Source organism: Microtus pennsylvanicus, chromosome 1 (assembly GCF_037038515.1).
Source record: "Microtus pennsylvanicus isolate mMicPen1 chromosome 1, mMicPen1.hap1, whole genome shotgun sequence".
In the NCBI taxonomy this organism is placed as follows: domain Eukaryota; kingdom Metazoa; phylum Chordata; class Mammalia; order Rodentia; family Cricetidae; genus Microtus; species Microtus pennsylvanicus.
Genome location: NC_134579.1, coordinates 34,207,565 through 34,279,653, shown reverse-complemented (window position 1 = coordinate 34,279,653; position 72,089 = coordinate 34,207,565). Strand labels below are relative to the sequence as shown.

At 47.1% G+C, this 72,089-nt stretch overlaps 1 long non-coding RNA gene and 1 pseudogene across 1 annotated transcript in view; one reads left to right on the top strand and one right to left on the bottom strand.

The window, feature by feature from the left end:
• The first annotated feature begins 25,084 nt into the window (after positions 1-25,084).
• On the top strand, positions 25,085-25,799 carry LOC142838839 (large ribosomal subunit protein eL13 pseudogene; annotated as a pseudogene).
• Positions 25,800-66,603: 40,804 nt separating this feature from the next.
• LOC142843537 (uncharacterized) overlaps positions 66,604-72,089 on the bottom strand; it is a 13,728-nt gene continuing 8,242 nt past the window's right edge. The window contains exon 3 of the long non-coding RNA XR_012909648.1: positions 66,604-72,089. This exon is cut by the window's right edge and continues 5,093 nt beyond it. This is a non-coding gene — a long non-coding RNA (uncharacterized LOC142843537).

Here is a 72,089-nt window from a genome sequence, read left to right as displayed (position 1 = left end):
ACTTGCTGTGCAAAGGTGGGGATCTGTGTTTGAATTTGCCCTGTAGACTGTGTGTGAGTGTGCATGCAGGGAGGGAGGAGAGAGAAAGAGAGGTCCAGAGATTGATGTTGAGTGTCTTCCTTAGTCGCTTTCCACCTTATTTTTTAGGTAGTGTTTTCTTTTTTTTTTAATTTTTAATTTTTTTCTGTTTTTGTTGTTTTTATTGAGCTATATATTTTCTCTGCCCCCCCCTCCTCTTCTGCCCTCTCCCATGATCCCCATGCTCCCAATTTACTCAGGAGATCTTGTCTTTTTCTACTTCCCATGTAGATTAGATCCATGTATGTCTCTCTTAGGGTCTTCTTTGCTGTCTAGATTCTCTGGGATTGTGAATTGTAGGCTAGTTTTCTTTGCTTTATGTCTAAACACCACTTATGAGTGAGTACATGTGATATTTGTCTTTCTAGGTCTGGGTTACCTCACTCCACCACCTCATTTTTTTTGTAAAGGTTTATTTATTTTTATTTCATGTGTATGCATTTGCTTGCATACCTCATGCGTCTGATACCGTGGAGGCCAGAAGAGGGCGCTGGTCCTCCTGAAATTGGCCTTGCAGACAGTCATTAGCTACATTGTGGCTTCTGGGAACTGAGCTTGGGGCCTCTGCAAAAGCAGCAAATGCACTGGCCATCTCTCCAGCACCCACCCCTTAGTGTTTTGATAATAGGGTCTGTCCTGGAATTCATCATTCAGCCAGACTGATTGACCACTGGGCTCCAAAGTTCTGCTTAGCCCCCACTGCTCAATGTCAGGGTTATAGACACACACACCAATTCACTTGGCCTTTTCTGTGGGTTCTGGGGATCGAACTTAGGTTCTTGAGCTTGCAGAGCCGTCTTCCCATCCTCCTTCTGGATGTCTGGCCCCATCAGGCCTAGTTTTAGTTTTGCATACAAAGCAAACAACTGTCCTTCATCACCCTGCTTCCTGCTCATCAGCATCCTGGTCCCCAGCACCACACTGTCAACCCCTGACATTGGCTTCCTGGCACAGCCTGCTTTTTTTAAGTTTGTGTTCAGAAGGGGAGAGAATATTCTGAACAGGAACAAAAAGCATCCATGGTCCTCAAGGGTCTTAATGGCAGAGCCCACTTCCATTGCTCTAGCTTCTCTATTGGCGTTTGATCAGTACTGCCTGAGCTATTGGCAAACATACACGAATTACTAATGCATGTGGGGTATGGTGGTTCTTCTCCATTCTGCCAGAGTGAGGGCTGGCTGCTGTGGCTTCTGGGAAATGATTGCTGAGTATTTGGGAGTATAGCCACCTGACTGTTAAACTATCAGTGGCTCCACACTGGCCGGGGTCTGAGTATTTACACCGTGGAAACAAACAGCTGCACACCAGGACTGAGTTTACCAGTATCCCACCATCATTACCACCCCACACCTATCCTCACCAGCTTCCTTCTCAGCCTCTTCTAGGAGGCAGAGTCTTGCTATGGAATCCAGGCCTTGAACTCTTAATCCTCAGCTTCTATCCCCAGACTGCTGGGATTGCAGGTGGGAGCCGCCACACTTAGAGTTCTGTTGTCTCAAGAGGAGAAGAAATTGCCAGCATGTGAGGAAGACACATTGCTCAGAAGGGAAACATTCATCATTCAAAACGAAACAAAGCAAAGCAAAACAAAGCTAAACTAAACAAAGCTTTTATCAGTCTTGGGATACTTTGTCTCCAAGGAGAGTGGAAAGTCACCCTGGTCAAAGCCAGGCCAACACAAAAGATCAGAACTGTCCCAGGCAGGCACATAGCAGGGTTACAGACCTGTCAACCTGGAATTGCAGCTGAGAGGCTGTGGGGCTTTGTGAGTGTTATACTGTAGGCTTGCACGCTCACATCCATCTGAAACAGAGGCAGGGGTGTGAGGCTGGGCTCTTCACTCAGGCTTGGCCCTTCTGGAGAAGAACTTGCCATCTGGGTTGATAAAATACCTTCATCTCACAGCCTGGCTGACTTCCTAACAGGCTTTAGTTCTGCCAACCCCAAGATTAGATGCAGCGTTTCTCAAGGAGTAATTCATTTTTGGAGTGCTCCTCGGGTTCTGAAATTCCAGCATGCCAACGCTAAATGATTCCTTGAGGGAGAACAATTCTCCCGTCAGACGCTCCAAGGCTAACCGGGCTGAGATTGACAGATAGGCAAAACATCGAAAAACTTGGCTTTTCTCTTTTCAAAATATATTTAACTTCAGCAAGCTGTAAGCCAAGCCCCTCGCAGATGGCAGACAACTTAATTGCTGTGGTCATCTTGTCTGACGTTTCTTGGACGGTGTAGGGTGCTGTAGTAACCCATAGAAAACAGATCTCAGCCCACACAAAGACAGCACAAGCTTTAGTATCTCGGCTTGGCTGTGTTCAAGGGCGCACCATCCCCCTTTGCCAGCCAAGCTCTGGTGTAGCTCGCAAACACAACCTGTATGGCTTGGATAGAAGATTCAAGAGAGGCCCAGGACAAACTGAGCCAGCATTGTTGTTTCTTCGTGGGAGCTTTGAGAAGGTGGTGACCTCAGTTGGCTGCCTGTCTGTGAAATCTGTTTTCCGCAGCTCTCCTGGGTTCCGAGCCTCCGGCGTCACTTACACATCTTGTCCTCAGGGTGGCGCTGGTTGCGCGTTGCTATGCCGGTTACGTTTCTTGGCTGGCTTCCAGCTGGGAGGCAGGATGCGTTCTGGGCTCTTTGTAGCGTGTACTGTGAAGGATATTTTTCTGAGTCAGTAATTTCTGATTCCACATAGAAGGTATAATTTGGGGGGTGTGAGAAAAACGTTCTTTCTGAATGCAGTGAGTCACTGAGCTCATGGCCACCTTCCCGGCAGAGTTAAAAATAAACCTCCAGAGCCTATCCGTGTTTACTTCAACGATCTCTGTTTATAGTAAACACTCCGAGAACAGGCAGCAACCAGCGGCCCATGCTTGTGTGTTCTCCCTCCCCTCCCCTGCCCCTCTCTGTATATGTGCACATGTGTGTTCGGGTGAACACGCAGAGGCCGGAACTCTTCAGGTGTTTCCTCCGTCGTGTTCCATTTTACTGTTCGAGAGAGGTCTCTCATTGAACCTGGAGGTGTTTTTTTTTTGTTGTTGTTGTTTTTTTTTTTTTTTTTTTGCTAGCCTGACCAGACACTGTGCTCCAGAGAGCTGCCTGTCCCGGGCCCCCACCCCCTGTCTCCGTGCTGGGGCCACATGGCTGGCTCTCACATGGGTGCCAGAGGTATGAATCGCAGCAAGTAATTAATTTACCCACGAGATCCTCTCCTTGCCTTCTCTGGGTAACTGCTGGTCCAGGGGACACTCGGTCCCAGTTTGGAAAAAAGTCTCTCCCCTGGAACACATGGCAGTTGCTTGGGAGCCTGGAGGGCACACAGCCCAGGGCCACTTACTCAGAAGTAGCCCCTCTGAGGCCCGGGTGTCCTCATTGTAGGCATGTGTCCAGTGATGTCCACTGGTGTTGACTGGTGGACAATGCAGTGTGGAATCCTGGTGCTGAAACTTGTGCCATCAAAGGCAGCAGGATGCTCAGCTTGGTGGTGTATTAGCTGTGTGACCTGACCCTCATAAAGCCTTACTTTATAAATTATCAATGAGATAAGGACGCGTGGACTGGGGACGGGGAAGATGGCTCCGTTGGTAAAGGACTTGCCACAGAAGGGTGAGCACAGGACTTCAGATCCCCAGAATCTACGTAAGGCCCAATGAGGTAGCCTGAACCTGTACTCCCAGAACTCTCGCTGGTGAGATGGGAAGTGGAGACAGAAGCCCCAGAAGCAGGAAGCTCAGAGGCAGTTAGCCTGGTGTATACAGTGGTAAACAATAGACCTGTCTCCAACAAGGTGGAAGAGAAGGACCAATAGCCCCTGAGGTTGTTCCCTGGCCTTCACACACGTGCTGTGGCAATGCCTGCGCACACACACACACACAAATTACACACACATCACAACACACTCACACTACTCAGGAACGTGAAGAGAATAAGACTGTTTGGGATGACTTGATTAAGACGAGCAACCCAGGGCCTCTTATCAGATACAGCAGTTGCCTCTTTAAGAGGAGTCAGGATCTGGACCCACACAGGGAACAACCTCATGAGATCAACTGGAGAAGGTGACCATCGACAAACCTGGGGAGGCTTTATCAGAGACCAGCTCAGGGAAGGCAGAGATGAGGGGCCCAGCAGCAAGCAGGAAGTTTCTCTCTGAGCAGGTAAGAGTTCATTTTCATCGAGATGTCTGGGACTGTAAGCCATGAGCAAGCCCAATCAAAGAGGCGGAAATAGCAAGGCAGCCAGGCTACTATACTCAGCAAAACTTTCAATCACCATAGAAGGAAAAAACAAAATATTCCATGACAAAACCAGATTTAACCAATACCTAGCCACAAACCCACCCCTGCACAAAATTCTAGAAGGAAAACCCAAGGAAGGGCTACAGCCACAAAAACACAGACAATTGATGGTCTCATAGCAGCAAATCCCAAAGAAGGGAAAAACACACAAATTAACATCACCAACAATGAAAACTAAATTAACAGGAGATAACAATCACTGGTCATTAATATCCCTTAATGTAAATGAACTCAACTCACCTATAAAAAGACACAGGTTAACAGATTGGATACGAAAACAGAACCCATCCTTCTGCTGCATACAAGAAACACACTTCAACTTCAATGACAGATATCACCTCAGAGTAAAGGGTTGGGGAAAAAAATTTCAATCAAATGGACCTAAGAAACAAGCTGGTGTAGCTATCCTAATATCTAACAAAATAGACTTCAAGCTAAAATCAGTCAAAAGAGACAAAGAAGGACATTTCATATTAGTCACAGGAAGAATCCATCAAGAGGGAATCTCAATACTGAACATCTAGACCCCAAATACAAGATTACCCTCATATGTAAAAGAAACACTTCTAAAGCTTAAATCATACATTAAACCCCACACACTAATAGTGGGAGACTTCAACACTCCCCTCTCACCACTGGACAGGTCAGTCAGACAAGTGGACAGAGAAATGAAAGAACTAACAGAAGTCGTGACTCAAATGGACTTAACAGACATCTATAGAATATTCCATCCAAACAGAAAAGAATATACCTTCTTCTCAGCCCCTCATGGAACTTTCTCAAAAATTACCCCATACTCGGTAACAAAGCAAACCTCAACGGATACAAAAAATATGGAATAACCCCATGCATCTTATCGGATCATCATGGCTTAAAACTAGAATTCAATAGCAACACAATTCCAGAAAGTCCACAAATACATAGAAATTAAACAATGCTCACCTGAATCATCAATGGGTCAAGGAAGAAATAAAGGGAGAAATTAAAGACTTCCTAAAATTCAATGAAAATGACCTCCCAACATGCTCAAATTTATGAGACACAAAGAAAAGTTCATAGCACTAAATGCCTACATAAAGAACCTGGGAAAATCCCACACTAGTGAATTAACAGAACATTTGAAAACTTTAGAACAAAAAGAAGCAAACTCATCTATGAGAATTAAATGGCAGGAGATAATCAATTCGAGTGCCGAAATCAACAAAATAGAAACAAAGAAAACAATACAAATAATCAATGAAACAAAGAGTTGGTTCTTTGAGAAATATCAATAAAAATGGACAAACCTTTATCCAAACTAATCAAAAGGCAGAGAGAAAACATCCAAATTAACACAATCAGAAATGAAAAGGGGGACATAACAACAGACATGGAGGAAATACAAAGAATCATCAGGTCATGTTTCGAAAACCTGTACTCCACAAAATTGAAAAACTTAAAGGACAACTTTCTGGATAAATATCAGTTACCAAAATTAGATCAAGACCAGATAAGCAAATTAAACAGACCTATAACTGCTGAAGAAATAGAAACAGTCATCAAAAGTCTCCCAACCAAAAAAAGACCAGGACCAGATGGTTTCAGCTCAGAATTCTACAAGATTTTCAAAGAAGAACTAATACCAATACTTCTTAAATTATTTCACACAATAGACACAGAGGGAACATTGCCAAACTCTTTTTATGAGCCTACAATTACCCTGATACCTAAACCACATAAAGACATTACTAAGAAACAGAATTACAGACCAATCTCACTCATGAACATTGATGCAAAAATACTAAACAAAATACTGACAAATTGAATTCAAGAACACATCAGAGCCATCATCTACCATGATCAAGTCGGCTTCACCCCACAGATGCAGGGATGGTTAGACATACGAAAACCTGTCAACGTCATCCACCATATAAACAAACTGAAAATTAAAAACCACATGATCATCTCATCAGATGCCAAAAAAACTTTCGAAAAAATACAACATCCCTTCATGGTAAAGGTCTTGGAGAGAGCAGGGGTACAAGGAACATACCTAAACATAATAAAGACAATATACAGCAAGCCAGCAGCCAACATCAAACTAACTGGAAACTCACAGCGATCCCACTGATCAGGAACAAGACAAGGTTGTCCATTCTCTCCATATCTATTCAGTATAGTACTATTTTTTCTTTCTTTCTTTCTTTCTTTCTTTCTTTCTTTCTTTCTTTCTTTCTTTCTTTCTTTCTTTCTTTTTTTCGAGACAAGGTTTCTCTGTAGCTTTGGAGCCTGTCCTGGAACTAGCTCTTTTAGACCAGGCTGGCCTTGAACTACAGAGATCCAACAGAAGGAAAAGGAAAAGGAAAAGGAGAAGGAGAAGGAGAAGGAGAAGGAGAAGGAGAAGAAGAAGAAGAAGAAGAAGAAGAAGAAGAAGAAGAAGAAGAGAAGAAGAAGAAGAAGAAGAAGAAGAAGAAGAAGAAGAAGAAGAAGAAGAAGAAGAAGAAGAAGAAGAAAAGAAGAAGAAGAGGGAAGACCACGTGATTATTTCCTGGGGGGCAGTTTAAATAGCCTGTGGGAGTGGTCTTGACCTTTCAAGGGAGAGGTCAAGGTTTGGCGGGCTCTGGGGAGGGGCTGGGGTTACAATGGGCACGGGGCTGACAGAGGGCAGAAGAAGGGAGATCTCTGGAGCTGGAGTTACAGATACTTGTGAGCCTCCCGATAATGGCATTAGGGGCTGAACTCTGGCCCTCTGTAGGAGCAGCGAGTTCTCATAACTACCGAGTCATCTCTTTAGCCTCTGAATATTTATTTATTTATTGTGCGTGTGGCGTGTGATATGTGTGTGTATGTATGTGGGGTGTGTGTGATGTGTATGTGTGTGGTATGTGGTGTGTATATGGTGTGTGTGTGAGATGTGAATGTGTGTGTGGTGTGTGCATGTGTGTGGTATGTGATATGTGTGTGTGTGTGTGTGTGGTGTATGTGTGGTGTGTGTATGTGTGTGCTGTATCTGTGTGATAAGTGCACACACGTGAAGGTCAGAGGAAGGAGGCCAATGTCCTGCATTTTTATCTTATTTCCTTGAGACAGGTTCTGTCACTGAACCTGGAGCCAGCCAGCAGCCCCAGCGGCCGTCCTGTCTTTGACTCCCACCAGTTCTCGGGCTATAGACACATTCAGCCATGCCTTTTTAAAAATGTGGCGCTGGGGGTTTGAACTTGTTCCTCACACTTGTGCAGCAAGCGGCTTTACCCACCATTGCCACTCAATTTGAATAATCTGGTGTACGAGACAAGGCAGTGTGGGGTGGGGAGAAAGAGACAGAGGTTCACAGAGTGGTATTGAGAGGTAAAAGAAAATTATTGATGGGAAATATAAATGATAGACTTTAAATAACTATGCTTAATAGGGTCAATAAAAATCTTTGGATTTTGGCAGAGTACCAGAAACTATAATTGAAATCCATGCACAAAACTCAAGTCCAAATGGATTGAAGACCTCAATATCAGTCTGAACACCCTGAACCTGATAGAAGAGAAAGTGGGAAGTACTCTACAACACATGGGCACAGGAGACCACTTCCTACGTATAACCCCAGCAGCATAAACATTAAGGGCCTCATTGAATAAATGGGACCTCCTGAGACTGAGAAGCTTCTGTAAAGCAAAGGACACTGTCACTAAGACAAAAAGACAACCCACTGACTGGGAGAAGAGCTTCACCAACCCTGCCAACTGACAAAGGTCTGATCTCCAAAATATATAAAGAACTCAAGAAACTAGACCGTAAAAGGCTAATCAACCCAATTATAAAATGGGGCGCTGAGCTGAACAGAGAATTCTCAACAGAAGAACTTCAAATGGCCAAAAGACACTTAAGGTCATGCTCAACTTCCTTAGCAATCAAGGAAATGCAAATCAAGACAACTTTAAGATACCATCTTACACCTGTCAGAATGGCTAAAATAAAAAACATCAATGATAGCCTTTGCTGGAGAGGTTGTAGAGAAAGGGGTACACTCTTCCATTGCTGGTGGGAATGCAAACTTGTGCAACCACTTTGGAAAGCAGTGTGGCGGTTTCTCAGGAAATTCGGGATCAACCTACCCCTGGACCCAGCAATACCACTCTTGGGAATATACCCAAGAGATGCCCTATCATACAACAAAAGTATATGCTCAACTATGTTCATAGCAGCATTGTTTGTAATAGCCAGAACCTGGAAACAACCTAGATGCCCTTCAATGGAAGAATGGATGAAGAAAGTATGGAATATATACATATTAGAGTACTACTCAGCAGTGAAAAACAAGGACTTTTTGAATTTTGCATGCAAATGGATGAAATAGAAAACACTATCCTGAGTGAGGTAAGCCAGACCCAAAAAGAGGAACATGGGATGTACTCACTCATATTTGGTTTCTAGCCATAAATAAAGGACATTTAACCTATAATTCATGATCCTAGAGAAGCTAAATAAGAAGGAGAACCCAAAGAAAAACATATAGGCATCCTCCTGAATATTAACCTTCATCAGGCGATGAAAGGAGACAGAGACCCACATTGGAGCACCGGACTGAAATCTCAAGGTCCAAATCAGGAGCAGCAGGAGAGGGAGCACGAGCAAGGAACTCAGGACTGCGAGGGGTGCACCCACACACTGAGACAATGGGGATGTTCTATTGGGAACTCACTAAGGCCAGCTGGCCTGGGTCTGAAAAAGCCTGGGATAAAACCGGACTCACTGAACATAGCGGACAATGAGGACTACTGAGAACTCAAGAACAATGGCAATGGGTTTCTGATCCTACTGCACATACTGGCTTTGTGGGAGCCTAGGCAGTTTGGATGCTCACCTTACTAGACCTGGATGGAGGTGGGTGGTCCTTGGACTTCCCACAGGGCAGGGAACCCTGATTGCTCTTTGGGCTGATGAGGGAGGGGGATTTGATTGGGGTAGGGGGAGGGAAATGGGAGGCGGTGGCGGGAAAGAGACAGAAATCTTTAAAAAATAAATAAAAATAAATAAATAAATAAAAAGAAATTGAAATCCAGCATTAGATTAAGACTCCAAGGTGTCATACAGATGAGGTACAGCTAAACTGAGTCATTTGGGACAAGAAAAACCTCAAAGAGGCCACGGAGCAGAAGAGCATGGGAGACAACCAGAGGGTCCCCCAAGCTCACATCCCTGGAGTTTCTGTGTCAGCCTTCTTGAGCACCGTGAATTTGTTCCCAAGACGGGTTTGTGGTTCCCTCTTTCTAGGCAGCTCTTCCCAGACATCCCGGTTCCTTGGGCACCCTCCCCTGGGCTCTGCCCTTGGTTCTGTCTCCCCGCATGATGTGATATCCATGTGTATTTGAATATTGCTTGGTCCCTGTTACTGCAACCTGGAACCAGGGAGGGCAGGGCTTTTATCTTGGCCACTCCTGTGTGCAGAATGTGGACCACAGTGCCCAGCATGAGGTGATGCTTGCCAATGTTGTAAGGGTGGTGATGGGAGAGGAGGCACCTAAGGCTGACCCAGCTTGGCCAGCGTGTTGGAGTCTCGGGTGTCATACCGTCTAGGAGACGGGGGACCTCACTCTGCAGATTGCATTATGGGGTGGGGTCAGTGACCTCTCAAGCATGGGTAAGGCCCAGGTCACCACAATCTGCTTTCCAGGCAAGCAGAGGGCCTTTGGAAGCACGTCGCCGAGAATTAATAGAGCCTCAGGGAAGGCCAGGTTCTTGTCAGAGTGACAGGGTGGGGTCTGGATAGGATCACCTGTTTTGTGAATTTTGAGTCTAATTTAGAAACTTTACGAACAGCCAATTAATATACTTAAAAGACTTGGCCACTGCAACAGAGACCTTTTTCCCTAGGACCACTAAAATGAAGTTTAAAAGAGGTTAAAAACCTTGAAGGTCATTTTACTGACTGAAAAGCTAAAAGGTGAAGTCATCTGTTACTATGGCAACAGTCTTTTGGGAAAAGCCGTAAAGATGCCAACAGGAGGTAAATATGCTTATAAAGTGTCCACCCAGACCCCAGCGAGAGACTCCTTCTCCTGCGGCTGTTGTCTCGGCTCCAGGGGTGATTCTGAAGTAAGTGGCTCCAAGTGTTTGTTGGTGTTAGTCCGTGAGCGCTGAGATTCTGGCACTCGTGGTTCACAGCCCTAACCCTACCCTAACCCTGAGTCTGATTTGTGAGGTGTGGGCTTCCTGAAGACATCAAGAGGAGGCCAGGGGCTGAGGCCACACTTCCTCTTGGGATGACTTCTGACCCTGCCCTTGCGGGGAGAGCAGTGCACAGCGCACCCCTCTGGAGGGAGTTGGGATTGCTGGCGTGCAGGACCCAGCAAGGAGTGACTTCTGTTTTCCCTGGAGACCCAGCCTGTCTGGAACCCATGGGTGTGGTGCTGGCCTCTTACTGAGGATCAGGGACTCCACTGTTTATAATAAGCATTTGAAGATTTCTAAGACCAGAGGTAGAAATAGTAATATCCAGATATAATGGTGATGTGCGAGTGTCCTCTGCAGGCTATGAATATGTTTTATTGCCATTGGTTAATAAAGAAGCTACTTTTGACCAATGGCTTAAGAGAATATAGCCAGGCTAGAGCAGATATATAGAGAGAACAGGCAGAGTCAAAGGAGATGTCATGTAGCCACTGAAGGAGACAGACACCAAGAACTTTACCGGTAAACTAAAAGCCTCATGGTAAAATATAAAATAATAGAAATGGGTTAATGTAAGATGTAAGAGCTAGTTAGAAATATGCTTGAGCTATTGGCCAAACAGTATTACAATTAATATAGTTTCTGTGTGATTATTTAGGGTCTGGGTGGCCGGGAAATGCACAAACAACCTCTGTCTACACAATTGTATACAATATCAAAATATACCATACCATAAAAAACCATATCACACCTGTTACCAAACTAAACCATGATATACCATACCATCATACCATCCATATCATGTTATACCATACCACATGCCATATCATGCTATGTCATGTCACACCACATCACCATCCACCCCATATCATGCTATATATCCCCATACCCTACCAACACCGCGCCATCACATGCCACATCATCACATGTGGATGAAGAATGAGGCTCTGTCCTGGCCATGGTGGTGAACACCTGTAATCCCAGCACTTGGAAGTCCAAAACAGAAGATGATTTGTTCAAAGTTATGCTTCAGAAATAAACGAACAATAACAACAACAAAAAACCCACGAAAACCCAAAGACAAACAAATGGGAGAAAAGCCAGGCTCTGTGAATAGACACCACACCCCACACAGCACGGCTTAACGCTGGCCCAGTGTGAGCCTACTGGACGCTGTGCCTTTGATCTTCTGCACGATTCGTGTGGAGCAGGTTCTGAGCAGAAGGCCGTTTTCACTTCTCAAATTAGGCAGCAAGGCTTGGCTGGCAGTCTAGTGTCAAAGGCACCACCTGGGCTGGCTCAGGTTACATTTTCACCCAATTGCACGCTGAGTCTGTAGTTAGCGCCAGTGCCCCAACTTGCGGTCCGTCTCCAGGGTAAGACTATCTGGCTGAAGTAAAGGTGTCTGGGTGGATGCTAGAAGTTTCCTCCTAGGGCTCCTGTGGGGAAGAAGCAGGCTGCTTTGGCTATTTTTTCCATTTTTTCTTTTTCATGCATGTGATGTGGTATGCATGGCTGTCTATGCATGTCCACATGTGTGTGTATGTGTGTGCAGTGCACATGGAAGCGTGAGGTTCATGGCAGGGGTCCTCCTCCATTGCTCCCCACATTATTCACTGGAACTCAATGATAAAGCTGTTCTCCATAGGCATCTTGCTTCAGGGTCCTCATCTCCGCCTTCGGAGGCTGGATTAAGGAAGGCTGCACACCCTCTGTGATGCTCTTCCTGGTTGTCAACTTGCCTGCATCTGGGATTAAGTAAAAACCAAACACCTGGGCACACCTGTGAGGGATTTTTCTTAATTAAGTCATTTGAGGTGAGAAGATCCGCCTTGAATCTGGCCGCACCTTCTGCTGGCAGCCTGTATAAAGACATGGAGGGAGGAGGCTTGTTCTCTGCTTGCTCTCACTCTGACTGGCAAGTCCATTCCTTCCCTGGCATTAGAGCTTATGTCTTCAGGATTCGGGTGTACCCTGAAGACCAGCTGAGACGTCCAGCCTAGCGGCCTGAACGGTTCCTCTAGAGAACCCCAATGGCTATGCCCACTCAGCATTCATCTTGGTTCTCATTTGGACTTGGTCCTCATATCTGTAAGGGTCAGCACTTCAACCACTGCACCATGGCCCCATCCACTGATTTTTTTTTTTTGAGGGGACAGGGTTTCTCTGTCTAGTGGTCCTAGAGCACACTTTGTACCAGCTGGCCTCAAATGATGTGGGATGTCCTTCTGTATGTGTGTTGCTTTTATTGGCTAAAGAATAGAAGCTGCTTTGGCCTAGAGGAGGACAGAATATAGCCAGACTGGAAGAGAGATATATATATATAGAAAGGGTAGGTGGAGTCAGAGAGACAACATGTAGCTGCCGAAGGAGACAGATGCCCCGGAACCTAACTGGTAGGCCACAGCCTCTTGCCAATACACAGATGAATAGAAATAGGTTAATTTAAGACATAAGAGTCAGTTAATAAGAAACCTTAGCTAATTGGACAACAGTGTTGGAATTAACATAGTTGTTGTGCAATTACTCTGGTCTGAGTGGCCAGGAATGAGCAGCCTCTGCCTACACTCAAACTCACAGAGATCCGCCTGCCATTCCTCCTGAGTGTTGGAATTAAAGGCGTGCACCACCACATCCCGGCTCATCCCCTGATTTTTAAATTACATTATCATTACTGCATGTTTCATTCAGGACATGTGCGGGGTTGTGTGTGCTGTGGCTCATGTGTGGAGGGCAGAGGGTCTTCTGTGGAGTCTTGTTCTCTCTTTCCACCTACGTGTGGGTTTCAGGTATCAAATCCAACTTCCCAAGGTGTGCAGGATAGATCATCTGAGGGTAAAAATTTCATTCCCTCTCTCTCTCTCTCTCTCTCTCTCTCTCTCTCTCTCTCTCTCTCTCTCTCTCTGGCTTTGGAATTGGACAATGGATATCCTTCTCTAAATCCAAGCATATTAAAAGAAAAATTCAGAGTTTCTGTCTCATGTCAGGAGCAATCTGGTAGGAACAGAAAGAAGAATTTTTTTTTAAGGAAAAATTTTACTTTCCTTAATACCTATTTTGTCTATATAGTATCTTTTATTGAATATATGTCTATATGAATAATGTTTAAGTTTTCCACTATGAACAATGAATTTTCCTGCACTAATCTTTGAAGTTTCCAGTAAGAAGATGGGGGCCCCACAACAACAACTCCACATGGTTGATATGACATCATGATGCTGATAGCCCTGCTATAAGACCTGTTTTGGGTACCAGTTGCTCAAGATGGTTCCAACTTGGTTAGCTGAAATGGTGCACCTTCTTACAATGTTCTGGCCAGAACTCCAAATAGGAGCCTCAGAAAAACCCTGTCAGAGACTGTTTGCAATTATACCAGACAGTAATCTTGAAACTCAACCATCATTTTTACTTTTACAGGATCCCATAGAAAGAACACTGCCCACCCCCATGACAGCTAGAAGTAATTCTAGAAAATGACATCCCCTCTCCCAACAAAGTTTATCCTCAGGGTTAAGGACATCATTTAGGGGTTGACTATAACTGGTATAGGGTTGGGGTGGAAATTATGTAGGCTCAGAGATCTCTTTGAAAAAAAAAGTGGGGTAAATTGAATGGGATAGTAGGTAGATTAGTGTGAGCTTACTCACACTAATAATAATAATAATAATAATAATAATAATAATAATAATAGTGAGTAATAGAGTGAATACTTGTGAGCTATCATTAATGGACAATTTACATTGGTATAGATTCTTGTATATTGATACAAATTCAAATTATATTTGTCAAAATGAATATGCTCCTATTTCTGTTTATAATATTTTTACACCTATTCAAAGTTGTTTTGTCAGATTGTATGCATGCATGTTTCTACCTCTGTTTAAGACATTTTGTATATTGATACAATTTTAGAATATATTTTATCATATTGCACTATACATTTCTACCTCTGACCACAATACTTGTACATTTTTACATTTTGAGGTCATTGTCCTCATTTGCTACACAGTTGTTTAAAGATTGTTTAATATTCTGATATGAAGTCTTAGTCTTTAAGTTATACAGGTATTAAGAATTATAGGTCAATAGTCATTCATGTTTGTCATACTTAGACTAATCAGGTTCTTTAGATACATAGAGATTGTATTCCACATAAATAGGTAATCTTCAACCACTCTAAAGAACTGCAGAATATGGCATTTTAGTAATTTAAAATTAGGTTGACATGAGACACGATTGCTCCTGGCAGCACCGATCTATTCCTGAGAGAATGCTGAGCACCGAAGACACTCCACTTGGAGTTTGGTTTCTTCTTGGCCATGCCTCGACCACTGACATAACACACCTTACTGCCTCTGAAAATGGTCTGTCAGTTACTCTGGTTCTTAGCCAAAGATGGTTGCTCCAACGTTGCAAATGAGACTCTTGGTGATTGCCCAGGTAGCCAGTTGTCTTTGTCATCTACTGTGCATTTTGGAAGTTGCTTGATGGCACTTCCTGCCTACTCAAGTAATATTATCTCCCTTCTTAGGTGTTCGATGGAGTTGAAGATTAGATAGTTGTATTTACCTTCCTCTTATGATTTAGCCAAGTCATTTCTAATACAAGACTTAGACTCCTTTGGATAGAATGATTATTGAAACATTTAGCATATGTTCCTTGCTTAATATTGCTGGCTATAGTTCTAATTTTTATACTTGATATCTGTTCTTACTGTATATAGTTTTGTATTGGGTTTGGAACTCTGTTATTTAAACAAAAGGGGGAGATGATGGGGAATCTCCATCAGACAATGGCCTTTGAGAGACTGGACCAGGTTGAGGCATGGCTTTGGGGTACCAAATGGCTGTGGTCCTGTCCACTTGTCCCTCTCTTCCCATGCTCCACACCTTGATGTTGAATCCATGTTCCTGTTCTGTGAGTTTTCCCTTCTAATAAAGAAAAACCTTAGAATACTGTATTTGGAGTTATTTTGTGAGTATTTGACTCACATTCCCCCCATTCGGCGCATTCAGCATCAACATGGGACAGCTGGAAAAAATACAGAAAACAAAACAAACAGAACCCGATGATGAGCTGTGATTTCCTAAAATGTTTGCCGACACAGCCTGTGGTGCAATGAAGGCACTCTTTGGTCTTCACTTTTTATCCGCTCACACTCAAGCTGACGCACTTCTAACACCAGGAAAAGGGGAACGCGGCCTTCTTGGTATCCCCAAAGAGGAACCGAAACAAACAGCCAAACAATTCCATTCAAGAAAAAAGTAGACACAACAGAGGGAAATAAAGTGTGTGCCATTTTCTGAATGAGAACAGGATGTGGCAGGGACTTGAGGCTTTTAATAGACTAAATGAAGAACTGGGGAGCCACCCTGGACTCTGTGGGGGTACAGCTGGCCTCACTGTTTCAGGACGATTCTCTGACAGGCTCATGTTCCACCATAGAGCCTGGGCGCCGTTGGAATCTGGTTCAGTGGCTGAAGACATCGTAGCCACCGGGACCAGCTGTCTGTAGCCTGCGAGCTTCTGTGTGACTTACGACAAGGCTGTGCCCATGCTGAGTGATGTCCTTCTTGTTTGGCCTTCTTCATATCCGTGATGCAATTCTTTTTAACTGTGGAGCCTTTCTGTGGCTACCTCCTCTAGGTCAGGATCTTTTCTACTCTGGGACACAGAGTAGATGCCGGCCATTCTCCACACAGGACCCAGCTGGTGTGTTCAGCCTTTTGATTTTGCAATTCAGCATTGCCGTCTACAAAGTCCATCCTGGAGAAATGTGAAACTGAATTTAAAAATAAAAGGCAGAAAAAAACCCTCATGTTTGAAGAGGTTTAGGATTTTGTATTCAGCCATACTCTTTCTGCGTTCAGCTGCAGGCTGGACACGCCCATGTCATGCGACGGCACGTGAGTGACAGGGGACATGAGGGATCACAAGGAACGTGGTTTCCTTCTCCACACAGGCTATTCTGCACCCCTTGGTAATGCATGAGGGTTCCCATGGCTAATGGGGAGGGGCCAATGTGGGAGGGGGAGAACCCGCTGCCCCTGTCTGGTGGGCTCCACCTTGCTGCAGGTCTATCAGAGCTTTGTTTCTTCCCTGGCTCATGTCTGGGCACAGATGCGGAGTGTCTTTGCAAAACACACTGTTCACTTGAGCCACGGTCCATCCACCATCTTTCTCATTGGTTTCGCCTTCCAGTGCCCCAGCATTAAATTGAACTTTGGTTGCCATGACAATAGCACCGAGAGGTGTGGCCTTTAGGGAATGGTTCTGTTGGGAGGGTCCACTTTCACAACGTGTCCCAGGTGGGTGGTACGTGGGTTATTTCAATTGTGGGCAGTCAGAACCGTATTGGGATCCCTTGGCTCACACCCTTCGCTCTCCTGCAAAGTGATCTGAATGAGACACCACACCCTACAGGCTGATTGTCTGAGCACTAGGTCCCCTGTTGGAGGCGCTGTTTGTGAAGTCTGTCCCTGGAAGCGGGCTTTGATGGTTTATAGCCTCACCCCCCTTCACCTGCACAGCATGTACTTTCGAGGCCAGTCCCTGGCTTCTGCTGTAGCGCCTTACATTCATGCTTTTAGACATTCTTCTGGGAAGTGCCCTGTGTTGCCGCAAGGCCATAGAAGACGAGGGAGGGAGAAGGATGTTCCACTTTCCTTTGGTGAAGCCACAACATACTCCAGTCTTCTCCCAGGGACAGAAGGAGAGATGGAGAGGGAGAGAGGGAGCAGGCACCAGTTTCAGCTGCTCCAAGGAGCAGCTCCCCCTCAATGCTTTTCCAGGCGAAATATCTACATTCTGCAGTGGGCAGGGTCAGGGACTCAATCAGCTTGGTACCTGGAGTTGAGGGAAGCAAAGATGTAGACCTTGTTTGCTGGTTTTGGTCAAAGGCCACCCTTCAAACACAGTTCTTTTGCTGGGGCTGAACTTTTTATGTTTGGCTTCTAATTTGCATTTTCCAGGGATTTGCATTTTCATAGGATTATTTTAAGTGAGGGGGTTAAATTGTGTTTATTAGAATCTATTAATTGTGTATAATTAGGGGTTTCAGTGTACCATGTGTATACACGTATATAGTCTGCTTATATTCACCCCCACCGCCTTGTTTCTTCCCCGATGCTCTCCTCTTCCCTCCCTGTTCCTCTTCTACTTTCATGTCTTTTTCTTGTTTGTTTTGGTGACCCAGTGAGTTCATCAGGGTGCGTACAGGAGCCTAGACAAGGGCTCATTTGTAGGAACATGAGCGCTTTATTGGCGGCTATGCTACTGAAGACAATTTCTCCCTTCAGTGATGGGATGTTTTTTTCTAATTTTACTTAAAGACAGCAACTTTGTTCTAAAATGACTCATATTTTCTCAGTGTTGAAAATACGGGTTAGTTAAAGTAGAAGCATCAACAAGGCCTCCCTGTGAGTCAATTGCACTGCTGAGGGTTTGGGGTAGGAACTTCCCATCTGCAGAGGGAACTTGTGTACACTCCCTTGTTTCCATTTGTTAGGGACATTTCTCATTTTCATTTTTCTACCCTGTTATTAGTTCAGTACGATCTGCTTTTTCATTATAATGAAATGAAATGGCTGTGATGTTGACCTCCCAGATGTGACCCAGGCCAGAGCAGTTAGCCCTGGTGTGCAGCTCTGAAGCAAAGCCAAGTGGAGACTTCCCGAGCCTGGGTTTTTCTCTGTGAATCACAGACGTAACAGGTTTTACTTTTGGGCTGTTCTAAACAGAAAATCAAATTAGCTACTTTCGGTGAAAAATGCTAAAATCTCTGATTCCTAACAAAATGTATGGAGTGCTGGCAGTAAAGAGAGTCAAATTCAGTTCCCTTAGCAAGTAACTGTGCCAGCTCCTCCTTCTTATGGTGTTGGTTATGAACCCAGAGTCTCCCACAGAAAATGCTCGGCCTCTGAGCCTCTCTCTCCCTCTCTCCCTCCCCTCTCATATATGCACATAGAAAGGTTTATTTATTCAGTGTGTATGAATGTTTTGTTTGAATGCATGTCTGTGTGCCATGGAAGTACCTGGTGACCACGGAGATCAGAAAGGTCTAACAGAGCCTCTGAAACCAGACTTACAGACGCTTGTGGGCTACCAGATGGGTTCTGGGAATTGAACCTGGGTCCTCTGCAAGAGCAACCAGTGCTCTTAACTGCTGAGCCATCTCTCCAGCTGTGGTGGTTTGAATGGTTCCCACAGATTCATGTGTTTGAATGTTTGGCCCATAGGGAATGTCACTATTAGGAGGTGTGGTCTTTTTGGAGTAGGTGTGGCCTTGTTGGAGGACGTGTGTCACTATGGGGGCGGACTTTGAGGTCTCCTATGCTTAAGTTATGCCCAGTTTGGGATACACAGTCACTTTTGCTGCCTGTGGATCAAGACTCTAGTTCCTTCCAGCACCGTGTCTGTCTGTATGCTGCCATGTTCTGCCATGGTGATAATGAACCAAACCTTTAACATTGTAAACCAGCCCCACTTAAGTGTTTTACTTAATAAAAGTTGCCATGGTCATGGTGTCTCTTCACAGCATTGGAACTAAGACACCTGTCTACCATCCCTTGTTTTTCCCTTATTTATGTGTGTGTATGCACATGCATGTGTGCTGTGTATGTGTACACATGTTTCTTTGTGTCCACATGTGCACATGAGGCCAGTGGTCAACATCAGGTATCTTTCTTCAACCAACCTCTCATTTTATCTTAACTCCAAACAGCTTCACTTTCTGAGGTGCCAGGTTTAAGATGACCACATATGAATTTCAGGGACCATTCAGCCTATGCCATCTTGTACAGCGTCAGATTCAGAGTTGATAATTGTGGTGCCTGCTGACTGAATGCCTTCTCTTGAGACAAGGTCTCAAGATTTTCCTTGCACTTGTTACATAACCAAGGACAACTCTGAACTTCTGGGCTTTGTGTCTCCAGCTCTGAGTGCAGGGATTACATGTATGTGTTACCACATCTGGCTTATGTGATGCCCGGGATCAAACTCAGGACCTTGGGGGTTGCTAGGTGAGCACTCTTCCCGCTGATCCACATCTCCAGTCCCAGTCACTGAATGTTTTAGTTACTTTTTGTGTTGCTGTAACCAAATACCTTGGTTACCACTTGAAGACAATGTAGCAAGACTGCTTGGCTCATGATTCCCCAAATGGTCACTGGGCTGGGTCTCTGTGAGGCAGGAACCTGGTGGTGGGACCACCTGCTGAAGGTTGTTTATCTCATGGTGCACAAAGAGCAAATGGAAGGGGAAGGGCGGGACTAGGTGTAAATTCAAAGCTCACCCCAGCGACCTCCCTCCTCCACTCAGAACTCCTCAGATTTGCATCAGCTCCTGTGTGGCACCAATGCTGATACTTGCTTTCTCCTCCAAGGAGAACACAGGAAGTGGCCTCATCATCTCTGTATTGGTTACTTTTCTCAGTCCCGGGAGCAAAGCAATTTAAGGAAGGGAGGAATTATTCCCCTTGAAGTTTCAAGTTTCAGTCTATCATGGCTGGAAAACCATGGCCGCCCTAGCTCGAGGCAGCTGGTCATGTTGCATCCACAGTCAGGAAGCAGAGAGAGTTGAGTGCTGGCGCTCAGCTTGGCTTCTCTTTTTGGTTGTGTCTGAGACCTGAGCCCATGGGATGTTACCTACATCAAGGTGGCTCTTTCCACCTCAGTTAATTTAACCTAGAAACTCCTCACAGATACATCCAGAAGTGCTTCCAGGGTGACCCTAGATCGTGTCAACTGGACAACATCGACCATCATCAATCACACAGGATACACAGATCCAAACACAGCGCTGACCATTGCTGAGGGACAATGGTATTTTATCCTGTCACTTGTCTTATTTTGAATAAAATACTGATTGGCCAGTAACCAGGTAGGAAGTATAGGCGGGGTGACCAGGTAGGAAGAAGAGGTGGGGCAATAAGAATTCTGGGAAGAGGGAAGTTTCAGTTTGCAGTCGTGACCCAGCCACAGAGGAGGCAAGATGTGTGACTGCCTCGTCAAAAAAGGGACCAAGCCACACAGCTAACATAGACAAGAATTATGGCCTAATACAAGTTATAAGAATTAGTTAATAAGAAGCCTGAGATACTGGACCAATCAGTTTATAATTGATGTAGACTTCTGTGTGATTATATGGGACTGAATGACTGCAGGACAGGGCGGGACAGAAATCCGGGCAACAGACCATCACACCAGGATACACAGATCCAAGCACCATTTGACTGAGAATAAACCATACCCAAGGCGCTCCCAGGTAACCAGAGGAGACAATCACCCCTTCACTCAATATGCTGAACCCCATCAGACTGTAGAAGGCCTGGGGCCAGCAGCCCACCCTGGCCACTCCATGTGAGCCCAGCCAAGTGCTATTTTCCAGTTTCTCAGATTCTGTTCACACTCCTGCCTGCACATCAGAAGCGCATGAGGGTCTCTTAAAAATATTCCCGAGGAAAGTGTACTGCTTAGACCACTACGTCAGAGTCTGAAGGGCCCAGACTAGAATTTTATGAGTTAGATTCTGGAGCACAGCCAGGTTGCTGATTGCAGAGGTACGCAGAGGTCTAGAATCTTCTCTGCTCCAGGCACCCTGCCTTCCAGATGTACCTCATCTCAGCTCCATGGACCTAGAATTTTGGGCATCTTTGTAGTTACTGAAGTGTAGCTTTCTTCAGGCTCACCTCCCAAAGAACAATGGACTTGGGGGTGCAGAGCCTATGAATGTGTTCAAGGGCAGCGTGGAAGGATTCAGCTCTTGCAGCCCTGGGCTGCTACATTCTGCGCCAGCATCATCTGGCTCAATACCCCTTCCACTTCTCCGTTGCATCTCTCCTTCCTGTCTCTCTCATCAAGACATTGTGCTTAGAGTCCAGCTCCATGGGAATGACAGCTAGTGTTCCTGATCTTAACCTTTGGTCCAAACAAAGTCATATTCTGGGGTCCAGGGCAGATACATTTTGGTTAAGAGACACAACTTATTCTGCTCAAAAAAGGCCTTCAAAACTGCACCCAAATGAGAATCCTTGGTGTCCGGGTTCTGCTGTGGTGAGCTTGCAGTTTTTGATGGTTCTAATGGTGGCCTGCCGTGATACCAGAGCTCAGTTCCATCAGAGGGAGGAGTCCATGGTCATGTCCAGCTTTCTGTTCTGGTCTGGTCCTACGGGGCGTGGTGGGCTGTGTATCTTTTTCAGTAAATAAAACCTGTTTTGGCTCGGCAGCGCCCCGGCCTCAACGCTGGTGTGTTATTTCTGGCTTCTCCACACCTGGACAACTGTGAGCTCCACAGGCCATGCTTGTCACCCCTCAGTAACCTGAGTCTCCAGGGTTCACAGGTCTGGAACAAAAGTCTTCAGTCCTTGGGGGTGGTGAAGTTGTTTCTCCTGAGAAGTTGTGAAGCCAGTTTTGTGAGGTTAGCTGGCTGGGATTCCAGTGGAGGGCTGTTGATCCACAAAGGGCTCATTCAGCCATCCCCTTTAGTCTTAATGAATTGCAGACTGTAGATGGCAGGGCCCTGGGGCCAGAGACCCCCTCTCTGGTTTCCATTCTGCTGCAGGCTGGACCCCTTGCCGTGGTTCCCTTGGCAGAGACTTCCAGTATCAGATCCACCTTTGTGATCCTGGCTTAGGTTTCTTTGCTGTTGAACTGAATTAGAAAAAACATGAGCTTCAGGTAGATGCCCCCTTGGAACTGAGTTCCTAAGGCCACACTTTGGGCTTTGGTTTGCTTTTGGGGCAAAGGGGTAGATGGAGACCATTCTGAAGTCATACACAGGGCTAGCAATTCATCTCTCTCTGTCTCTGTCTCTCTGTCTCTGTCTCTCTGTCTCTGTCTCTGTCTCTCTCTCTCTCTCTCTCTCTCTCTTTCTCTCTCTCTCTCTCTCTCTCTGTCTCTCTCTCCGCTTTTTTTGAGACAGAGTTTCTCCATGTAGCTTTGGAGCCTGTCCTGTGTAGCCCAGGCTGGCCTTTAACTCACAGAGATCCACCTGCCTCTGCTTCCCTGGGAATAAAGGTATGCGCCACCACTGCCTGACAGCAATTCAATTCTCTGTGTTTTTGGAAAGATATTAAAGTAACCCTCCCATTTCTCCCGTTTAAACCTTTTTTAAAAATAGCCAGGAGTGATGGCATACACCTTTAATCCCAACATTTGGGAGGCAGAGGCAGGCAGATCTTTGAGTTTGATAGCAGCCTGGTCTATAGAGTGAGTTCCACCATAGTCAGAGCTACACAGAGAAACCCTGCCTCAAAAAAAAAATCAAACAAAACTAAATAAACAGACAAACGAACAAACAAAAACAACCCCCCTTCTTTGAGACAGGTATGCTATGTAGCCCAGGTTGACTTCAACTTCCTTAGTTTGCTGCCTCTGCCTCCCAGGGCACAGGTCACAGACAAGAGTCTACTTTCTCTAGTCCCCTCTCATTGCTTTCTTCTCCAGAACTGCTTTGTGAGAGCTCCGTCTGGTCACAACCCAAACCCTCTCTTCTTCCCCTTTGACTCTTCAGCCCTCAGGCAGCGTCCTCCTGGGATGGTGGGAAAGGGAGGAGTTGGCTGTGCTGAGTCTGAGGCCTAGTCTCCTGACCTGAACCAGAGGAAGAGTGTCTGTCCCTTCAGGTTAATGCTCATACTCCTGTTAGTAAGTGGAGAAGACTGTCCCTGCAGGTTAATGCTTATACTCCTGTTAGTAAGTGGAGAAGACTGTCCCTGCAGGTTAATGCTTATACTCCTGTTAGTAAGTGGAGAAGACTGTCCCTGCAGGTTAATGCTTAATACTCCTGTTAGTAAGTGGAGAAGACTGTCCCTGCAGGTTAATGCTTATACTTCTGTTAGTAAGTGGAGAAGACTGTCCCTGCAGGTTAATGCTTATACTCCTGTTAGTAAGTGGAGAAGACTGTCCCTGCAGGTTAATGCTTATACTTCTGTTAGTAAGTGGAGAAGACTGTCCCTGCAGGTTAATGCTTATACTTCTGTTAGTAAGTGGAGAAGACTGTCCCTGCAGGTTAATGCTCATACTCCTGTTAGTAAGTGGAGAAGACTGTCCCTGCAGGTTAATGCTCATACTCCTGTTAGTAAGTGGAGAAGACTGTCCCTGCAGGTTAATGCTTATACTCCTGTTAGTAAGTGGAGAAGACTGTCCCTGCAGGTTAATGCTCATACTCCTGTTAGTAAGTGGAGAAGACTGTCCCTGCAGGTTAATGCTTATATTCCTGTTAGTAAGTGGAGAAGACTGTCCCTGCAGGTTAATGCTCATACTCCTGTTAGTAAGTGGAGAAGACTGTCCCTGCAGGTTAATGCTTATACTCCTGTTAGTAAGTAAGTGGAGAAGAAGGCCTGGGACTCGGGGCTGTGGAGCCTGAACCTTCTCTCCCTGTACAGAAGTGGGTTTGGAGAACTTCCCTGGGGCAGGACAGTCGCGGAACTTGGCTTCCAGGAGGCTCTACTGCCTCCTGTCTTTGTGAAGAACCTAAGAGCTCACTCTGAGTGCTGGGCCAGTGAGCGACTGACCACCCCAAAAGCTACTCCTCAGCAGTGTGGAGACGTGATGCCTGGACCTTTGTGCTTGTCCTGTCTCACTGCCATCCAAGGACTTCGTTTGTGGAAACTTTTCTGTAGAGAAACCAGAGGGAGTGGAAGTTTAGCCGAGGGGGACTAGGGAGGCAGGCCCTGCAAGCATGAACGACCGGGTTCAGTTAGAATCCATGTAAAATATCCAGGTGTGGTCACATTTGCTGGTAATCCCAGCCTTGGGAAGGGAGAGCAAGGATCCCTGGATCTACGTAGCCTGATTGGTGGGCTCTTTGTCTCAGTGAGAGACTCTGTCTGAAAAGAAAGCAAAATGGATGGTGATCAAGTATTGACATCAGAGTTTGACCTGTCACTGGTGTGGGACCATGGTCTGTATTCTGTCAGTTATATTTTAAATAAACGCTGATTGGCTAGTAGCCAGGCAGGAAGTATAGGTAGGACAACCAGACAGGAAGTAGAGGTGAGTCAAGGAGAGCAGGAGTATTCTGGGAAGAAGGAAGCTTTTTCTGCAGTTGTGAGCCTGCCACAGAAGAAGCAAGATGTGACTGCCTCGCTGAAAAAGTTACTGAGCCATGTGGCTAGCATAGACAAGAATAGTGGGCTAATATAAGTTATAAGAGTTAATAAGAAGCCTGAGCTAATGGGCCAATCAGTTTATAGTTAATGTAGACCTCTGTGTGATTTCTTTGGGACTTAATGACTGTGGGAACCTGGCAGCACAGAAAACTCAGTCAAAATATCACCTTCAAACTTATCTGTGTACATGAACACACACACACATGCACTCACAGACACACACACTCATGTGTGTACATGAACACACACACTCGCACCCCCCTCCCCCAAAAGAGTATAGCAACGGATGCTGGCCCCACCTTCACCAGGTTGTCATTGTCACTGGGCAGTAAGGGCCCTGAGGGGGTCAAGCAACAGAGAGCCATAGTCCAAGAGAGGAGCTGTGGAGGATCAGGGTGACCTGGGCTGGGAGGAGGAGAGAGGGCCAAGGAGAACTGGAATGAAAATGGCAACGGTGCGTTCCCCTGCACGGGAGGCAGCCATGGCGCCCAGCCGGAATGGCATGATCTTGAAGCCCCACTTCCACAAGGACTGGCAGCGGCGAGTGGACACTTGGTTCAACCAGCCAGCATGCAAGATCCGCAGGCGCAAGGCCCGGCAGGCGAAAGCGCGCCGCATTGCCCCGCGTCCGGACCCATCAGGCCTATCGTGAGGTGCCCCACAGTGCGCTACCACACCAAAGTCCGAGCTGGCCGGGGCTTCAGCCTGGAGGAACTCAGGGTGGCTGGTATCCATAAGAAGGAAGCTCGCACCATCGGCATCTCCGTGGACCCAAGGAGGCGAAACAAGTCCACCGAGTCCCTGCAGGCCAACGCGCAGCGCCTGAAGGAGTACCGCTCCAAGCTCATCCTCTTCCCCAGGAAGCCTTCCGCTCCAAAGAAGGGAGATAGTTCGGCTGAAGAACTTAAATTGGCCACTCAGCTAACAGGACCTGTGATGCCCATCCGGAATGTTTATAAAAAGGAGAAAGCCAGAGTCATCACAGAAGAAGAGAAGAACTTCAAGGCTTTTGCCAGTCTTCGCATGGCCCCGGGCCAATGCCCGGCTCTTTGGCATACGAGCAAAGAGGGCAAAGGAAGCTGCAGAGCAAGATGTTGAGAAGAAAAAGTGATGTGCTTTTGGACTATTGCAATAAATTTTCCATAAAGCAAAAAAAAAAAAAAACAAGAAAAGAAAATGGCAACGGTGTGGCAGGTTCCAAGTGTTTCATGGCAGATGGGACTAGCAGAGAAAGAGAAATGTCCAAGCCAGCCTGAAGGGCACCTTCCAGGGATCCCCGACTTTGTTCTGAGCCATCATTAGAAGTAGTGACCTGTGTGTGTATGTGAACAACGGGAGTTCATCCCCAGCTTACAAGGGGATCAAAGCTCCAGAACCCACTTGAAGTGAAAACATTGTAAGCTGGAAACACACTGAGTACCCTAACCCGCCTCATGCCATTAGCCACACAGCACTCTGTCCCGTCTAAAGTGCCTGTCCTGCGCCATCCTGGGAGGACTGGGTCCCACAGCTAACGTGTTAAGAGTAACCCCCAGCGCGTATGCTTTCTATGGAACAAACTTTGCTTTTGTGCTATTGAGTGGGGGATAAATGTAGAGCAGTTGGGGGCCAGCAGTGGTGAGGAATGCATACAAGGGCTGGGCTCTCCTGGGGTTCAGCCTAAGTGCACCAAGAGCTGTTGCTGAGCCTACAATAGCCCTAAGCTGCTGTTCCCGACCCCACACGCCAAAGGAGCCGTGCTCTGCCCTGGACAGCCTGCTCTGGGCTGTGTGGTCTCTCTCCAGAGCAGGGGCAGTGAGGAATTGCCCTCAAGTCTCTCAGGAGCCAGGTGCTGCCGCCAGCACTGGTGTGGGGGTACGCTCTGAGAAGACAGCCAAGAACGAACGAATGTGAGAGGATCGTGGGGGCCTTGTGCGCTTGTGTTTGGTGCACGTCAATATTTGAAAGCCATGTGTTAGGAAAAATTAATAAGAGGGGTGGCTCCGCTGGCACAAAGAGGTCCAATTAGGATGAAAATGCCCCTTGTCTTATTAAATACGACGCTCTCGGGTGGCCAAGCACATGATGGGGAGACAGGAAAGCAGGGAGCCATGCAAACCCAGAACCATGTGTTTCTCCTCTGGGAGCCCACTTATATACCCTGTGAGCATGCTGGGATTTGGAGTCCAGACTAATGCAACTCCCAGGCCAGGGGGGCTGGGATGGATGCCAGGGGCTGGGCCTATGCTCTAGACTTAACCCCATGGACCTGTCTTTGGGAGTGCTTGCTGAAGTCCAGCTCCCCAGCTCCCTTACTGGGGATCTGGGTCCTGATGGAGCTGAGTCCTGAGCCAAGGTCTTTACCCAGCATCTCTGGTCATTCTAAGGCAGGCAAGAAGAGACAGTGGCCAGAGTCCTTCACGAGGAGGGAGCTTCTGTTTGCTCGTTAGCCCTTGGTTGTCTCTACCCCTCATGTGCAGGCAGGCCACAGCAGCCATACTCACGGGGTATAAGATGGGCCAACCTCCCAAGTGTGTTGCGCTTGGCATCCAGTGACCTTCCCAGGTCGTTGGGTATTATCACCCATGGAAGCACTCCACACTTATCAGGAAAGTTTGTTTGTTAAGAGGAGCGGCGGGCCGCTTCCCTGCCGCCCCAGCTCCTGGCCGCCAGCTAGCTGTATACCCGAAATAATTACACGGAAACTGTATTCTTTTAAACACTGCCTGGCCCATTAGTTCCAGCCTCTTATTGGCTAGCTCTTACATATTGATCTAACCCATTTCTAATAATCTGTGTAGCCCACGATGTGGCTTACCAGGGAAGATCTTAACCTGTGGCTGTGTTGGGTGGGCGAATCATGGCGACTCACTGACTCAGCTTCTTTCTCCCAGCATTCTGTTCTGTCTACTCCACCTACCTAATTTTTTGTCCTATCAGAGGCCAAGCAGTTTCTTTATTACTTAACCAATGAAACAACAGATAGAAAGATGACCCTCTTCCATCATTTGTTTGATTTTAGTTGTGTTCAATAAAACTTTATTTAGAAAAACTGGCTGTTTTACCTGTTTTAATTAGTCATACAGAACAATAGGTTTTCTTGTGGCATGTTCATATACACTCAGTTTTGATGGAACTTCACGCCCCACCTCTGAAGAGTGGATAATAAAGATGGGACAGATATACACAACGGGGTCTTATTCAGCTGTAAAGAAAAAAATAAAGCTATGAAATTTGCAGGGAAATGGATGGAACTGGATGTTATTATTTTAAATGTGGTAACCCAGACTTGGAAAGACAGGCACCACACACTGGCTTTTGTGCACAGATCCTAGCTTTGAATCGCTGTGTCTGTGTCTTATGTGGGGAGAGACTAGGTGTGTTAGTTAGGGTTTCTATGGCTGTAAAGAGACACTATGACAATGGCGACTCTTATAAGGGAAGACATTTAATGGAGACTCACAGTTCAGAGGTTTAGTCCATTGTCGTCAAGGAGAGAAGCAAGGCAGCGTGCAGACAGGCATGGTGCTGGAGAAGGAGCTGAGAGTTCTTACGCCTTGATCTGTAGGCAGCAGTAAGGAGTCTGTCCACATTGGGCCTAGCTTGAGCATAGGAGACTTCAAAGCCCTCCACAGTGACATACTTCCTCCAACAAGGTCACATCTACTCCACCAAAGCCCCTCCTCCTAATAGTGCCACTCCCTTTGGGGGCCGCCCTTCTTTCAAACCATCACATTGCTGTCCCTGGCACCCCTTAGGCTTGTAGCCATGTCATAATGTAAAAATGCGTTCAGTTAAACTTCAAAAGTCCCCATAGTTTATAATAGTCTAAAGTTCCAAGTCTCTTCTGAGACTCATGCAATCTCTTAACTGTAATCACTTATAAAATCAAAATCCAAAAACAGATCACAAACTTCCAACATGTAATGGCACAGGATATACATTGCCATTCCAAAACGGAGGAAAGGGAAGATAGCAAGGAAATGCTGGGCCAAAGCAAGACTGAAAACTGGCTGGGCAAAGTCTAAACTCTGCATCTCCATGTCTGATGTCAAAATGCTCCTCAGATCTCCAACTCCTTTCAGCTTTGTTGACTGCAACACACTTCTCTCTCTCTTGGGCCGGTTCCGCTCCTGTCAGCAGCTCTCCTTGGCAGGGATCCCACAGCTCTGGCATCTCCAACATCTTGGGATCTCCAAGGCAATCCAGGCTTTATTTTCACAGCTTCACACAATGGCCTCTCTAGACCTCTGTTCAGGGACACCCCTGACTCACACCTGACCTCAGCAGCTATCTTTAGTTGTGGAGGACGATTCTGTAACCCCTTTCTTCTGCCCTTGACTCTAAAGCCAGAACCACATGGCCGAAGCTGCCAAGTTCTGCTGCTTGCTGGGACTGGAGCATGGGCCCCTCATTTGATTACATCTTCACCAGCTCTTTGTTTTCCATGGTTTCCTTTGCTGACTCAGCTGGGCTAGCCTGAATATCCATCTGTGGACCAGGCTGGCCTCACACTCAGAGATCTACCAGCCTACGACCGATTTTAGCTGTGGTCAACTCCTTGCTGGAGACTCTGTCTGCAGCGTTTTCAGTCTTTGCCTCCCACCTCCCAAGAGAGCAGAGAAAGAAGACGGCAGAGGTCTGATGGCATGTAGTTTTCTTGGTTGTTCTCCTCTGACATGAACAGACACAAGCTCATGCAAGCTGTGATTCAGTCCTGCTGCCCGCACAGGCTCCACATGCCCAGGAGATTGACTGAAGGGAAGAGAGGGAGCTTGCAAAACAGAGTGCTGCATAGACAGACCTAGCATCCTAAGGAAAGCGACCCAGCCCCAGCCATTCCCAGGGAATTTGGGGGAAATTTAAAAGACCAGAGGGTAGGGAAGAGGGCATAGGAGTTTTCTAAGGGATGTTAAGGTCCCTTCGGATACACTCACGCCTTGAGGACACAGGGGGCCATACTGAGTCAGCCAGAAAGTAGAGGCTGTGTGTCCTCTGTCCCTCACAACCAAGTATGGGGGCGCCATACTTTACTTCCACGGTTACTCGTGGAGTTGCTTTCAGCCTCTGCATCTATAGGACATTTTCCCACCCACCCCTGGGGAGCATCTAACGCTGGCTCCTGAGGATTACGGTCTCAGGCCTTCATATTGGGAAGACAACCAAGTCCTGTCTCCCCAGGTGATATTTTAGCAGGGACCCAGGTGAGGCAGGACTTTCACACCAGCGGTGGGTGGGTCAGGCCTGACGACCCTGAACGCAGCCTTGACCCTATAGTCGCCAGCTCGGCCGTTCCTCAGTGGGCTTTGCCATGGGCTCCTGGGCGATGGGGCCACAGCCAATCAGCACACGCCCACGAATCCCAAAGGTCCTCATGGGTGGGGTCCCTCCCACCTGCATTCAGACTCATGAGTTCCTGCATTTGACTAAGGATGGCATCCAGCTTGTCTGCCCTGCAGCAAGGGTTTGCACGCTGTCTGTAAACTGCTACGTGGGAAGAAGACATTTATAACCAGCCCGCTCTGCGGGGAGGAAGGTGCGGCGTCGGTGTAGTTATGATGAAGTGCGGATGTGGAGAACAGGAACAGCCAGCTCCCTCCCCTCGCTAGTGTCTGCCCTCTCTGGCCTGAGTGTGGGCGGGCAGCTGCCTCCTGTGTGGCCGGGGGCAGAACTTCTGGTGGAGACAGAGGAGACTTCCCTTCCTCGGGTGTCAGGCCTCTAGGATGGGTTCAAATGTGTCAAATTAAATACTTTGGTTTACAAAGGAAATTATTGCACAGGTATAGTTATCTAATCTGTGTATTGAAAGTATAAAATGTGGCGGGCTGGAGAGGTGGCTCAGTGGTTAGAGTACTTGTTGCTCTTGCAGAGGACCTGGGTTCGACTTCCAGGCAGACATGGTGGCTCACAACAGCCTGCAACTCCAGTTCCAGGTCTCTGTGGGCACATGGCACACACATGGTACCCACACATACATCCAGGCTAAACACTTGTACAAATAAAAGAAATAAATCCCTGAAGTTTTTTTTTGTTTTTGTTTTTTTAAAGTGTGAAGTGTATGTGTGTGTTGGAACAGGGTTTTCCTATGTAGCTCAGGCTAGCCTGGAATTTGTGATTTTCCTGCCTCAGCCTCCAGAGTACTGGGATTTCAGGCGCATGCATGTCCAGCTGGCCCAATCATTGCTAACAGTTGGTTTAATTTCAATGAGTGGTAGGAAGAAACGTTCTGAGACTTGGGGAACAAATGCCTATTATCTACCTATCAGTCATCTATCACCTATCTACTGTAGTTTGGGTCTGAAGGGTGCTCTAGAGGCCCCTGTGTTGAAGCTCACTCCCCAGTCTGTGGTGTCATCGGGAGGTAGTTGAGTTTTTGCCAGATGGAGAAGTCAGGTGACTTAGGGTATTGCCCTTGAGTGGAGTTTGAAACCTCAGACCACCCCTCTCTGTGTCCTAGCTGGTGTGATGTGGATTGACCTATTGGGAGGATTTTCTCCTTAGGGTAGGGGTGTACTAGACAATACCGTACCCCTTTTAAAGTTTCAGTGATGAACTAAGGTCCAACAATTTCACCAAAGTCCCTGCTGGGGAAATGAGTTGATTGGGTTTTACTGACAGAGCGAGGGTGAGGGGGTTTCTTGCAGGAATGTGGATGACCTTAAAGCAGCCGTACTGAAAAGTCTGAACCCAGCATGAATGATTTGTCCCCAAAGCCACATAGATGGAGCCTTCTCCTCTAGTCTTCCAAAGCTTGTATATTTTAGCCACCCCCAGGCTGCCCACCTCCAGGCCATGGGAAATTAGGGCACAACTGCTGGATACTCAGGTGAGGGTCCACTGACCCATCCCACCCCCTCTCCCATGAGGACTATCACAGGCACAGCTCCGATGAGCATTTGCAATTAGACACAGATGGGCTGAGGAAGATGGCCGCCGTTTGGCTTGGAGGGTAGACCTGTGTGTCAAGGTCTCCTCTGCCTCTGCTGCCACAGACTCTCACCTCCTGTGGTGTTGCTGAAGGTCCCACAACATCAGAGCCAACCAACAGAAGCCTCTCAAAGTGTGAGTCAAAAGAAACCCTTTCTCCATGTGATTTGGGTATTTATATGACTTTCCCCCAATAATGGAAAGCTAACACTGATGGAGGAAGATCATTGGTTAATTAATAAAGAAACTGCTTAGCCCTGATAGGTTAGAACATAGGTGGGTGGAGTAAACAGAACATAATGCTGGGAGGAAGAGGAAGTGAGCTCAGACGCCATGCTCTCCTCTCCCGGGCAGACGTGATGAAGCTCCGACCCAGGATGGACGTAGGCTAGAATCTTCCCGGTAAGCGCACCTTGGGGTGCTACACACATTATTAGAAATGGGCTAGTCCAGGTGTGAGAGTTAGCCGAGAAGAGGCTAGATATAATAGGCCAAGCAGTGTTTAAAAGAATACAATTTGTGGTTGTTATTTCGGGGCATAAGCTAGCCAGGAGGCTGGGAGCAGGGCGGCAGGAATGCAACCTGCAGCTCCTTCAACAGAATGATGCCCGACGTGGTAACAGCAATTTCTCGGGTCTGCTCTGCTTGCTAGAAGCAAGCAAGCGCTCTCATCTAAGAGAGGCTTCCTGACTCAGCTTTAGCTGCAAAACCCTGCAGCTCTTAAGAGGTCCAGTCACGAAACACTTAGATGGTGTTGATAAAAGCCTACTGAATGCTTGTTTGTTTTCAGCCGTAGCAGGAAAAAAGTTGTGCTGTTTTAAAATGCTGGTTTTCTGGGCCGTCCTGTCAGGGCAAACTCTGACTCAGACTCAAGCAGGTAGTCTGACTGAATGTGGTCTGTGAGCAGAATGCTTCAGTTTGCTTGTTGGCAGGGACCTTAAAACACCATAGAGTTGTGGCAGTAAACATAGCTACAACCGGTACCTCCGCCATGAGGCTGGAAAGCTAAGGAATGGGCTGGATCTAGCTGGCAAAGCCACGGCTTTAATCCTACCCATATTGCTCAGTAATTTAAAGGCTCATGTGATCAGAAAAAGAAAGAGATACAGTAAAGAGAGATTCAAAAACAAAGAAAATGTTTAAATGATTTATACTGTGTTAAAATATATGCAGGCTAAAAGTTAAAGTTCTTAAAGTAAAAAAAAAGGAAGAAAGAGTGTAGTTGGGTGTGGTAGTACACACCTTTAATCTCCAACACTTGGAAGGCAGAGGGAGATCGACCTCTGAGACTTCAAGGTGTGGTAGCACATGCCTTTAATCCCAATGCCTGGGAGGCAGAGTCAGGCAGATCTCTGGAGAGTTCAAGGACAGCCTGGTCTACAGAGTTATTCCAGGACAAAGATATACAGAGAAGGCATCTCAAAAAATAAAAGTAAAAATAAACAAAATAGAGTTAAAATAAAGCTGCACAAAGATGGAAAATACACAGAGAATTTTGATACTATATCCTATTATGCTTTCTTTGAATTGTTTGAATTCTGAGGAAGGAGAAATAGCTGCTAAAAGATATCTGTTTACAAATGCTGCTGAACTAATCCAACATAGATATTTTGAAAATACCTTGACTTCAGAATTTGGATCTAAGGATACGATACTTTGGAAAAGAGATTCTTCTTTTGTTTTCACAGATGATGAGACCCTATGGATTGTTTCTATTCCAATATGGTATGACGGACCATGCCCTCCTGAAGGGATACTGTGAACACCTTCAAAAAATTACTTTACTTGTCTGCTGACTGAGATAAACCTAGCGCACAGGTCATACCCTGAAATATCTGATTAACAGCGCCCCCACTCAGCATGAAGCAGTTTGGAGAGAAAAAACTGCGCCCATGTTCCCAAATATAGTTTATAAATGTTCTTTTACATTTGAAGGGGGAGATGATATAGATATAATTTGGACTGATAAGAATCTTGGTTTACTGATACTAATTTAAGGTCAATTTTGTTACATGTATATGTATTTCTGATATTAATTAAGGTATTGTGATTGTGTAGTTCATGTAAAAATGTAATGTATATAGGCTGTTAATAGATAATCATAATAGTCAAGTTTGTAGTCATGGTAGTTAAGATTTTTCTAGATGTACATAGATATATTTTAGATAGGCATTCTTCATATCTTTCAAAGATTATAAAATATGGCATTTTAAATGTTTTAATAACTTAGGGCTTTTCATGACAATGAGACACATCTGCTCCTGGCAGCACCAATCTACTTCAAGAAGAAGATGGGCATCGAAGAGGATCCTTATGGAGTTTGATAGCCATTTGGGCAAGAAACTGCTCTTGCCTGGACTATTGTATAAACTGGACACAGAGAACCTGCAGAGAGAGGACTGCTGAACTTGCCTAAAGGTGAGATGATCTTTTGGGGTTCCTGATTCATGAAGGAATCTGTGAGACATTCTACAGGACACAGCAGATAGTGACTGAACTGCCTTTGAAATTTCCTGCTTCATGGAATATCTCTGGATACTATGGGCCTGTAGGCCAAAGATGGATGCCCCAATGGTACAGAGGGACTTTGGGTGACTGTCCAGGCAACGAGATGTCTCTGTCATTTCTAGAGTTTGAAAGTTGCTTATTTCTTGTTTGCTTAGGTAATATTATATCCTTCTGGAGTCTTTGATGGAGTTGAAGAAGAGATAGATAATTATAGTTGTTTTCCTTTATTATGATAAAAGATAAAATAGATGTAAATATTGTAACTGTAATTCTTGCTTGATAACTGTTTTGTTATATGTAATTTTTCTATGTTAAAGTTAAAGCCTTCCTTTTTTCTTGTTTAAACAGAAAAAGGGGAAATGATGGAGGAAGGTCATCAATTAATTAATAAAGAAACTGCTTAGCCTTGATAGGTTAGAACATAGGTGGGTGGAGTAAACAGAACATAATGCTGGGAGGAAGAGGAAGTGAGCTCAGACGCCATGCTCCCCTCTCCCGGGCAGACGCGATGAAGCTCCAACCCAGGATGGGCGTAGGCTAGAATCTTCCTGGTAAGCGCACCTTGGGGTGCTACACACATTATTAGAAATGGGCTAGTCCAGGTGCGAGAGTTAGCCGAGAAGAGGCTAGATATAATGGGCCAAGCAGTGTTTAAAAGAATACAATTTGTGTGTTGTTATTTCGGGGCATAAAGCAGGGCAGCAGGAATGCAACCCACAGCTCCTTCAACATAACACAATATCTAGTTCTCTCTCTCTCTCTCTCTCTCTCTCTCTCTCTCTCTCTCTCTCTCTCACCTATCTACATATCTATCTACCTACCATCATCTATCTATCTATCTATCTATCTATCTATCTATCTATCTATCTACAAAAGGTTTATCTAAGCAATATTTTTAATGCATGGTATGTACATGACATCTAATTCTAGTCCACGTAAGTGTTATGGTGCCTATACATGCATGTATGTGCAGGTTGAATTCCTCTTATCCACGCTGCTTGGGACCAAAAGTGTTCTGAACGTTAGAATTTGGCTTTGCAATACTTGCGTTAAAAAAATGAAATGTCTTGGTGGGGGATGCGACCCAAGACCCATGCAATGGTGCTTATATAAACCCAGCACATATAGCCCAAGTATCCTTTATATTTTCCATAGTTTTATCTGTGAAGCAAAATTTCATGGCATGGGATTTTCCACTGATGGTGTCTGTCAGTCTCCAAACAGCTTGGGATTTTGGGGCAGCTCATAATTCAGGGTGCCTGAACCTGGGTCACTCTGTGTGGACACACATGGGGCTCATGGGGCTGTGGTTAAAATGGTGACGGGATCTGGTTGTCTTTTTGTTTGATTACCCAAAGCCAAGCCCTTTGTCAATGCCACTGAACTATTACTGTGAAGAGTTCTCGGGAAATTCTGCAAAACATCAGAACTAAAGAATTTAGCCAAATTAGCATTTTACCTGGTCAGCTGTTACTATTTGACTTCATTTTTGGTCAACAACCTGGGCTCTGGGCTGCTGAATATCGACACCTGGGATTCTAGGTGTCTCCCAAGTCTCCTTGGTGATAAGGAAAAAAAAATCAAAATCCCGAGGAGGCAGGCAGGTCTGGCTGGCCTGACAAACCAGGGCTCTCTTCTCTCAGGGGCCAGGAGCTTCCTTCGTGCAGGCTGGGCTAGAGAGACACCCAGTCAGATCTCTGACCCACAGGTCTGTCCTGGAGCCAGGGTGTTAACCGCCACCACAGGACTGCAACTCAGGGAATGCTCCTCCGTTGCTGTTGGCACGGGAGCTGCCACCCATGGCAACACTCCACTGCCATTGGTGGGTCACAGATCGCTCCTTGGACCTGATAAAATTACAGGTCCTCTGGACAACTGTGATGGTTTATTAAGTTCCTGGGGCTGTGGAAGCAAAATGGTGTGGGCTGGGAAGTTTACACAGAAATTCATTAACTTGGTTCTGGAGAGGGTGTGTCTGAGACCAGGGTGTGTGCGTCTCCCCAGCCAGGAGGAAAGGTCTACTCAAGGTCCCTCCCCCTGGGGAGGGATCTATGTCTCTGTCACCAACCTCGAGAAGAGGCTTATCTGCATAGAAAGTGCCAGTTCAAGCCGGGCAGTGGTGGCGCACGCCTTTAATCCCAGCACTCGGGAGGCAGAGGCAGGCGGATCTCTGTGAGTTCGAGACCAGCCTGGTCTACAGAGCTAGTTCCAGGACAGGCTCCAAAGCCACAGAGAAACCCTGTCTCGAAAAACCAAAAAAAAAAAAAAAAAAAAAAAAAAGAAAGAAAGTGCCAGTTCAAGCTTTTTCCTTGGGTCATGAAGCTTCCACTTCTGTAGGTGTGAGAAGTGATTAGATGTCAGACGGTGATGCTGACCAAGACTCACGGAAATCCTCCCGGGCTGTCTTGTGGCACTAAGCATGCATCCTTCTAAGGTTGCCAAGTAACATAGAAGATGTCCAGTTAAAGTAGAATTTCAGGACCATAATGAGTAAATGTTTTAGTACATGTGTGTCCCATCATTATTTGGGATACATTAAAAGTATCTGTTGTGCATATGAGACTCAGACTGGACTAGGTGGCCTCCATGTTTGTATGTTTGTTACCAACTCGGCAGTGCATAAGCTCTTCAGACACTGTAGCTCTAAAGGGTCACTGCCAAAACAATGGCAGGATTTGGGAGGCCAAGCTGGGCTGGCATGCGGGGGTGATGGACACAAACCAAAGCAACTGTCACAGTTCAGTCTATAAGCATGGCCTGGGACTGTTATAATGAAGTTCCATAAGCTGTGTGGCTTAGGAAGGGGGAGGCTGGTGTCTCCCAGCAACTGTAGGTCTGAATTCAAGGAGGAGCACCAGGAGGTGCTGGAGAAAGGTCTACTAAGGTCCTTACGCCCCCATCCCTTGAGGGCTTTCCCTCTGAGCCTCTCAGCACCCTTCCCCTGTCTGGGAAATCACACCCATCCCCACGCCAAGGGTCTCATTTTACTTCATGTCCTCTGCAGAGGACCCTGCCTCCAAATCAGGTGACCTTCTGAGGTGTTCAGTGTTTTGAACCTCTTTCTGGTGCCTCTTTCTTTTCTTTCCCTGGTCTCTTTTTATTTTTGCTATACAGAGTTAGCAATGAAGCCGTTTTCATTCTTGTAAGTAATGTTCTCTGTGCGTGTTCTCCTACACCCCAGCCTCCTTCCCCGGTTCTCTCCTTGCTTCCGGTTGGCCTGCTTTGCCCCCCCCCCAGGCAGTTTTGGTTGTACTTCCGTGTTGTCTGCGCATGTGCGACTTCTCTACCTAAATAGCTTAGGACTCACAAATGAGAAAACATGGACTTTGTCCCCTGCAAAATGCCATTCCACCTTTCTGTTTGTTTCACAATTTTGGTTTTTCCCTGCAAATAAAAACTTCATCTTATAAAAGTTATTTGAACCAGGTTGACATATTATAAATGACATATTTCCTTGAACTCCTGGGGTAGCTGTGGTCCTGGAAGATGTACCTGTGGTTGAGAAATGGAGATGTGGCAAATCACCCCTCCGCCATGCTCATATAAACCATCCTAATTAAACTCATTCACATATACATACTCTCACACACACATGTGTGCATGTGTGTGCATGCATGTGCTCCCACACGCCTAGAAAGTGACTAAAGAAAGGAAAATTGAATCACGGGAAGTAGGTAATAAGGGCTATGAATATGATCGGAATACATTATATACATGTGTGACATTATATACACGTGATACCATTATATACACGTGACATCATTATATACATATATGTTGTATACATGTGTGACATTGTATACGTGTGTGACGTTGTATACGTGTGTGACGTTGTATACGTGTGTGAAGTTGTTTACGTGTGTGACGTTGTATACGTGTGTGACATATACGTGTGTGACATTGTATACGTGTGTGACATTGTAAAAGAAACAAATGAACAATAATAAATAATGAATAAAAGTAAGATGTGAAAGAAGAGAAAAGAGGGTGGGGAGGGGAATGGGGGATAGGGGAGAAGAAGGAAGGAGAAATAGGAAAGGAAGGAGAAAAGAGGAGGGTGTTGGGTACAGGAGGTGTTGACAGGAGACCTCCTTAGGTTCAGGAACAGGCTGTGCAGGCTGTGAATGTGGGCGTTTCTTCGCTAAGGACGGCCAGTTCTGGCTGGAGTTGGGGTACAGGCAGGGCAGCCAATTTTTTGGCAAGTCCTCTTGGGGTCTCTATTTACCCATCAATAAACTGGATCTCCCGGCCCCAGAGGGTGGTTTGCAGTGACCTGAAGACATCTGAGAACCCCGGGGAGCAGAGGAATGAAATACCACAAGGGCCGCACATGTGCAGATGTGATACGGAGATGTTGGGTGAAAATCGCCAAGCAGGAAATCCAAGAAATTCCCCAATTAAGATTTTACTAAAGATCAGCTCGTCTTCAGGCAAAAGAGAAGCAAAACAGAACAAAACCAAGAAGTCGTCTTAGAGATGGAGAAAAAGATCCAGCCAGAAATTCGCAGAGAATGAATGGCTTAGAGGGAGCATTTGCATCTCCAACCCCTCTGGAACTTTCTGGAACTTTGTGTAACATAAAACCTGCCCATATCTTTATACTCACTACTTTTGTGAGGTTGTGATTTAGAAGAAACTCTCATAAGTAGGTACTGAATGACATGATTATTCAGAATCTCCCTGTTGGGAACATTCCCTGCTTGTTGGCAATGGTGGGACTCGGGGTACCTGAGGATATACCCTGCACAGTCCCTGTGCTAGAGGGTCATGTCGGCATTCTCGAGCGTGTAGAAACTTCCAGATGATATTTTTCACCAAAGCCAAAGAAGGACATGCACGAGCTATTTCTAGCACAGAAACTTCTAGAATAAGCACCTACTAATGGTCCTTTGCCAATCTCCGTTCCTTTGGGCACCTGGGGAGTCACATGTATGTAGTTATTGGCCTTTGCATTGCTAAAGTAAAACTTCCACAGCATAACGTGGGTCTCATGATAACAATGGGGGGCACACTTGTCTCAGGCTGTAGGTGAGTTTGAAGTGTTAGGGTGCAATGGGGAGTGTTACCCCCATGCTTGTTCAAGGCTCAAAAGCATTATTTCAAATGGCCTTGTAGTTCGCCCACTCGTGTGTGTGTGTGTTTGTGTGTATGTGTTTGTGTGTGTGAGTGTGTGGACACACATCTGAAGGCCACAGATAAGATGTCTGTCGTCTGTCTTTCTCATTCACCATCTTACCTTTGAGATCAGCCTCTCACTGAAACTGTTGCTCATTGGTTGGCTATGCTGGTTTGCCCATGAGCTCTGAGGATGCTCCTGTCTCTGCCCTGCTTGTGTCTCCAGAACTGAGGTTACAAATATGTGTTAGGTCTGCTTTTTATGAGGGGGCTGGGAATCTTAACTCACATCCCTCTGTTAGCGAACACTTTACTGACTCTGAGTTGTCTAAGATAGAATAATGCCAACTGTAGAAAGCTGGGGGACCCCAGTAGAGGAAGGAAGGGCTTCGCCTGAGTCACACTGACAGGAGCATCCTAGTCATTGACATTTCTCCCATTTCTCTTATTTATTGTTTTTAATCATAAACACTTCCCAAGCCACTGAAAAGTATTTAAAAGCATGATTTTTTTTAAAAAAAACCACATTTCTTATGGAAAGATGAAAACATGTACAAGTTAAAGATCATGGACTTAGCACACTGACCACCCAGCTAGCTCGGTCATTACCCGGTCTGCCTGCTGCTTCCCTTCTGAGCCTTGCTTCCTTCCAAAAACTTTGAAGCAGTTTACAGGAATCAGATTTTGTCTCTAGATGTTTTAGTATGCATGAACTGAAAGATAAGAAAGACAAAATCTTAAACATAAGCACAAACCATTTTCTCATGTAAAAATAATACTTCAAATATCAGAATATTTTGCCAGTGTTTATGTTTCCCAGGTTATTATATGAATTTTAGTTTTCAAGAGTTTATATTGGAATCCAAACAAATTTGATTCATTCTTTTAGACTGACTTCCATCTCATTTTTTTTTAAATTGAGGAAGCCAATGTAGTTGCTCTGTGGTTTTCTGTACATGGGGTAGAAGAAATGGGCTTCTGACATGGTTGCTGATGCCCCCATGATGTCTCTAGCATGTTTGGATGTCACTTAACTTCTCTGTATGTTTGGAATGTGTGAGAGCTAGCGGTTTGGGCAGATTCAAGTTCAAATGTTGGGGAACATCAAGATGCTGTCACTGATCGTGCCTTCCACAGGAATGGTCTGCTTCCCTGTGATCATGTGGACTTGATTCCTTAATCCATCCAGAGTCATGGTGTCATTCGCTTTTGCTTGTTAATTGGAATCAGTTTCTCCACTCAATTTTGGTCACCCCATGGTTATCGTTGTAAAGACAGAGCATAGACAATGCCTTTAAACTGGAGTCTGGAGAGATGGCTCAGGGGTTAAGTGCACTTCTTGCTCTTGTAGAGAACTCCGGTTCAATTCCCAGTACCTACATGGTAGCTCACAACCGTATGTGACTCCAGTTCCAGGTAATCTGGCTCCCTCTTTGGCCCTTCACAGGTACTAAATGTATATGGTGCACAAACATGCATGCAGGCAAAACACTCATACATATGAAATAAATCTAAAAAATATTCACGGTTTTTAAATCAGTTTCAGATAGTACCCTGGTTCCAATCTTAATCAGTGAACTCTTTAAGCACATGGGGTCAAAAGAACATTAATCTATCATAGTTATTATTCTTTTTGGTTTTTGGGGATTTTTTTTTGTTGTTTTTGATTTTTTTGTTTTGTTTTGTTTTTTGAGACAGGATTTCTCTGTGTAAATAGTCCCGACTCACTCTGTAGACACAGCTGGTCTCAAACTCACAGAGATCTGCCTGCCTCTGCCTCCCGAGTGCTGGGATTAAAGGTGTGTGTCACCACCGCCTGCCTCACAGTTGGTATTCTTAATGATTTTCTAATGACACCTTCTTGGCAAGCCAGAGCTTACTGAGGTAGACCTGTGATTTCTTCCAGCACGTCCCCAGTAGCCATGGGTAGTTGCCTTGTTTCCTGAATGATACGATGATGAGGGAAGCTTTGTTAACCAATTATCTTTAAGAGGTGGAACCTAGTAAGGCGTGACTACCTGGAGCCCGAGAGAAAACAGGTGCATGGCCCAGGTGCACTCTCTGTGTGTGATTTCCACAGGGCACAGCTGAGCTTGGACTTCTTGTTCCTGTTTTGTGAGTTTTCCCCTTATAATAAATAAAAATATAATTGTTTTATCCTTTAGCTAGCCTGGTTATTTTCCAAATTAAGCTAATTTCTACAGTTGGCGCCCAACGTGGGGCAAGAGTCTCCAGTGGCTCTGACCAGCTGCAATCAGGCTCCATGCTGTTCATTTTGGGTATAGAATTCCCAGCCCTGAGTTGCTGCTACGGGCTGACTTCTGGGTCCAAGGTTGGCAGAGAGATGTGGGAGGGCAAGGTGGAAATGGCTGAGGAGCTTACGCCAAGTGCTGCTACTGCCACCATGGACAACACGGCCTCTATCCCAAGCTGGAGGCACCTGCCTCCCTTGGCCGACTGTCTTGTGTGACTGCCAAACAGTCAGGGACCTCAACGGAGCACACAATCTGTGATTTATACTAAATAACTGTTTTTAAATTAGGCATATCTTTCTGTATTTGACGCTAAATTCAGATTCAAACCAGCCATGTGTGCAGCGACACCTACTGGCAGGTAACAGTTATTGTACCTACTCCAGCTAACTCAACCACAGGTAAGATTTAAAAATCAAAAATATAAATTATAAATTTATAATTTAAAAGGGCAAGATGACAGACAACCATCCAGGGTTTGAATAGCCTTCTTACTTATACCATGTATGAGGTTATACAAAACTTATATGATTTTTCTCCTACATTATTATATTTGATTCTGGGGATTAGTTTTGTCCTCCATATTTTCTCCTTAAAAACATGGTTTGAGGGCTGGAGAGATGGCTCAATGGTTAAGAGCATTGACTGCTCTTCCAGAGGTCCTGAGTTCAATTCTCAGCAACCACATGGTGGCTCACAGCCACCTATAATGAGATCTGGTGCCCTCTTCTGGCCTACAGGCAAGATACTGTATACATAAATAAATAAATCTAAAAAAAAACATGGTTTGATAATAGGACCAAGAATGAGACACTTTTAGAAATAATACAGTCTTTACAGACTGACACTGGTCAATTAAAATGAAAATTCAAAACTCTGGAGAAGGATACAAACAATTTGACTAACAAAACCCAGTTAAATGAAATGAGGTACTTTTAGAAATGGTACAGTCTCTATGACCTTCAGCAGGACCCTCCAGCTCCCTAAACCTCAGTTTCTGCATCCATATGTCAGGACAGTGGCCTTTGGCACTCTCCTGGTAATGTTAGGAACGAGACAGAACAGAGTCATTGAGGAATGTTCCATAGCCGCAGAACCCAGTCAGTGTGTAAGACAAATGGTCAGAACCTTTGTACTGGGGGTGGGAGTCATGTGACACATGCTGATAGCCCCCTCCCTCCTCCTCCTTTCTCTCTCCCCCTCTCCTTTTTCTCCCCGTCTTTCCTCCCCTTTTTTCCCTCACTCTTCTCTTTTTTTCTGTGATGCCAGACATAGGACACAACCTCCACCACTGAACTTCACCCTGAAGTTTGGCCAGGCTACATTTTATTGATGTAGCTTTAGATGTCGCTTGAGCACTTCAGGTCAGAAAAGGAGTTAAAATCCATGCATTGGTGGTCCCTTCCCCACTCATTCAAAGTGTCTTGGGGGCTGGAGACATGTCTCTGTGTTAAGACATGGCTCAGCTGTTAAGAGGACCAACTGCTCCCCCATGGGACCCATGTTTGAGTCTCAGCACTCACATGGTATCTCACAAGCATCCCTAACTTTAGTCCTAGAAGAGCCTATGCCCTCTTCTGCTTTGTGTAGGCACTGCACGCATATGGTACACAGACATACAAGCAGGCAGAAAACCATGCACATAAAATAAACATACATAAACAAACAAACAAAACTATACAAAGTTGTCTTAGGCCACAGAATTAAAGGACTAGGAAGCTGCTTGCCGTCCTTGGGATGGGAGTTGCCTCCTCTGAGTCGTCATGGACCACTAGGAAGGAGGCTGTTCTGTCATATCTGGAGGAGTGTGCCCAGGCTCCCTAAACCACAGGACCCCAAACAAGGTTTCCAGGACCCTGACTCGCTGGGCTTTTCTGTGGAGCTTGCATTTGCACCAAATAGCACCAAACAGCACCTGACGCTATTTTCCCACCGTCTACAGTGGCCGCTCACACAACTTCAGAAGCTCTGGAACTATAGAAATGTGCTAAAAATAGCAGCAATTGCAAAACTCAAATCTGGTTGTTTCTTAATATCTGAGAAGAGCCTATAGTGCTTGCAGGGTGACAGCCGGGTGTGACAGAAGGCTCTGTCCTGTCCTTCTCTCTGGGTAGCTCAGTGTGCTCTCTTTCTTTCTCTTCTCTCCCTTTCCCTCTCCTCCCATCTCTCTTCCCTCCTCTTCTTCCCTACCCCTTCTCTCCTCCCCCATTCCTCTCTCTACACAATAGTCCCGCCTTAATCCTGGTTTCCCTTTCTGTAATGCCAGCTATCTAATCTCAGCAGCAGTGTAAAATATGAAATGGAAAATTCCAGAAATGAGCAAGCCATATGTTGTAAGACATGTGCTACTCTGAGCTGGGTGATGAAATTCTGTTTCACCGTTTGGTGTGCCAGGGTTCAGAGTCATCCTCTTTCTGCCTCATGGTATCCACGCGGTGTGTGCTACCCTCCCAGTGGTCACCTTCTTGATGGGTAGGCATAGTGTGCCATGGGCCTGTGTTTAGGGAAAGTCTTATTCTATGCAGTATCAGACTCCCACGAGAGCAGCACCTCTGGCGATTCCAGATGCCAAGCTGAAGATGCCTTTAAGTGGAATGGAGAATCTTGATTTAGAAGGTAAAAAACAGACAAACAAGCATGTTGAGGTTGATGAGACCCATAGTATAAGCAGGTGTTGAAGGGAGAAGCATTTCTATAACTCAGAACAGCCCTTGATTTTTCAGCATTAGCCTCCTATTTAAAATCTATTTTATGTGTGTGAGTGTTTTCCTGCATGTCTGTGTGAGAACCATGTGTGTGCAGTGCTTGCTGAGACCAGAAGAGGACTAGGGAGCCCCTGGAGCTAGAGTTACAGACTGCGAGTCACCATGTGGATGCTGGGTCCTAAGTCCTCTGTAAGAGCCTTTGTCAGGGGGCTGGAGAGATGGCTCAAAGGTTAAGAGCATTGCCTGCTCTTTCAAAGGTCCTGAGTTCAATTCCCAGCAACCACATGGTGGCTCACAACCATCTGTAACGGGGTCTGTTGCCCTCTTCTGGCCTGCAGGCATACACACAGACAGAATATTGCATACATAATAAATAAATAAATATAAAAAAAAGAGCCGTTGTCAGGGTCCAGGAGAGGCACAGCACAGCCCCTGACAAGCAGTAAGCGTTCTTGACTCCCAAGCCATCTCTCCAGACCATAACACTTGCTTTGTTTAGACTTATTTATGTAAATGTTTTTCTCATATGAATGTATGTGTATCATGTGTGTGCTGGTGCCTACGGAGGACAGAAGTGGAAGCCAGGTCTCCTGGGATCAGAATTATAGACCATTGTGAGCTGCCATGTGGGTGGCAGGAATCAAACCTGAGTTCTCTGGAAGAGTAAGTGTTCGTAATGCCTGAGACATCTCTCTAGCCCTGGTCCTGTTAACGTCTCCTGCCTAATATCTGAATTAAATTTTGTCGTAGGTATGTTCAGAAAATAAAAGCAGTGCATATACTATGCAGTACTACCCAAGCTTCAGGAATCCACTGGCTGGGTATGTCTTCTGCCAATAGGAAGCACTCCTAGAAGCAGACACTGAGTTCATCAGCACAGAACTAATAACTCAGTGCTTCAGACACTCAGTCCAGAAGAACTGACTTCTCGCTTACAAGCAATCCAGCGGTGGTGGGAGCTGCAGGAACAGGGGCAGAGGAGAAGTTAGGGTTCCAGGCTCCTCTGACTTGTCATCCTCCAGTCACCGTGTCAGAACACCAGCGACAGCTGACTTAACAGAGAAAGGACTCTGCTGGCTCTGTTGCAGAGGTCGCAGCCCTTGGTTGCTTGGGCCTGTGAGAGAGCAAGGTGTCCTGGCAGGTGTGCAGGCGGACGTGGGGCTCAGATTTGGGGAGAGGGGAACATCTGTAAGGCCAGCCTTGAGGTTGAGACAGGGAGGTCGAGATTTTCAGGTCAGACATGCAAGCAAGCGCTCATGCCTACACGCACATGTGCGAACGGTCCTCTCACGCGCCAGCCCATGCTACCATGTCTTTGTTGTGCTGCACAGAAGAAGGGGAGGCTTCACAAGGACAGGTAGGCTCTGGAAACTGGAGATGGGTTCTGACCTGAGCATGCAGAAGCCTGCCTTGCTGGTACCTCCCTTTTAGCTTGCTGTTATTCATGTTCCTGCCCTTGAGATCAGTCAGTGGTTTCCCGCATTATCTCATACCAGTGTGGTTAGAATCCAGGAAGTTTGCATGAACCCATCTTTCCGTCCATATGCTCGTGGCTGAACGTAGTCTTTTTTCTTTACTTCCTTCTCTGTCCCTCCCTTCTTTTCTCCCAGTTAGCCCAGGCTGGCTTTGACCTTGTGATCTTCCACACACCACCTCCATTTCCTCTTTTATATCCACCCTTCTCCACCCTATTTACTGCCCACCGGAGCCTGGAACCCAATGTACCAACAAGACTTTGAAAGTGAGTGTGGTAAATTTCAAAAAGGAATATGGGAAAGGAGAAAATGTTGAGACAGAAAGAAGGAAAGAGAATAAAAGGGTAGGAAAAATTAAATATGAGATTGGGCAGTAGGTGTTGTTGGAGCTGAGAAATCAGGGGATGAATGAGAAGTGCCCTCAAGCAGAGAGTAGAACCTGCAGCCTGAAGGGGGGTGATGGGCAGAAGCCAGGCTGTGGAAGGGAAGGTCTCAGGTCGTCCTTAAACACTGTGTGGGGCACCTCTCCTCTGCTACAGAAGAACAAACTGATTTGAAGTTACACAGTTCCTCCTCAAACTCCCTGCATGCTACTTTGGCCAATTTAGGGCAATGGTGAGGTTGTCAACTTGAATCTAGAATCATCTGGAAGATGGACCTCTGGGCATGCCTTGCTTGGGTTGTCTTGATGACATTAACGAGGTGGGAAGATCCATTTAAATTGTCAGTAGGACCTTCCCTGGGCTGGGGACTCTGGGCTGTGTGAATGGAGGAAGTGTGGGGGGCACTAACATGCTCTCTGCTATGTGAGCAGCTGCCTTGATGTCCTCATCGTGATGGACCGTACCTTGTGAGTTGAGATAGACCCTTAGCACCTTCAGTTGCTTTTTCTCAGGGTGCTTTCCAGAGCATCAGGTAAAGAAATGAAAACATTTAGGGTGTGGAGTCGGAGGGTGGATGGCATTTTCCCATGCATCCTGGGAACACTGTGGCATCCCGTGCTGTTTTATGTACTGCACACATGTGCATGCTCTCTTTCTACCTGGCTCCAAACAGACAGATGACCCTATGGTTGAAAGAGAGCCCGCCGAAGGTTTTACCCATGTATCTGTTTGTTGACATGCTGGGTTTTGAACGTCACACATGGTGGAACTTGCAGGTAGGTGCTTGTTGAATGACTTTGGGGACCAGCCAGTCATCATTCTCACCGAGACTACAAGGAATGGGTGAAGACTCTCTGAACTGGTCATCACGCCTCTGAACTGACCAGTTATCACCATGTAAAGGCATGTCCAGGCCCTCTGTGCACCATCCCCAACTTGACCGTCAGGAGCCTCTACTTGCTGCGACCTCTCAATTACTTGTTAGCTGTCTATTAGCTGTAGATTTGTATTTCTTTAGTATATAATCATAATTTATTAATAAAAGCCAGTCATTTATGTGTTCTGGGAGAGGGTAAAGGCCCACGTAGGTGCCAGAGAAAGAAGAAAATATTTTTGTCTTCTGAGTTTTTTCCTGTTTCTCCTGCTAAGGCCTCAGGCACATGTATGGTGTGTGTGTGTGTGTGTGTGTGTGTGTGTGTGTGTGTATCTTACAGACAGGAGCCTTTGAAGTAATTTTTGTCCAGGAGGTTTCTATAATGCCAACTCCCTATGAAAAACACACTGAGATATTTTCTAAAAAAAAAAAAAACCCAAAAACCAAACAACCCAAACTTACTGGAAGCCTATGAAGAAAGCAGCCAAAGCGATGGACAGGTTCCCGAGTGGTGAATCCTCATTTCTGCCGCAGAAATTCTAGTCTGGAAACTGTCATTGTCTTGAACCATTTTGATGAGAAAGCTTTCCAGGTCCACTTTAACTCCTGGGATAGGAGTTTCTTAGAAAAGCAAGAGCTGTCTGGTTTTCCCTTGGGAGCGGGTTGTGGAATAATTTTGCTCTCGACAGCCTGTGATTTGTTAGAGTCCCTTGGGGGAAGCTTTGGAGGAGACAGTAGCAAGCTGATACGTAGTCTTGTGGCTTTGCATATGTGAAACTCTAGAAAGTTCTCCTGGTGGGGAGACTGGAATGACTTCAATGTGATCTTCTTGTTATCCCGAGGTACCATGTCTATTGTCTGCCTAGAGGTGCAAGGCCGATGTGTGAACTTGGGAAGTCAACGGTTTCCAGCTCTTGGGAAGCTAGCGTCCCCTTCAGAGATCCGCCCTCAAGTCAAGGAAACTCTGCCACAGTGGGGCTTCAGAATGCTGACTCATACCCACCAACAGTTGTGTCAGAACATCACTGACGTTCTCCACGGGACTTCTGTTTCTGGCTTGCCCTGACTACGGATTTGTCAGCCTTAAGTGCCCAGCCCCTTCTGGCGTGGGGGAGGTGACATCAGAATGGCCCTTTGTGTGGATTCTGGCTCCTGTCTCTGGGGATTCACAGTGTTCTGGAAAGATAACTGGCTCCTGAGGTCTCTGGTCACAAAGTCCCAGTGACCCCCAGGCCTTGTCCCCTCATGGTGGTGGTGGGGGCTTGGGTGTCTGAAGATGAGAGACTCTGGCCTTGGTGTGGTGGTTTGAAGGAGAACGGCTTTCACAGACCCATATGTTGGAATACGGGCTCCAACCGGTAGAACTGTTTGTGAAGGATTAGGAGGTGTGTCCTTGTGGGAGGAGGGGTGTGACTTGGGGTGCGTTTTGAAGACTCACAGGACTCGCCATGCAATTCTCAGGTCTATGTCTGCCTTACGGTTGTCGGTCAACATGTGAGCTCTTGGCTACGGCTCTATGGCTATGCCTGCCTGCTGGCTGTAAGCTCCCCCAATGAAGCTCATGGACTGTAACCCTCTGAAGCCGTAATTCCCAGACAAACTCTTTCATTTCTAAATTGTCTTGGTGCTAGTGTCTCATCACAGCCACAGAAAAAATAATCAAGACAAGGAGTGAACCGTGTCCTGGCCATAGCGTCCAGTACCTGCAGCTCATGTGACTGGCTCCCCAGGGTCTTGGAATCCCCCAAGAAAAGTCCCCCATGCTGGACGTTCCTTTCCTTAAGTTCTCTTGTGGCTGACACACAGGGAGAGACAGATGCATGGTCACACCCCATGCAGACGTGTGGAAACTTTAGGATGATGGCTAAGTGGACACTGCCTAGAGTCTTCAGAAAGTTCTGGTGCCTTCTCTGGCAGCAGTGAGGAGGCTGCTTTGTGGGGAGTCCTTGAAGACCCAAGTGGGGGGCAGATACCTTTCTTGCTGCTGTGGGAAATCAGGGGGCAGAAAATTTTGTTCTCTGTTAGGCAACCACAGGAGTCAGTGACCCCTTTCTATACAAAGCCACATTGTAGGTACTTTAGGATTTGGAGCTTGCATGGATATCTCTAGTCCTCCGGGCTGCCCTGCAGATCCTGAGTGGCTGACACACTAATGTGTGCCATTTACCCTCTGAGCACTTTCTAGCAATCCATACGTGTGTGTGTGTGTGTGTGTGTGTGTGTGTGTGTGTGTGTGTGTTTGTACCAGTGTTTATCCTCAGGGTTTTCTGGGCCAGCATTGGGCAAAGGGAGTTGGCTATGATTCCAGGGAATGAAGCAAGGCACTCCACGGCACTGTAGGCGCTTGCCTAATCCCGCCTCTGCAGACAAGACTACTTACGGCTTGTCATCCACACCTCAGTGGGCTTTAGGGGAACATTTCTTGGTAAATTTAGGCATTATTCACACTTGCTAACGAACAAGTCATCTCATGGGGATGACAGAGCTGGTCTGGGGAAGTGATGAGCCACGCCACGCCTGAGTCTTCGCATAGTTCACCTGGCTGGCTCTCCGGCTAGCTGCCAGACAGCGGTCCTGCCACACAGCACTTCTGCGGACTAGCCTCAACACTAGCTTGCAGGGACAAGGCCTAACAAGCATTCTTTCAGATCCCACAGGTAGACTCTGCCAGGAAATTCAGCCCAGAGCCGTGGGCAGGAGGAGAGTTTCTGGAAGCTTGGGTGGTAATTGGTGGGGAGAGTGGCTGGGTTGGCTGGGAATAAGGACTTCTAAACCACCATTCCGGCAGAGCTCAGAGTTCTTGGAAGACAGAAAGCAGGAGGTGGTGGGGAGGAGTGTCAGGTGTAATAGCTTCCTGCGTTTGCCTGCTTGTTCCTGGCTAGTAACTGCATCTACCCTGCTGTGGCTTCCACCATAACTGTTACCACCAATCTTCACCAACACCAGGATATAGCTTCTCTGGGAACCGGATTCCCCGAGTCTCAGCTCAGTCATCAATAAGTCCCGTACCATCAGTGTTCTCATTAACTTCACCATCCCAGAAGTGTCTCTGCTCCCCAGGGGCAGAGGGGCAGCATGCTTGCCACTTGTCCTAGGGATACCTGGCTGCTTAGCTCCTCACTGCCTTGTCTAGGGGGCTACTAAGCACCAGGGAGATGCTCAGGTCTCACTTCCCCAGGACCAATCCAGGATGGGCCTTAGAAGTGTTTGCATGGAACTAGAATTCTTACGTCTTATACTCCGTTGCCTACTGTAGCTGTTCCTTTATTCTTAGGTGACAGCTATGGATGGATAGTTGATCACTTGGTGTTACCTGGTTTTCAGATTCTCAAATCAGATCTGTTTCAGGAACATGTAATCTTCCCATACTAGCTCTGCTCCATGGGTGGGGATGACTCATCTAGATAGGGGAGCGTCAAGTTCAAGCCTGGGATCTGGAGTACTTGGAGGGACAGCTGGAGGCCCAGCCTGGTCTGGAGGCCTTACAACATTGGGACAGATCAATATCACTGGAGACTGATCTATAGTAAGTATACCTTAGGTCCTTTCCCCATGTGTGGTGCATGCATGAACACACACACACACATCCCTACACACATACACACACACATGCGTGTGTGTGCACATGTTTACACACACACACACACACGAGTTCTGATCTGCATTTGCACTGTCCAGAGCTTGTTTCACTTTCTAGGAAAAACTGCTATGCCCTGTTCAGATCCTGAAGATACTGACTTTCAGGAAAGGACAGGGTTGACTTCTCTTGAACAGTCAGATGTGGGTGGATACCGTGTCCTCTGCCTCTGTAACAGTCTTGATTGTCAGCACAGCTGGGCTGAGTGGCTTACAGATAGTTGGTCCAGCATGCTGCCAGGTGTGAAAGGCTGATATTTCCGGGGGGGGGGGAGGTTATCTTGCCTGTGGGAAAAGCCCGCCCTGACTGAATACAGGCAGCACTGTCCCGTAGGCTAGGCATTGGGACGGCATTAACAGGGTATGGAAAAATCAAGCCCTCTGAGGTGTTCTCTCCCTCTGCCTCCTGGCTTCGCCGAGGGAGAGCTTCACTTTGCCATGCCCTTCCGCCATGATGGGCTGGAGCTGGGAACCCAGATGAATCTTTCTGTCCTTCTCTTGTTTACATCAGGGATTTGTCATGGTGATGAAGACAGAGCATAGACTTCTCCGATATCACACTGCATGCTTGCTTATAGGAGAGGACTCCACATTTTTCTAGTGGCTTGGACCCCAGAGCATCCTCCAGAGAGTTCTGGAACTTTCCCTGTGGCTGCTGAGACCTATGGGTGAGATATTCAGAAATCAGTGTCTTTAGTGAACCCACAGGAATGCGTGGGACTCTCCATGGTAGGTTTGGCCAGGAGACTCCCTGAACAGTGTTAGGGACACTGGCAGGTGTCTGCCCTCCGTTCCCAGAGTCATTCAGAACAGTCACAAAATGGCAGTGACCCAAGTTCCTCTTTAAATGGACAAACAAACTCAGTCCCCTATGCAATGGAATATTACCCAACCTTCAGAGGGAAGGAAATCTGACGCACAGTACAACCTGGGTGAATCTTGACTCACTGAGATTCCTGGGTCGTCTTATTCATAGAGACAGAAAGGGCAGTGGTTGGGAGCTGGGGGGCCGAGAGGAGAAGCTTCGTGTGAACTTAGACTCGAGAGTTCTGGAGACGGATGGTTGGTAGTGACAGTCACACACATGCGTGAACTTATTGTCATTGCGGTGGGGCCTGGGGACGTGGCTCAGGGGTGGAGCTCAAGTTTTATATGCATGGCTCTGGCTTGAGCCTAGCATCCCCCATCCTGGCTGAAAAGTGGTTCATCCTGTTTATATTTCACCTCGTCTCCCTCAGAACACTGCGGATCTAGCGGATTCCCTGAGGACCTCTGCGCCTACAAATCAAAGGCAGGAACCAAATGAAAGTAAGATTCACTCCCAGCAGGGAGAGGCCTAACTCTTCCTGGTCTCAGTGTTTCATTCTCTCTGGGAAGGATTTTTGTAGGGTGTCCTTTCCTGCACGAGGCTCCAGGGGCTCACAACTGGCCTGGTACTTCTGTACAGTGCGGGAGGCAGGAAGCAGTTCTGACGCCCGTCTTATGGTTCTGTGCTGAGCATAGAGCTGTCCCCAAACAGGAACAAGAGCCAGGCTGCCTTCCAAGGGCCCCTCGGTGCAATGGGGGTGGCAGGTGGGGCAGAACAGCAACTGAAATGGTGGACTTTGTCCCCAGTGGAGGGAGGGGCAGGGTGGTGACATGGGGTCTGCAAAGAGAGCTGTATTCAGTCAGGAGACTTCAAGGTGGTCATGGAGAGATGGTCGATCTGAGATGAGGGGAAAACCAGACAAGTGAATGAACAGGGACCTATTTCCAATTCCGACGTGCTTGTCTGCGTTTAAGTCTTTTCAGCGCAAGGCTTTGGCTAGGTTCCTTCCGCGGTGAGGCTTTATGCACAGGGAGGCACAGGCGGTCATTACTGGTTACTGGTCTCAAGTTCCCAGGGAGCCTCTGAGGAATGGGAGGCTCCAGCCTTTCCCTCGATGCTCCCAGCCAAGAGAAACACAATTTTGTCCATGAGAAAAAGCTTATAAAGAGATGGAGTGTTTGCTTAACACAAACAACTAGCATTCACTTGGATGCTAAAGACTGGCTCTGAAGGGACTTCCTTGGAGGGGTCAAGAGCGGCCGACACAGAGGCAGCACAGGGCTTCTGTGCGGAGGGAGGTGGGCTGTGTGGACAGATAAGTGTCACTTCGTGTTCTCACACAGCACGGGGTGGCTCTTGAGTTTAGACAAGCTAGATAGAGTCATCACTTTCCAAGATTCTGGAGACAGCCTTGCACATCTGTGTCTCCGGCATCCACTCTGCAAAAAGGGAGCGTGTGGGAAGAGCCCAGAGTTTGCTTTGTGATTCTGCTTATTTGGATTCCACAGTGGGAGAAAGGTCACCCTGGATGCTGCTGTCAGTGTTCGGGTTTCTATCACTCCGAAGAGACACCACGGCCACAGCAACTCTTAGGGAAAACAGTTCATCGTGGCTGGCTTAGAGTTCAGAGCTTTGTCCGTTAGAGGCGTGGGAAGCACGGTGGCGTGCATTGCAGGCACGCTGCTGCACAGGTGGCTCAGAGTTCTGTCTGAGCAGCTCTCTTTGCAGGCCCCCATGTCACCACCCTGCCCCTCCCTCCACCGGGGACAAAGTCCGCCATTTCAGTTGCTGTTCTGCCCTCCCTGCCATCCCCATTACACTGAGGGGCCTTGGAAGGCAGCCTGGCTTTGTTCCTGTTTGGGGACAGCTCTATGCTCAGCACAGAACCATAAGACGGGCGTCAGAACTGTTTCCTGCCTCCCACAAGGCCACACCTACTCCTAATAATGTCACTTCCTATGGGGCTATGGGGGCCATTTTCTTTCAAATCACCACAGCTACAGATTAAACTAAAGACGAAAATCTGTCACCAGGAGTTCTGTTGGTGATGGTAGCTTCAAGGTGTGACTTAGCCTTTGCACTCATGAGGTTGACCAGACATTTGACTTTTTATTGTTGTTGTTGTTTTGTTTTTCAAGAGTTTCTTTGTGCAACAGTCCTGGCTGTCATGGAACTCTTCTTTGTATACCAGGATGACCTTGAACTCACAGAGATCTACCTGCCTCTGCCTCCCAATTGCTGGGGTTAAAGGCGTGCACCACTATGCCCAGGTGTATATTACCAGTCTGAATGCTATTACGCAGTGTTCTCAGCAGGAGCAGCCAGGGAGCCCTCACCAGCTGGACATCAGCACCTCCTGGAGGGTTTCCATAGAGGCTTCAGTGAGAGCTCACACAACCGAGGAGATTGTGGGGTAAAGGGCCCTATTGCACACAGTAGACCTCGGGAGGCGGCTGGCACGCATGACCAGCATCTCAGATACCACAACAGATCCACGGAGTCACTTTTCTTAGACACATATATTCCAGTGCTTCTCATACATGTTTAGTGGAACTTGTGTGGTTAATGAGGTTGAGACGGTCTTCCCAGGGGTTCTGAATCAAACAGCACCATCAAAAGTATCCGCACTGATACTTTTTCAGCAGCCATGAGACTCTGAACAGATCTGTTGCATGTCAGGTGAACCCAGGGAAAAAGCCAGTTATGCTTGAGATGTGGAATGTATGTAACATATCACATATATGATACATAACATGTTCACATGTGATACTGTAACATACATATATGATACTGTAACATATGCACATATATAATACTGCAACATACTCACAACATAAATACTGTAACATACTCATATATATGATACTGTGACATATTCACATATATGATACTGTAACATATTCACACATATGAAACTATAGCATGCATATATGATACCATAACATGTTGGGAGGAGGCCACTTGTTGGTTCCCAGCTGCCCAGCAGCTCAGACCTGAAATAATCACACAGAAACTGTATTAATTAAATCACTGCTTGGCCCATTAGCTCTAGCTTCTTATTGGCTAGCTCTTACATTAATTTAACCCATCCCTGTTAATCTGTGCATCAGCACGTCTGTCTCCAGCAGCCGCTCCATGACTTCTCTCTGACTCTGCCTCCTTTCTCCCAGCATTCAGTTTAGTTTCCCCCGCCTACCTCTATTCCCTGTGCAGGCCCAAGGCAGTCCTTAATTAACCAGTGGTATTCACAGCACACAGAGGGAAATCCCATATCAATAACATACATACATATATGATACTATAATAAACTCACATATATAAAACTGTAGCATACTCACATACGTGATACAATATACCCATAAAGAGAGAGACTCATTTTAAGAACTTGGCTCACATGGTTCTGGGTGCTGAGAAGTCCTAACCAGGGGCACGAACACTATGCCCAGGCTCAAATCTGAAGGCAAGAGGAGCCCAGCATCTCAGTCTGATGGTGTCAGAGAGAGCCCTGCTTTCTTCTCAGTCAGCTCACACCTTGGGCTGACTGGATGAGGCTCACACTTGGGAGGATAATTTGCTTTACTTAATCTACCAGATCAAAGGCTAATTAAATCCTTGAACACTTTCATAGGCTTATTACCTCCTCATCAAATTCACATTTAAAATTGGCGCGTGCCTGCGGAGCAGAGGTGTGGGTTCAACACAAGGACCCTGTGTGTGTGTGTACCTGCTGAGGGAGTGCCTGGCTGCTGTGGTTTCTCTTAATGATCTAATGATTCATTGTGTTCATTCTCCACTCCAGCTGAGATGAAAGGCAAGACCATGACAATTTCCACAGAAGAAAAGGGGCCCAGGAGTGCATGTACAGGGGTGTGTAGTTTCCAAGAGAAACTGCTTCATGAATCAAATGTGGTGGGCAGGAGTGCCATCCGGTTAATACCTGTAATATGCTTGCTTCTACTAGACAAGTGCTGGGCTTTAGGGATGGGAAATGTGTTGACCAATCTTTACTGCCAGCTTGATTGCGTAGGGAACCTCTTAGGAGATGCACTTTGGGTGTGTGTCTGTGAGGGGTTTGGAGCCCCCCAGGAGATGCATGTGTCTGTGAGGGGTTTGGAGCCCCCCAGGAGATGCATGTGTTTGTGAGGGGTTTGGAGGCCCTCAGGAGATGCATGTGTTTGTGAGGGTTTGGAGCCCCCTAGGAGATGCATGTGTCTGTGAGGGGTTTGGAGCCCCCTAGGAGATGCATGTGTCTGTGAGGGGTTTGGAGCCCCCTAGGAGATGCATGTGTCTGTGAGGGGTTTGGAGCCCCCTAGGAGATGCATGTGTCTGTGAGGGGTTTGGAGGCCCCCAGGAGATGCATGTGTTTGTGAGGGTTTGGAGCCCCCTAGGAGATGCATGTGTCTGTGAGGGGTTTGGAGCCCACTAGGAGATACACTTCTCATATGTCTGTGAGGGGGTTCCAGAGAGGGCAAGACCAACTCTCAGCGCAGGTAGCACTGTCCCGTGACTGAATGAAAACAAAAAGGAAGGAGCTATCTGAGCACCGGGATTCACCTCTGCTCCATGACTGAAGACACGCTGGGATCAGAGGCTTCATCTGCCACCTCCCCTTCCCGCCAGGATGGACCGTGTGCTTGGTGCCAAAGCGACCGTTTTGTTCCCCAAGTCATTCTCTGTTGAAGTTTGTCACAGCAATGGGAGCAGTAACCAATGCAGGGAAGATGAGAGAGTCACAATGTGAACGAGCACATCAGACAAGCTGGGGCAGTGCTGTCCCCGCAAAGACCCCATTGGCAGGGACAGGACTGGAGGAGCCAAGGGTCCAGACGACAGCGGCGGATCGTCTGGTTGCTACTGTGGTTGCTACCCCATACCAATACAAGGTCAGTCTATCCAGAATTCCAGCATTTGGGAGCCACTTGCAAGTCCCCCTGTTTCAGTTGAGAAGTCAGATGTCACTGATGGCTATTGTGGGGAAGAAACCCACTTTTCTTCATAATATTCTTGCATAGTAGTATACACAATTTGCATAACTATTCAAGGAATATAAGCGTTCCTTTCTAGAGTAGGAGCCCTGGTAACTTGCCCGTGCTGCAGTGGACGGTGCCACCTCCACGTGTATGTGCACAACACTAACTGGACTCCGTAAATCTCTTTCTCTCTCTCCCCACCTACCTATCATCTGTTTATGTCGGCGATGAAAGCAGGAAGGAGATGTGTGTGTGGAGAACCCAAGAGAGGCTAGAGCAGGGAGTAAAGAGGTGGGTTTGGTAAAGATGAAATGCTTTGGGGTATTAAATAAAAATAGAGGAAGATGGTAGATTTGGATGGAAATAGTCAGGGTGCAGAAAGATATGCCAACAATGAAAATCAAGGAAGAATGGCAGGGAGTTTACGAGTCACTTCGTGGGGGAGGCCACGGACCAGTGAACTACATTATTCTTCCTGGGTTTAGAATATTCTAGTCTGTAGGTCCCTTCTTCCCTGTCCAAAAAAGGTGTATGATGGGGGTATCCATGCAGTAGAGCAGACCTGGACAAGGCCAGTGGGTGTGTGTGTCTTTGATATAAAATGGGGACAGACATCCCAGGAGTGGAACTGTTAAGGGAAGCTCCCAGGAGGGTTTACAGCTACAGAAGGCACGGTATGAGGAGTAGGAATTTGCTTGTATTTGCATAATAGTATGCATAATTTGCATAAACATTCAAGGACTATAAACTTTCCTTTCTGGAGCGGAACTGGTGGGCAGGAGGTGGACGTGCTGCGAGCAGGGCAGGAAGGAAGGACCCTGCTCACACACAGACTTCCTAAGATTTCTGATCCCCCATGGATTATTACCATTCTGACATCAAATATGGCTAAAAATGACACAAAGAAAATCCAGTCCAGATGGAAAGCTGCCCCAGTCCGATCCAGCAGAACCTTTCATTTTTCTTCATTTTTCTCGTCTGACACCAGCCTTGCTCTTGGAGTAATGGCCTCTTACTTTTGGCAGACGTCAGATTTCGCGACCACATAGTGATGATAAATACCGAAGGGCAGGGTCCCAAGTCTTCCACTCAGACTCAGAGTCTTGTGCTCAGAGTGTCAGCTGTGGCCAGGGTTTTTGGAAGGGTGCATAAGCAATCAGATATCTGGAACCTTCGGATGGAGGGTGCAATGCTAGCTGTTTTCATTGGAAGAGTTTCCTGTGTGGTGGACATGATGCGGGAGAGAAACTGAGGATGGAAATCAGGTTGGCCTCAGGACTCATCAAAACCCTAGGGCGTGAGGACCAGTGGCTTCCTTAGAGTGGTAGATGGGCTGGGGTCTCTGGAGATACTCTCCCTTCACAAAGGGTAGAGAAGCTGTAGGTGTTTACTCAGCACAAATGCAGGAGGGGCTAGGGAGTGTCTCAATCAGCAAAGTGCTTGTTGCATAAGCATGAGGACTTGAGTTCAGATCCCCCCGGGAACACACATGTAAAAAGCTAAACTTGGCAGCACCGGGGAAGTAGGAACAGAAGAATTTCTGGGACTCAACCAGCCTAGGTGAATCAGCAAGCTCCAAACTTGGTGAGAGATCCTGTCTCAAAATATAAGGGGTAGACAGGTACATCCTGCATAAACATGCACACACACACATACCACACCACACACACAAGCAGGTGCAGTACACCCAGCAGGTTTGTGGGTGGTCTTTGGAGATGCATACGAAACACGGATAGTTTTGGCTAGTGGTAAGAAGCACACGTCAAATATTAAACAAAGAGTCTATCCCATCTTGAGGCAGCACATTGCAAAAACATACAAAACTTATTTTGATCGATGGCACAAGTTTTGAAGAGTCTGTGACATACTTCTGCTTTCTCAAGTATGGCTGCTCTGCCTCCAAATCCAGCCTGTGTCTGAGCGAAGCTAAAACACAAGGGTCAGTTCAAGGCTCTTGCCCTGGGCTGCACCTCAGAGGCCACGGCAGTTCTGTCTCTAAGGAATCCATCTTTGTCAAGGCCAGCTTGTGGCCCGACATGGGATTTTCACAGGCTTGATATCTTTATTGCTGTAGAATGGTGCTGTGTTCCGAGTTTGCAGGGGGCTCCAGCTTACAGAGCTGCTCTGAGTTCACCTCATGGCGATGCAGCTAGGGTTGCATTAGGATTTTTTCCCCTCTTTTTGAAGTTAAACTTACCAAGTTGGAGGTATTTCCAAAGAAGGCTTCTGCTCTTGATAGGCATTTCATTCCCTAAGCGCTCTGAGCTTGTCGTCGAGAAAGGAGGTCTGTGTGTTCTGAGATGGTGGTTTCATAAACCACCCCATGCCTGGCTTGCTATCTCCTGGAACGAGCTCTTGGCTGCGTAGTCAGTGAGACTCAGTTGGCGAGCTCGGGTTCTGTGGTTTTGTATGAGCAACTGTAGATGAGTGTGTTGATTGAGTCTGTGCTGGAGCTGGACCCTGACCGTGCCCTCAGAGTTTCCAGGGAGAGAAGCCCATTTTTATCTTGGGGTAGCTTAACTTTCAAAGGACATAGCTGGAAAGCATGTACTCATTCAGTTGAAAGTAATTGGCAGTTTTGGGAGCACAGTACTTTGTCCACAGGATTCCCTCTGGGTTTAGCTGAAGATGCATCAATACTCAAGTGTGTCCGAGATGCAGACATACGCCAAACACAGGGGAGGAGTTGGCCGGAGGAGTATCCGGGCTCAGGCTTTGGAATTCCTTGGGGGTGGTCAGGGACAACTTGGCTGGTGGACTTGGGTTTTATCTCAAGCTTTTGACCTGCTTATTTTTTTTTCCTTTTTGAAATTCAGATTGTTTTACTGTGTTTATTAAATAATTTCGTTAGACTACTCAGTGTGTGTTTGAAGATGAAAAGCCTCTGCGAGTGCCAGCTCTGACTGCTGATGTCTAAATTTCCAGAGCCCCGTCTTCTGTACGGCCGAGCACAGCAGGAGCTGAGAATTCAGTAGGCGGCAGGGCCATGTTTATCTTGCTCTTTTAACAAACACAGCCGTGTTGTATGAACTCTGAATGATTGGGGGCAGGTTTGCCAATGGCGGGTTTTATGGTACTCTACTATAAGGATATATTTAAATGAATGGCTTTATTGTTTTTATACATGTATTTATTTTTAGCAAGGTCTCAAAAAATGTATTGGCAGTAGAATTCCCCAGGCTGGAGAGATAGTTCAGCAGTTAAGAGTGCTCGCTGCTCCTCCAGAGGACCTGAGTTTGATTCCCGGATCCACGGTTGGTAACTCAAGCTTTGGGTGATCTGATGCCCTCTTCTGGCCTACAAGGCACTTGCAGTAACATGCATACATATGCACACAGACACAAACATACATACACATAAATAAAATTTTCAAAAAAAATCAACAAAGACAAAAATAGAATTTCAGATCCTTCCTACTCCTGACCCCTCATCCAGTTTTTCTATCAGGAACGTCTTGCATGAATGTGGTATTTTTCTTAAAGTGGATTAGGTGAATACATTCCTACTAACTGAAGTCCCTCCGTTTATCCTGGGCTTTGTCCCTTGTGTCTGAAGGACCTGTTGGTTTTGACACGCTGTTCTAAGACTGTCCAAGGTAGCCTCACTGCCTTCAAATGTCTCTGTCTCATCTGGTCGTCCCGTCTCCCTTTGTCCCCTTTCTATAAACCTGCGGTGAGCTCAGACAGGCTTTAGGTGCCATCTTCACAGCCCCAGGATGTCTTGTGGTTAGAACCTTACCGTATGACGCCTTTCCAGACCACCCTCTCAGATGACACGCAATCCTTCTCTTCTCACGGTTGATGGCACTCTATTTTTCCGAATGCTGCTAGCATTCCATTGTCTGCCTGTAGCAGGGCGGATCTACTCACCTACTGAAGATCATGCCAGTTATTTCCAAATACACATTAACACGTAGGTTCTTCTGACCATAGATTTTTGAAAACTCGCTTGGGCTTGTATGGCTATATTCCTTCTTAGCAGTGTTATGAAAGACAACATCTAGATATCGTTTAGAATATGATTTTGGATCACGGGTGAGTTGTATTGCAGCAGCATGTAAGTTGAAAATGAACCTGCTCCATATAACATGTTCTGGTCTGGGCACCTAATAGGGAAAGCGTTGACCAAGCATCCAGGTGGAGGCTTCCCTGGGTCTAGTGCTGTCCCTGTCGTCACCGGGTCAGCTCACCGACTTTCAGTCTATGGTGCCTGTCATTTGGCTTTGACGATGGCCCTGTGATGGGGATTGGGGCTTCACAACCTCTTGTTCTAGACTTCACGCGGTCTTGGAAGGGCTGACAAGTGCGTAGGATGCAACTGGGGTGCAAAGCATTGCTCTGCTTGGTTTCAGTTGCCGTGGCTGCCCGGCCTGGTCTTCCAGCTACCCTGCGATCTGTCTTCTGCCTGGGCTCGGTCTCTCTCTTCCTGCTCCACTACAATCTCCGATGATCTTATAAGCAGAGCTGGTGGGCTCTGCCCATGCTTTCTGCAGATAGGGTCTGAGCTTCCACCTCACCTCTTACCTTCCTATCAACACAGTTCACACCATTTTACCATGAGACTGGTCACCCATCTTCTCAGTAGTTTCAGGATTGCAAAAAGCCTCTTTCTGTTAAAACGTCCACAGTGCTACCTAGGCTCCCAAGCTCACCGTCTCTGTATCAGAATACAAGCATCATAGCACAAAACTTGTATATGTTCATGTAGGGGTGCGTGTGCATGTGGAGGTCAGGGTCAATCTCGGGTGCCATCCCAAAGGTGCCACCATCTTAGTTTGTGAAACAGCATTTCTCATTGGTCTGGAGCTCACCGAGTTGCCCAGAATGACTGGCCAAAAGTGCTTAGGGATCTACCTGTCTCTGCCTCTCCAGGGCTGGGATTACAGGCATGTGCCATCTGTCCACACCCGGTCTTTTTATGTGTGTTCTGGAGATTAAGCTCAGGATGCTCTGGCACCTTTGATGCAAGCACTTCAGCACCTGAGCCTTCCCAGGGCTATGGAATAATTAAAAATATTGCCTGATTCCCTGTCAATTCTCAGTGATTTTGTGGAGACGTAGGCATCAGTGTCTTTGGCAGAGTGCGGTGGAGCCAGGAGAGAAGCACCCACTGCTCAGCAGCTCCTGGGGGCGGGCGTTGAGTTATTTGTAAGCACACAGCCAAAACATTGTCCTCAGCATCGAGGCGGTGCCCACAGGACAACAAACTAATGAACTAACGCACAAGGGAGGCTCCTTCGGGAAAGATTTTATAGTCGCAATGTTGTATTTCCATCATCATGGAGGATGATAGTTTATGAAAGAGATGGGTGCCGAATCGTGTGTGTGTGCGCGCGCGCTCAACAAGACCAGGATATCTAATACCTTGTTCATACAGGTGACTCTCCAACAGGTAGAAACCGCCAAGAAGGTGGACATGGCTTTGGCTGCATGGTCTCTGAATGTGATAGCCTGAGAAGGTCACAATGTTGCCATGAGGTATCCAGCTGGGTTGCATGAATGACCCTACCCAGGATATGGCAATCAGGGCCACACAGATTCAAAAGAGATCTCCCATACTCCACGCAAGTCATCAAAGGCAGGAGAAGTAGAAAGCTTTTTTAGGGAAGACAGAAAGACTAAAGAGAGGAACAGCCAGGTGTGATGCCTAGTTCTGAGCCAGATCTCAAGAGAGCAGGAAAATCTGATAGAGGAATTTATGGGACTCACAGATGTATACAAACTAGATAAAGGTCAGGGAAAAGAGTTCTTTCTATTCCTGTGATGTTTTCTAAATTTTGATAGATTTGGTATGGATCTGTAAGGAACGATGCACACGCTAGGAAACGGTTGTTTAAGTATTCAGGTGTAAAAGTTCCACAAATTACAGACAGGAACAGTGTGTGTGTGTGTATGTGTGTGTGTGTGTGCATGTGTGTGCGCGTGTGTGTTGTGTTAAGATTGTGAGACATCTCACCAGTTAAGAGTGAGTACTGCTCTTGCAGCCGACCTGAATTCAGTTCCCAGTATCAGTTAGCTATCAACACCTTTACCTGTACCTCCCGGGGATTTGAACCCTCTTCTGGCCTTTATGGGCACTGCACTCATGTGTATGTGTGCACATAAATAAAAATAAATGAATTTAAAATTGTGTCATTATGTTGGGCTAACAGTTTTTGAAATCAGCAAGGTCCAGGCTTTTAAAAAAATTATTTTCTTAAAAATCCCTGCATTATTTTACCAACTCTTCAGTAAGTTTGAAATTATTTCCAAACACAGACTTAAGAAACTCTCTTGCCTTCGAGAGCAGTAACAGTGTGGCAAAGTTAACTTTGATTTACAAAACCTTCCAGGGAAGGGAAGCCCTCCTCTGTCCTTTCAGGAACCAGCCCTCCTAAGTCAGAGTTGAAGGGTGTGAACAGGGGTGCATGGCAACTGTGGCCCACTCATGGTGGGCACCCATGAGAACAGGATGCATCTGGTAGTTTCCCAGAGCTCTTGGGATGACCTGGGGCAGCTTCTGGTGTAGGCTGAGGTCACAGGGAATGACGCAGGACCTGACCGGCAGGGTGGCATCCTTGAGACTAGAGAAGTCAAAGGGACCAGAGGCAGGTCCCCAGTGGCTCCCCCATCCTGGCTGGGGCAGAAGTTGTGCTATAGACCCCTCTGAGGATCCTGGGGCAGAGGGGCCCTGTGCTTGCCCACAAAGGCCAGGAGGAGGTGCTGTCACAGGCGCCGTACACGCATGGTGAGACCTCGCAAGGAAGGAAGGCCTGAGGTGCCGTGACTATTAGGCACTGAGTGGAAGCTTTGCATTTTATTTGATTATCATCTTCACGTAATCTAGAATCACTGAAGCGTCTGACCTCAAGGTGTGCCGGGGAGGGATTTTCTATATGAAGTAGGAAGATTCTAAACCCAAGCAGCGCATCCCATGGCTGGGGCTCCTGGCTGTAGAGAAAGGAGACAGTGAGTTGAACACCAGCATCTCTCTCTGCTTCCTGCATAGAGGTGCTGTGACCAGCTGCCTCATGCCCTTGCCTCTATGTCTTCCCTTCCTCAAGCCACAATACACCCTTCCTTCCTAAAGTTGCCTGTGTCACAGTGAGGAGTAACTGTCACCATAGGTATTTGGGGTGCCATTCTTGGTGTGCCAGCAAACCAAGGGGAACCTTCCTGTTATATGTGTGCACATTTCCTAGGAAGTTTCTATGTCATCTTATGGATGGGAGCTGCAGAACGCTGCCTACTGCAGCTTGGACTCAATCCCTTTCCAGAGTTGACATGGTCATAAGCCTACTCAGCCCCAAGCCTTAGCTGACATTCTTTACCCAGAATGTAAAGGAAGGCTGGTCCTGTCCCTGAAGGTGTGTGGCTTCCCCAGGACAGGGGTTGGTTGCTTCTTCTGTGGCTTCCCCAGAACAGGGGTTGGTTGCTTCTTCTGTGGCTTCCCCAGGACAGAGGTTGGTTGCTTCTTCTGTGGTTTCCCCAGGACAGGGGTTGGTTGCTTCTTCTGTGGCTTCCCCAGGACAGGGGTTGGTTGCTGTCTTCTGTGGTTTCCCCAGGACAGGGGTTGGTTGCTGTCTTCTGTGGCCTCCCCAGGACAGGGGTTGGTTGCTGTCTTCTGTGGCTTCCCCAGGACAGGGGTTGGTTGCTTCTTCTGTGGCTTCCCCAGGACAGGGGTTGGTTGCTGTCTTCTGTGACTTCCCCAGGACAGGGGTTGGTTGCTGTCTTCTGTCCTATGGCTGAAACCAGGAGGCCAAATCTGTCTCTGTGGTGATCTGTAGTCACTCATGAATGCCTTTGTTCCCTCTGAGGTGTGGTTGGAAAATGGCCCTCGGTGGCTCGTAGGACCTATTACTCTGGTTCTGGACGAGGGATGTCAGTGTTTGAATATGGATCTCAGGTTGGGGGAGGAGGCTGGCAGAAGGGCACCTGGCTTACCCACCATCCTTGGCAGTAGATCCGGGCTGCAGGAGAGGGGTGCACCAAACAACTGAAAGAGTAGCCGAGAGTGTGACTGTGGAGAAGGGGAAGAAGGTGATGCTGAGATGAGACTGATGGGGGCACTGTGAGCCATGGGGAGACACTTCCCCCAGAGATGCTGGTACATGGCAGGGTCCTGCAGCACCATCGGAAGGAGGTCAGAGTGGCTCCAGAGGTGGTGGCTGGGAGCAGGGCCACCCCGGCAAGGCTTTATCAGGAACAATGGGGTGTGGGATTGAGGGAAAAGCCTGGGACTGACAGTGTTCAAGCTAAATAATGTCTCATATGACACCAACTTTCAAAAATGTCATTCATATGAAAGGCATATGCTAAATCTGTCTCTGTGGCTGCATTCCATGTAAATTGGCTCATACCACATAGATGCTTTGTGACTGGCTTGTTTTGTTCAAGTGCTTGTATCTGTTTTTCTAGTTCATTCTTTTTGGGTTCAGGTAGTGGTCTGCTGACTGGGAAATGACACATTGTACATCCGTTTGTCAGTGGGGATCCTGGTTCACCCAATCAAGAGATCCTCTAAGCCTGGTGTGGACAGCAGCCACAGCAAGGCAGTGACCAGAAAGGGGGTTGCCAGAGTCCCAGGGGCCTGGGGGAGGGGTGAAGGCAGACTTTGACAAGACAGCAGTGAGCTGATGTGTTTGTGTATGGTGTGATGTGTATGATATGTGTGTGTGGTGTATACTGTGTGTGTGATGTGTATGTTGTACATGTAGTGTGTTGGGTGTGTGTGGTATGTGGTGTGTTGGGTGTGTGTGGTATGTATGATACATGTGTGTGGAGTATAGTGTGTGTGTAATATGTATAGTGTACATGTGTATGGTGTGCGTGTGTGGTGTACATAGTATGTATGTGTATGCTGTATGTGTGTGATGTGCGTGTGGTATGTGATGTATATGGTGTGTGTGGTGAGCATAGTGTGTGTATGTGTAGTGTATATGGTGTGTGTACAGTGTGTGTGTGTGTGCTCCCTTGATGTGGGTCTTTGAGCTATGTGATGGTCATTGTGGGTGAACCCTATAGGAGTCCCTGTCCCCAGAGCCGCCATCTGGTTTGCCCTGGCTCTCTGCACATGCTTTCTTTAGAACAAGAGTGGGCAGTGAGTGATATCTGCAGAGTGAGGGTATCCTGCACACACGCACCCGGATAGGGGTGTGAATGTAACTTTCCTCTGTGGCTTGTGGCCTTTGACCTCAGAGAAGCAGGACAATGGGCCCAGCCAGGAAGTGAGCAGGAAAGGCCACTTCTGCCAAGGTCTCCTCAGGGGAACTTCTGTTCTGCATCCTGCTGGGAAAACTGCACAGGGTGGTACTCTAAATGGGGCTGGAGAGACAAAACAAAACAAAACACCAAAGCAAACCAAAACAAAATAAACAAAATAAAAAACACCCAAAACCCCAAAAAACCAAACCAAACCAAACACCCCTCTGAGGAACAGAGTGGAGTGGCCTGCAGTGTAGACAGAGCACCCTGATGGTGCATGCTTCTTGTTTCTGGCCAGCAAAGTGGTCTGGGTCTGATTGACCAAAGCCTGGAATTTGGTGAAGAAGATGCCTCCTTCCCAGAGAGATGGTCCAGCCCTGCACTGTGCCGTGTCTTCCCATCTGTAGATCGCCCTGTTGATAACACACGCACACACACGCACATGCACACATACATTTATTGCACACACATGTGCCCACACCCCATACACACACGTGCACCCACATACTACATCACACAATATCACACATATGCACATACTGTACACACCACACACACTGTATACACACATATGCACACACACAACACCACACAATGCCACACATGCACGTACATAACTGCACACACCACACACATACACACCGCATATACCACACACACTACACACACATATGTGCTGACATGTATGCACCCCACACATACATGCCTACACTGCACACACCACACACACACAATATGTTGTAATTGGAGCAGCGGGGCTGCGTCCCCGGCACCCGGCTGCCCGCATGACTAGCTTATGCCCAGAAATAATTACACGGAAACTGTATTCTTTTAAACACTGCTTGGCCCATTAGTTCCAGCCTCTTATTGGGTAGCTCTTACATATTAAACTAACCCATTTCTAATAATCTGTGTAGCTCCACGAGCTGGCTTACTAGGAAAGGTCTTAACCTGCGTCTGTCTGGAGTAGGAGAATCATGGCCACTGACCGACTCAGCTTCTTTCTCCCAGCATTCTGTTCTGTTTACTCTACCTACCTAATTTTATGTCCTATTAAAGGGCCAAGGCAGTCTCTTTATTTAACCAATGAAATTAACACAAAACAGAAGACTCTCCCCCATCAACAATACACACATATTCATGCCCCCCCCCCCCCCCCCCCCGCTGACTGAAAATCTCATCTCCCAGGACTTGGTTGACCGAGTCCTCTTGAGGAAGGGACCGAGAGCCACACGCTCGGCAAGTGAGGGACACTCTACTGTGGCACACAGCTCTTTTTGTTCTTGGAGACACTGAAGACATGAAGTCAAGCCACTTGCAGCCAATGCTGGACACAGCTTCTGCAGTTTCTTCACATGACACCCTTGTCTGCTAGCCGGACGCTCATTGATACTGTGAGTTTTACATCTCCCCACTCAACGTCCCTGGATATTTGAAAAGACAACGAACAGCCTTGTCCCTAATGACAAGGAAGGCCGAAGGTTTGCCCTGACATGTGGTCATCTCCAGGAGACAGCAGCCTTGTCCCCAATGACGAGGATGGATGAAGGTTCACCCTGACATGTGGTCATCTCCAGGAGACAGCAGCCTTGTCCTCAATGACGAGGATGGACGAAGGTTCGCCCTGACATGTGGTCATTTCCAGGGGACAACCAACAGCCTTGTCCCTAATAACGAGGATGGACGAAGGTTCGCCCTGACATGTGGTCATCTCCAGGGGACAACCAACAGCCTTGTCCCTAATGACAAGGATGGACGAATGTTCGCCCTGACATGTGGTCATCTCCAGGAGACAACAGCCTTGTCCCCAATGACGAGGATGGACGAAGGTTCGCCCTGACATGTGGTCATTTCCAGGGGACAACCAACAGCCTTGTCCCTAATAACGAGGATGGACGAAGGTTCGCCCTGACATGTGGTCATCTCCAGGGGACAACCAACAGCCTTGTCCCTAATGACAAGGATGGACGAATGTTCGCCCTCACATGTGGTCATCTCCAGGAGACAACAGCCTTGTCCCCAATGACGAGGATGGACGAAGGTTCGCCCTGACATGTGGTCATCTCCAGGGGACAGCAGCCTTGTCCCCAATGACGAGGATGGACGAAGGTTCACTCTCACATGTGGTCATCTCCAGGAGACAACAGCCTTGTCCCCAATGACGAGGATGGACGAAGGTTCACCCTGACATGTGGTCATCTCCAGGAGACAACAGCCTTGTCCCCAATGACGAGGATGGACGAAGGTTCACCCTGACATGTGGTCATCTCCAGGAGACAGCAGCCTTGTCCCCAATGACGAGGATGGACGAAGGTTCACCCTGACATGTGGTCATCTCCAGGAGACAGCAGCCTTGTCCTCAATGACGAGGATGGACGAAGGTTCGCCCTGACATGTGGTCATCTCCAGGGGACAACCAACAGCCTTGTCCCTAATAATGAGGATGGACGAAGGTTCGCCCTGACATGTGGTCATCTCCAGGAGACAGCAGCCTTGTCCCTAATGACGAGGATGGACGAAGGTTCACCCTGACATGTGGTCATCTCCAGGGGCCTCCTGTACCTGGGATGTTTCAGCCCTGTAAACCCCAATGACCCGCTAATGTTGAAGCCTCCCTTCCCTCATTCTGCTCTCAGAAAACTGAGGTGTGCAGGGGCTCAATGATCCCCAAATTTCAGAGCGGGTGAGTGGTACAGATGGCTGAAACAATCTTCATCTCTCTTTCATTTTGATTTATAAGTATATTAAAAATGAAATTCAAAGACTGTTTCCCCCTCTGCCCCATCCCTACTATGCGGTGACACACGCCATTACACACCCACCTCTCTTAGGTCACCTAGCATTGTGAGAAGAATTTTGTCATGTGGTCAATATTTTCTCTGTAGTTTTTTGTTTTAATTAATTATTTTTATAGCATCTCATATAGTCCAGGCTGTCCTCAAATTTGCTATATAACTGAGTTCTGATCCCCTGCCTCCACCTCCTAAGTGCTAAGATTACTGTGGTATTGACCAGGAATGGGGATCAAACTCAGGGCTTCCTGAAAGCTGGGCAATTGCTCTCCCCACTGGGATCTCCCCAGACTTCACAGTCATTCTTAACGACTGTTTAATAGTCTAACAGGAAAATCCACACGGTGTTCTTTCAATAATGTATATATTATAGACATGTTTTGTGTTCTGGAATTTTCCGTCTTTGGGCATAGGTATTAGTACTCCATTTGGTGTAGAATTGTTTTCCCCAAAAGATAAGGCCAAGTTCTATTCCCTGTGACCTGGGTTTTGTTTGGAAATAGGATCTTTGCATCCATCATAAGGACGGCCCTGATAAAGACAACAAAAGTCCTTATTAAAGCTAACCTCCTACGTCACAGGGCCAACTTCTCTATGGAGTGGGTTCCTCGGTAGGTCCTTCCTGGGTCATGGCTTTCAGGTCTGTGTAGTGGAGAAAATTCAGAGAACCCCCCCCCCCCGCCGGAACACCATTGGAGGCTGGAGGTGGGGGTTCCTGGGTGACCGGTGGTTGTTATTGCTAAAGCGCAGAACCTTCTTGGAGACTCAGAGGAAGTGAGGCTCCAGGGGCCTGGAGAGGCCCCCTGGAGGCTCAGGCATGGTTTATGATCTACCTAGGCTGGGCAGGTGGTGGCCACTGGACCGCTGGACGGTTCCTCTCCTCCTTCCTGCCATCTTCACTTTCCCTCCAGACGTGAGAGGGCTCCCATGGGGCTGCAGGTGTGCAGATGGAAGGGGAAGGAGTGGAGGAAAATACAAGACCCTTAGAGGGTATCAGAGTCTTGTCGGTGAGGCTTGCAGCAGCTTAGGGGTGCAACCTCGGAGTCCCCAGGCCTAGCTTCTTTTCTGACAGATCAGCCCATGCAGGCAGCCGCTGGCCTATTCCCCTCCCCTCCCCCACGCTCTTTGTAGCTCACTTCCTGAGCACCTGGCTTTGGGGGTGGGCGGCTTCTCTGAGAACCCAGACCTGCTGGCGGCTGTTGAGGGATCTCACAGCTTTGAAGGCCTATCTCCCGGGCAGGTCCACTGGGGGCTGTCACCACTTTGATCGACTTCCATAAAGCCCCCCACCCCCTGTGTACCCAGCCTTTCTCAGTCCCCAGCTCCCTTGCGAGTCCTGGGAAAACTGTCCGCCCCACTACAGTGGGACAGCACAGCCTGTGTAGACAAGCCTTCTGGGCAAGGCTTCTTGTAACCCAGGAATACAGCTCTGTAAGACCAGGGCTGAGGTAACCCGGGGCCACAGCTCAAGCCCAGTGTTGAGGCTCCTGTATCCACAGGGGTATCCTGGGCTCACCAAGATTTCTTTGCAGAGGCAAAAGCCAAAAACAAATCAAAGCAAATCCTCTTGGAAAATGTATCTCATGGAGGATACCCCAGTCACCCCAGCCTAGCGACACCCCCAAGGGTACTGCTAAGGGTCAGTTTGTGCTTGGAAGGTTGAGAGTTGGACTGGATTGGGAGGGGTTGGGTCATTCAGCGCCACGCAGCTTACCAGCAATGGCCTGAGCATCCATGGGCAGACCCAAAGCTGATCAAAGGGGACACATCTTTTTTTTCGGGTGATGGGTGGGTTTTGTTGGTGGAAAAATGCCCTTCTATGTTGTCTGTGAGGGGCTTCATTTGGCCCCATATCCAGTCGCTCTATTGCTGTGTGCTATTGTTACAGAGTGAGCAGGAGGCGTGTTTGCAGGAAGGTGCAAACCTTCAGCCTGCAGCTGGAGGCAGGAGGAGATAAAGTCTGAGTGACACCTCTAGCTATCAGGGCAGGATGTCACCAGGTAGTGGTGCTGCCTTTGATGTTGGGTCTCCCCCTTCTTTCTCCCTGGTCCCCAGACAGCCAGGTAGGTTAAGGGAGGCACTTGGCACACAGCACATGTGTCACAGAGGACATTCACCACATGCAGGACACACGTACCCCACACGGGATACATTGTGTGTGCATGTGTGTATGTATACTGCACACAGGACACGCTGCACACACAGGACACAGACTGAACACAGCGTACATATCACACAGGGCATGTACCATATGCAGAGTGCATGTATCACACATAGAACACAAACTACATACAATAAGATCTTGTGTGTGTGTGTGTGTGTGTGTGTGTGTGTGCATTTACTGCACATAGGACACAGTGCACACAGGAGACATTGAACACACAGGACACACTGCAGACACAATACATACTATATAGCACACACAAAACACACTGCACACACAGGACACAGTGTACACACAGAACAAACTGCACACAGAGGACACTGCAGACACAGGACACGGTGCACACACAGGACACTCTGCACACACAGGACACAGTGCACACACAGGACACAGTGCACACACAGGACACAGTGCACACACAGGACACAGTGCACACACAGGACACACTACAGACAGGAGATGTACTGTATACCCACCACATATCACAGAGAGGATACACACTGAGTACAGAGCCCATGTTACATATGGATCACAAACCGTGTGCAGGTAGTACAGCCTCTCTACCCCGAGAGCAGAGGGTTGAAAAGTGAGCACCCTCCTGAGCAAATAAAGGCCAAAGAAAAGTGGGGACGAGGAAAGATACATGGTAATCTTTCTTATTATAAATGTGTCTTTTAACATGCATATAAACTAAGTGTTGCTTGTAGAAAAAAATCTAGAAACGACAGAAGAATAAGGGAAATAACAAAGATCATTTTGAATGCTGCCAGGAACAGATAATTCTTGGAAAGTCAAATGCATCTCTCTAGTCTCGATGCATGGATGCACACTAACAGACATGGAAACCCCCCTCCCCTTTATACAGATCTCGAAGACCACCCTGCCAGTAGTAGTATGCTCCTCTTGTGTGAATGTCAAATCCCATGGCAGGTGTCTTCTCATGTCTTTGGAAACATGGACTTCAGGAGCCCTTACCATCCCTTTGGAGAGCTAAGCTGCCTATTGTCAAAACATCCAGGCTTGTCTTTGGACATAGAGCAAACTCTGGGCTCTAAGTGTCCTCATCTGTCAATTGGAAGGACCCGCCTTAATGCAGGTGACTGCTGTGGCCTTAATGAATATTTAGGCCTTGCAGTTTGCACTGAAGGATTGCTACCTAACTCAAATGCCTTGTGAAACTGAGTTAATTACTATAATTTGTTCATTTGGGGTAATTAGCACTCTAAGAATAACTTATCTGGGGTCTGAAGATGAGCCAAGGATTGGCAGTCTCCAGGGGCTGCCGTAATCAATCACTGCTGCTGGCCGATCCCGTGGGCCAGGCGGGAGGGGAGAAGGACTAAGGGAGCCTCTGTCAGCTCCTTGTTTTCCTTGGTCTTCTTGATTCTAATCTAGTACAAATAGATAGTTCACTAAGATTTTCACCTAGGCCTTCCAGAGGACAAAGTGAGAATGTTTCCTTGGGAGTTTCTGTAATGGCCACAGCATTTGTCTCTGGTTCTTGGGACAATTCCAGATGTGACTAATTAGGCCCTCAACACTGTGGAGTAGGAGGAAGAGGTGGCCTAGAGTGTGTCACAGATGAGCTGCACACACACAGGCTGTGGTTTGGAGAGATGTCTGTAACATCTGTGTGGAGAGGGATCATGACCCCATCCCATCCTCCAGTGCCGGGACACATACGCTTTGACAGGACT